Source organism: Gopherus evgoodei, chromosome 6, assembly GCF_007399415.2.
Source record: "Gopherus evgoodei ecotype Sinaloan lineage chromosome 6, rGopEvg1_v1.p, whole genome shotgun sequence".
In the NCBI taxonomy this organism is placed as follows: Eukaryota; Metazoa; Chordata; order Testudines; family Testudinidae; genus Gopherus; species Gopherus evgoodei.
In genome coordinates, this window is record NC_044327.1 from 73423788 (window position 1) to 73495876 (window position 72089).

General features: G+C 42.2%; 1 protein-coding gene across 1 annotated transcript; it reads right to left on the bottom strand.

Moving 5' to 3' along the window:
• Window positions 1–10951: 10951 nt before the first annotated feature.
• Window positions 10952–38459, bottom strand: RGMB (repulsive guidance molecule BMP co-receptor b). The gene is given in 6 exon segments (XM_030567491.1): window positions 10952–14189; window positions 27784–28292; window positions 33196–33413; window positions 36930–37021; window positions 37918–38224; window positions 38381–38459. Coding segments are annotated over 4 exon segments (1401 nt in total). The 5' UTR covers window positions 36935–37021; window positions 37918–38224; window positions 38381–38459; the 3' UTR covers window positions 10952–13520.
• Window positions 38460–72089: the final 33630 nt, after the last annotated feature.

Sequence of the window (72089 nt, forward strand, 5' to 3'; positions counted from 1 at the left end):
TAGCTGAGACTGCTCCCCGCATTACTCCACAGCATTAATGAATAAGGCTTCAATCCTGCAAACACTAACATACATGCTAAACTTTACTATTGTGAGGAGGGCCATTTCAATCAACAGTGCCACTCACGTAGCAAATTTAAGCATACGGTTTACAGGGATGGGGCCCAGTACTGTACTTAGCAGGAACTTTTGTAAGTGGAAAGACACCTTCCGAAGAATACTCGTGCCAAGTATAACCATTATTATATTATCTTTTCTCTTTCTTTATGCTGAGCATTGTAGTCAGCAGATTAAACTAGAGTATTTCTACTCTGTGTGTGTGTGTGTGTGTATGGGGGGGGCGTTCATCTTTTGAAAATAACCAATCTGTTTTCTACTTTAGTCACTGAAGATACCTTTGTTCCTGATGAACTCCCACATGCTATTACAGGGGATGGTGGCAAACAAGCTCTAATAAATGTATCCTTCCTGTGGCATAAATCTAACTTGATTAGGTTATTACCATGGCAGGCCTGATAATTTAATTTCTTTTAGGGTTGTGCAAAACTCACAATCATAAATACAGATGTTTAAATTGGGGTCATGAGTATCCAAAGGTTGCGACCTCATCAATGGAACCACCTGAGCCCAGCATTTCCCCCTTCCTTCAACCCCTACAGGCAATCGATTCAAAATGCTTCTCAGCAAACCACCCTACTGTAATTTTATCAGCATCACTGTCATCCAGAGAGATACTGACAAATGGCCTCAGTGGCACTAATTCATCCTCTTCCTCTAGAGATGGCAACTTGGCATGAATCCTGGTGGCAGGTGGGCTTAAAGCCCAGGTTGCAGGGTTCCTCTGTGCCAACCAAATTAGCCTCAGCTGGGGCAGAAAAGAAGTTATGCTATCATATCTCCCTAGAGAGGCTTTCTGCCTGGCTAATTTAAACTGCTTTTATTAGGACAAGCCTAAAGAAAGCTGAGTTTCTAAACGTTTGGCTCAATAATAGTGTATATTAATGAAAAGACCACTGTATGAATGGAACAGGCCATATGTTGAGAAAGTCCAAGGCAAAAATTTGTCCAACTGCCAATCTTTTGCTTTATAATCCCATCACTAGCAGGCTTGGTGCTTCCATCTTCCTCCCTTTGTTTGGCAAGATGATTATTTACATAACATGAATAATGTGGTAGGCATTTTAGCTGTGTAGAAAGACATTGTCTGTGTTCTGATTTGCTTACTATCTATCTATGTAGACAATATGCAGATACAAGGAAGTGACAAAAAGCTGTCTCAATGAACAGTGAAGTGTGGCACATTTCTTGTGGATTTCTTGTTGTTGGCTTAAATTACGTTTTAAATTGTGGGAAGGGGCGGGTAGAAGGGGATTGTGACTGCTTTCCTGAGTTGAGGAGTAGATAGTCACATCAGCTTCCAGAAGTTCCCTGAAATGATTTCTCAGGGTAAGAAAGATTAGCATTTTGAATCTCTCTAAATGAAAATCCCATTCTTGGTGTTTTGACAAGAAGTACTTGTAAATGAGATGGGAGGAGGACAGGGAAAATATCCTATTTAGAGTTAATAACTCAGGGATTGATTTTTGCATGAACCTTCTCCTGGGGATACTTCAGCCAGTACCCCTGCTTAGGTATCACCATGCCATGGCTGCTGAAACTGTTTCTCTTTCACTCACACAACCTGTTTCCATGTGCTCTGGCTCTCTTTTGTGTGAGTGCTAAGCTGACAGTCCTCTTCAGTGGCCTGCATCTGGCCCTCCTGAGGGGTTTGACAGGTATCAGCTCAGAGCACACACACAGGACCCAAGTACTGGGCCCTGTTGGTGAGATGCTTTTTCTCCCATCTACTTTGAGAATACCTCTTCAGAGCCCCGGAGCTTCAGCCTGAGGTTGGGTTCAAAGCTGCTCATTAGCTGTGGAGTAGTATCAGGACTTGGACAGCTTGTGAATGCCAATCACCAGAAATTTAGTTACCTGACTGCCTTAGGGGCAACCGAATGGCAGTTTTGAAAATATCAGTGGTGCCTAAATGATGGATTTAGGCACCTAAAGGGGGAGAGTGGCACCTAAATACCTTTGAGGGTTTGGACCCCGCATTCTTTTGAAAACTTTACCCTGAATCTAAAAATCAAGCAGCCACTCTATCCACTTTACATACTGATCCTTAACATTGAATTACTGAGAACTTGGCTGGAGGCTAAATGACTCAAAAGGAAACCTAAAGTATTATCCAGGTAGGTTGCAGTGGCATATGTCAGTTTTGCTAAATAGACAAGACAGACGTTGGGTTGGAGTGGAAAAAGGCAAGCAGTGGTGACGAGACTCACCCAAGGTCACAGCGGGTCAGGAGCATTGCTGAGAATACAGTCCAAGTCTCCTGAGTCCTTCTCTAGCTCTCTGTCCTCTGGACCATAACATGAACATTGTTATACCATGTTATGAATTCTCCTCTTGCTTGCTATAATTTTACCCACTGGTTCCCTTGCAAAACAAGTTGCTTGAGTAAGAAAACAAAGAGCTGTCACACAGCATGGGAATTTTTAAGTTACTGAATAAATCTGTTCAGCACTGCCAGCCCAACAGAGTTCTTCCAGCATTAAGAGGGTCAATAGCAGCACAGCGGAACAAAGGTCCATTCAGTTCCTGTTTTATAATTGTAAAATTAGATATTTTACCATATAACCTAAGCCCAGATGTAGAAAGTGTCTTCACTTTTTAAAGCGCTCTATTCCCTAAGCGAAATAGGAACACCAATAGTGTCAAGCTTCTCTAAGTGGATCGAAATTAAATGATAAAGCCACGGTGAAAACCAAATGTTGAGCCACAATCCATGATGGCTGTTTCATGCTCTTTTAACAGTTTCACCTTGTATCTCTGAATACTCAAGTTTTGTAGTAGGAATCTGTGATGTGATTGGACTCACCACTCTGGTGCCTCCTGCTGGCTGTCATGGGAATTAGGTCTGCTCACCAGGGCACCCTCCTCTGATGGTGCCTCGCTGCCATCACTTTCATTCCAGGACCCACACCACTCCCAGGACTGTGGCATCCTCTTTAGTGACACTGCTGTCCAGCTGTGCCATACTCTGTGTTCTCCCCTTTTGGGGGACCTGCAATCTCCATCCAGCCACTAACTTAGTGGCAATTACAGTCCTTTGTCCTGCGGCCACTTCCCATGTTGCTCCAACCACCTTTCTGCCCTTACCTCAGGGTCTCAGCCTGCGGGCCATAGCAGCCAGCCAGGAGCTCCCTCTAGCTCCCCTAGTCCCTACTTGCAGCACTGCTCTGTCCCAGGTGCTGGCACTTCTTCCTCCTTCTAGGAACTTAGTCTTCTCCAGTCAGCTAGTGACCTCTGCTCTCTGCAGACCTTCTTATATGAATCTGCCAGGCCATGATTGGCTACTCCTCTCAGACCGTTTCTAACTGGCTGCCTCCCTCCAGCTGCTTTTAACCCCTTTTCTGCCAGTGAGGGGAAGCTGCCCCATCACAGAATCTTTTGATGATTTAAAATAACTCTGTAAAGAGGGGTATCCATGATGGACACAATAAAGCTGATTGAGATTAAAATATTCAGTACTGTGTGCTTCCTGAAAGAATTCGACTAGCCCAACGTGTGTGGGTGTGTAATTACCAGTCGCCTAAGGCCTGGTGAACAACTTTAGTGTCCTGATATAGATATTTACTGATCTCTTTAAATACACACACATGCAGGTGGACTGAATTTCAAGAAGAGGTAACCCTTGCAGTGTTTTATATGCATAGGAGCTTCTAGAAGACCACCACTTCCTATGCATGGTACATGCAACCCACAATTTGATTGTCCAGTGTCTTGGTCTTTTTATATATGATCTAAGTACTTAGTACAGTATCTGAAATTGGACCAACTTCTTTTGGTGAGGAAGAGAAACTTTTAGGCTTACAGAATGCTCTTTAGGTTGAGGAAACATACTCAGGGCAGGTCTATACTACAAACCTATATTGGTATAACTTTGTCACTCAGGGCCATGAAAACTCCACACCCTTCTAGTCACAGCAGGGAAAAGAACAGAGTAGAATAGAAGCATATAGAGGGATATTGTTAGTAAGTTATAGATTGTTGTAATAAGCCATAAATCCAGTCTCTTTATTCAGTCCATGATTTTTAGTATCTAGCAAAATTATGAATTTAAGCTCCCCGGCTCATCTTTTGAAGGTGTTGTGTAAATTTTCCTTTTTACAATGAGGACTGAGAGGTCAGATATGGTGGGATTGATTTGTGAAGAGTGTTTACTCAGGCCAAAGTGGGGGGCCTGGAGTGGTTGCCCCAATTTGCTGTATCCAAGGGATGGCTCTGGCTGTCACCAGTAGAAGGTTGTCGAGCTATTGGGCCCAGGTGCTGGGTGTGGTGGGGAGGAGCCCAGACTGATTCTTTCCCCCCATCCCAACCAGCTTCCTGGTAATTTAGGAGAGCTGCTGCCAGTGTGGTAGCTTCCAGTGCTTGGGAACAGCCATATTCTGTACCATAGGTGCTGATTTATGGGTGCTCTGGGGCTCAAGCCACTGTGTGGTGGCTGGGAGAGGGTGCAGAGCAGTGGGCAGGCGAGGACTCGGAGCCGGGGGGTGTGTGGGAAGAGGCAGAGCAAGGGTGGGGCCTCAAGGGAAAGGGAAGAGCCTCAGGGTTGAGAGGGGGTGGAGCACCTCTGGAGAAAAATAAAACTCCGCACCTATGCTCTCTACCAGCACCTCTCTGAATCTGCCCGTTTGTTCTATAGCCTCTCTTTTTTTTTTTTTTTTTTTAAATTAAAGGTCTAGGTGATATGGTTATGAAGAAAACTTCAAAAATGTGACCAAAATGATCTAATCTAGTGGTGTCAATGTGAATCTGCAATGAGCCTGGAACAATAGCACTGCAAGGTATGAACTGTCCAGTTCATCTCAGTGAGACAATGAGGACTAATGATGATGATTTAGATGGCAGCATTGTTAACTAGAGCTTTTCTCATGTAAGAAGGGCAAGAGGGAGTCGGCTGGTCACAGATCAGCACAATGTACTGTAGTGACAGCTCATCTGGTGCCACCACAGGGTGGTGGTTGGGAGATACTGCCACATTCCTCCCCCCCCTCCCCCCCACAATGAAGCCAAGCCCAGGGATCTCAGCTGATCCCATGGGTATTTGCAAAATGCACGGAGCTCATCAAGCTGTACAGTCTAAGGTGAGTGGGCTCATTTGTGGTTTTGGCACATATGGGCAGACCTTATTTTGGGGACAGAACTTGAAAGAGTATCAACCCCCTCCCCAGACTCCTGGTGTTCCCAAAGGGGGAAGGGGCTGGGCTGCTCGCTCCATGAGCTGGTCCTGGGGAATGTAGCCTGGTTCTCTCCCTTCTTCCATTGCTGCAGGTGCCTGGCATTCCCAGTACAGTATGTGCTGAAGTCTGGGCCTGGCTCTTGGAGAATACTCATGCTGAGTTGTGATTTTGGCATGCCGCCATGCTTTCCTGAGGACTACAAGCAAAGGGCAGTTTTCAAAAGTTTGTTCCCCAAAACCAGAACGGTACTTAATGAGACAAAGACGAGGCACTTTGCTAGTCCAAAGGCTTTTTCCCTATTGAATTTTCAAAGGCCTGTTGGAAAAAGTGGAGATAAGCACTTTTTTAAAAGGGTCACATATAATGGAAGATGTGAGACAGTCTAAAGTATGAGGAAAACTGGTAGGGACCCCTCAAAATATATACAAAAGCATGGGGCCTCCTCCTCCACAAAGGGAGCTAGGTCCCTAAAACTGGGTTTTAGGTATCCAAGCCCCAGGTTTTTGATACCACTGTGATCCACACAACCCCTGTGACTGTTGCTTAATCCTATAGGTGCCTAAATTCACTTGGCACCTAAAGTTTTATTGTAAAAGTCTCCTAGATGCTTATGTCTGTCTCTGAGCATGTGTACTGCTTCCTCCCTTTGTATGAGTAGCTCATGCTTAAAATGTAGGACAATCCACAAACAGGGAAGCTAGGAGTTCCTCTGCCTATCTTGCCTGCAGCACTAGATTTGGTAGGTGGGGGTGAGAGCACTCCTCCTGGCTCAGGCCCCATTAAAAAAACCAAGCTCAGGAAGTGATGCCACCTCTTTTATATCTTTCAGCCTAGAAACATAGGAGACCCATCTTCAATTCCCTCCTCTGTCTGAGGGGGGCAAAAGGAGTTGAAGGGGGGCACTTGGCTGCCTAACCACAGGACTATGGGATAGTGTGCTCTGGGGCTCCCTCACTCTTTCCTGTTTCTCATTGGATAAATACTGATTTTTAAATGATTATTTAAGTATGAGACTCTACAGGCTGGGAGGTAGGGCCCAGTTCTCTTGCAGATGAGGGACTTGAACCTGGGTCTCCCACATCCTGGGTGAGTGTTCTTACCCATGGATTAAAAGCTATAAGGGAGGTAGTACCACCTCTTCTGGCATTTTTTGCAGAAATGGCTTAGATGCCTAAACCACTTGACTCCAGCAGACAGTTTCTGGATGTGGCTTGCAGGGATTCCATTCCTAAGCCTCCTGTCTCTCTCCGTGCATTGTACAGGGAGCCTAGGTACCTTTGTGGAGCCCAGTGTTATTCCACTGATTTTTCTCAGTGTCTAATAGTTAGGCGTTTCAATGCCTATGTCTTTTTGTGCTTCCAGGCCACAAATTAACATGGTGCCTTACAAACCTAGGGCTAATCTCCACTAGAGGAGCAACATAAGTGCACTGATGCAGCTACGTTGCTGTAGCATGGCTGGTGAAGACACTCAGACATGCAGACAGGTGAGAGCTCTCCTTCAGCATAATTACTTCACCTCCATGGGAGAGTGTCTTCTGAGGACATAGCACAGTTCGCACCCAGGCACAGGTTGGTGCAACTTGGGGCAGGGGGCGGGAGAGGGGTTGGCTTTTTCACATCCTGAGCAATGTAACTTATATCAACGTAAGTGCTAATGGAGACCTGCCCCTAGGCACTAAGCCTATGCTGAGAACTGGCTAAGCTAGTCCCTGAACTCAGGCAGCTCTCAGTGCAAACCTAGAAACTCTGGGTATTGGCTTCTCCTAACAGTTTATAATCTAAATCTGATGCAAGAAGTTGTATGAATTACATTAGAAAGAAGGGAGCAGGGATGGGTACATCATCTTGGTTTGGAGGGCTGGGTATTTGCTTCAAGGGCAGCATGATGAGTGACACAACAGTGAGGCACATTAGACAAAGCTAATTGTAAAGTGCTGCAATATTTAGGTTTAATACTATGTTGCAACTTATGCCTATCTCCTCCATCCCTGTCAGTCTCACTTCCCATACAACCAACATTACTGTCCTATCTCACTTATTTTCAACCCAGTGGTTTGAGCATGGGCCTGCTAAATCCAGCATTGAGAGTTGAATCATTGAGTGGGCCATTTAGGGAACTGGGGTAAGAAAAAAAAAATCTGTCTGGGGATTGGTCCTGCTTTGAGCATGGGGGTTGGACTAGATGACCTCCTGAGGTCCCTTCCAACCCTGATATTCTATGATTCTTGCCCCACTATCCAGTTTGTCTTGCTCCCACAGGCCTCGGCTTGGGCCAAGGGCTTTATCCTGAATGTACGTGAAAGCACACAGTATCCTCCCATTTCTTCTGGTTTCTTCAAATCTATCTGGGAAAGGAGGCCCTAATGCACAAACATTCCCAAGCCCCTGCCTCTTCTCTTCCACTGAGAAACCTCCAGGGTATTAAGGTACAGACCACCCTGCCCCCATACAATGTAAAGTGAAACCCCATTATCACCTACAATCCAGGGCTTATGCCTTGTGTACCAGTTCATTCTGCAAAGCTAGTGCTGTTCAGAGGCAGTTCTTGATCCATACTGAAAAATCCCATACAAAAATCTAGAAATATATCAATGTGAGAGCAGGTATCGTTCCTTTTGAGTGAGTTCTTTACATAGTGTGTACACACAAATTGTCATAACAGTAGCATCAGTGATTATAAACAATCCCTGCAACTAACACTTAAAATTGAATATACTGAAGGGGGTTTTTTTATACCTGGTTAATAGCTCTGCATATTCAAAAGCTGTAATCCTCCTTACCTGGTCCCTAGTGATTTTCTAATTAACAGCATTTAGTCTCCAAGTAATTTACAAATTAGTTGAATTGGATCAGATGTGATTAGTTTCTGCCAGTATTACAATAAATGTCTGCATAATTTTAGCTGATTGTGTGTCTGATACTAACACAAATTATCCTTATTTTTGAGGTGGAGGGAACCTAGCAGCACATTAAGAAAACGAATCAAAACACTGAATAGCTAAAATTAAGTCATCAACATGCATCTCTGAGCATTACATAGATTAGTTACAGTGTTTGTTGTAGACATCTTAGTCCCAAGATGAAAGAGACAAGGTCACTGAGGTAATATCTTCAACTTTGAAAGAAGATTTCAGGCTACTCAGAGCTCTTCAAGAGCTTGTCTCTCTCATCAACAGAAGTTGGTCCAATGTAACAGTGGTTCTCAACCTTTCCGGACTACTGTACCCCTTTCAGGAATCAGATTTGTTTTGCATACCCCAACTTTCATCTCACTTAACCTACATGTCTGATTTTGTCAGCATAATACAAAAAAGTGTCATGGCACACTGTTATAGAGAATGAGACAGTAAGCAATTCTTCAGTATGAAATTTTAGTTTTACAACAGGCTCCATAAAAAGCCCTAGTGGAGTCAGTACAAACTAGGCAAATATCTAGATGAGTTGATGTACACCCCAGGTTGAGGACTACTGCAATAGAAGATATTGCCTCACTCAACTTGTCTTATTACATAGATGACATTTTTTAATAGCCGGAAGTCTGGTGAGAGGGAAGGAAGTGCTATTTCTGAGTTGAGACATGAATACCTACCAAAACCATCCCAATGCAGGCAGGCAGTTACAAAATATATTTATGAAGACAAATGAGTATCTCTGGATCACAAGATTGCAAACTGGTGAGTATCCAGGAGCTATGGCAAAAGATTTCTATAAGCCTGTCTGCTGATGGAACACCCACTGTTGCAAATCTCAGTGATTAGTCTGGTAGTTTGAAAGTGGCTTGTTTTTTTAATTCATGAGGAAGGTTACACCACTTCCAGAAGCCATGGAAAAATATGCAATATACAAAACATATGCCAGTTTAAATAACTTGGGCTCTATTTACCAACAAGATTGTTGCTCTCTTGTACAATGAGAAACTTTTTAGCTTGAGCACCTTAGTTCACCCACAGGGGCCACAGCCAGTGTGTTTTCAGGGACATGGTCATGTTCTTGGAACTTACTTTCTCTCTTGCTCCACAAGAACTAATCTGTTGAGAGTCTACACAATGCAAGGTTTAATTTATCTTACCAAGCTTTTTGGGAAGTGGGACAGGGAAGATATTCATATTACAGAAGCACTCAAAGGCCTCCACTCAGGCCTGGTCCACACTACAGCGTTAAATCGATTTAACGCTGTACCCGTCCACACTACAAGGCACTTTAAATCGATTTTAAGGGCTCTTAAAATCGATTTCTGTACTCCTCCCCAACGAGAGGAGTAACCCTAAAATCGATATTACTATATCGAGTTAGGGTTAGTGTGGACGGAAATTGAAGTTATTGGTCTCATTCTTTTACTGAGCTACCCAGAGTGCACCGCTCCGGAAATCGATGGTAGCCTAGGACCATGGACGCACACCACCGAATTAATGTGCCCTAGTGTGGATGCATAAAATCGATTTTATAAAACCGGTTTTAATTTCGATTTTATTTTGTAGTGTAGACGTGGCCTCAGAAACTATTGCATCAGGTGCTGAATGTACAGTTAAGGCACTGCAAATACTAAATCTTGGGTTCTCTGCCTATGGAAAGTCACTCCGTGCCTCCGTTTTTCTATTTATAAAAATGGAGATGTTTCTCTCACAATGTTACGAAGATAAATCAGCATAGGTTTGGGAAAGCTCGTGGTGAAAAGTGCTGCAAAAAAGCCCATGCTTAACTTTTAATCCTATGAATAAACAATAGCATCCAAGACACCAAACATTTTGAAAAATCCAAGTAAGTGCAAAGGAAAAACAGTGTCTTTCAGTTTAATTAAGCTTTGGTACAAGTTAAACTGCTGACATCTTATGTATGACCTTCTACAAATCTAGTAGTGGTAAGTCATGCACATTTGCAACTATACTCTAGTGCTGCCCCCGTCATCCTGCTGTACACAGTAGTGGCACATGTACATTTAAAGTCTCCAGCTATAGCTCTTCTAAATGGGGCATCTGCCACTTATTAGATGTTACTACTCACTAGGGCTGAAAAGTACCAGAAGACAGATATTCACTTTTTTTAATGCTTCAAATATAAACAAGCTTGGTGCAACATAGTATTAGCTTTGTAGCTAATATATTATGTTTCCATGACTGTTTAGTAAATCATTTTCACAGAATACCTTGAACTTATGTAAAATCCAGAGTTGGACATTTTGTAAATGTAAACATCCATATACAGTTAGTGGTGGATTTTCTACATCTTTCAAAGGTTCTCCTGATTTGGTAGACACTGCATAGCTGCACTGATGGACTTGATAAATCTTACTCAAACAGAAGCAGCCAGAGGAGACCACTGGATTTACAATTTGCCAAATGTCTCCCCACACAGTGCAGGGAAAGAGTACATAAGTGAGATGCTAAGTGGATGTTTCCGGACATCAGCTACCACACACTATTCACTCATTTAAATGGGCCTGTTTTGCTATTACTGATTATAAATTTCACTACACTTGCTAATTTATTTGCCTCTTATAAATTAACTGTGTAAGAGAGCATAGAGGTTGTGTACAGCACAGTCTTGTACTAGCAGAAAATAAATACAGGGCTTTGGTTTAAGGGATACCAGCTACTATAACTACATGTACCCAAGTTTCTCTGTTAAACCACCAGGGGTCACTAATACCACATTACAAACATTCCACAGCATGGTATGTAACTTTATTCTTCTATCATAATAATTTAAAGTATTTACACACTGCACAGTCACTCTTTTACACAAACATATACTTACTGGTATATCCATGAACCACATCGAGAAGGTTTTGCAAAGACTGACACATTGTGGGGTTTCCAAGCATAAAAATAAAATTTGAAGCCTTCTAAAAAAGACAGCTATCTGGAGTGTCTGTGAAAACCAGTGTTCCCTCTAAGTGTAAACTCTCCCCCGAGACCATTCACTAAGCTTCAAAATATCCAGATGTTTGGCATTAAATAAAGATCTTTTGGCTAGTGTGGATTTCAAAAACCAACATGTGCAAATAACATTTTCCTCAAGAAATCCCACAGCAGGAACAAGAAAACGCATTGAAGGAAGCACAACGTTTCTGAAATTTTACTTGTCTATGGGGCTCACAATTTACTACTAGTGTATATATACACACACACACACACGTATTTGTGGGACTAAGGGTACAGGGAACTAGCTGGTAGACCTGCATCATTTACTACGTACTTGTACTGGGGTAGCAACTCTAGCCACCAACATTCTTTTAAACTCAGTGCACTAATGGGGAAATTCAGCCACCCAAAATACAAGGGTTTCCCCCAGACACGTTAGAGCAGCACAACAGGAAAACTCCCTTCCTCTACCCAATTCTACAGTAGGCCAGAAACCACCTTACCTAGAGCAGTTGGAAAACCATTTCCAGCTAACTCAGTTTAACCAGTGTGGCCAGGCAGAAAGGATGGGGCAAACTATGAACAGATTAGAGTGTTCTTGTCTAGTACAGCATTCTGCCTTCCATACTGGCTAGCCAAACCAAGCTAGTTTAATTGGTTTTCAAAACAGCATTCCCAGCCCAATGTAAGTGACACGTAAATCTTCCACACATTCCAGTGTTAAGTTAAGTCTCTCTGCCAACAGAGAGTCCCAGCAATTACTAAAAGGAGACCATCCTTAATCTGTCTAGCTCTTCATTCCATGCAAAAAGAGGAGAGATTTAAACTTTCAAGTACCACCTCTCACACTACCCAACAAACGTTTACTTACTAAACTTTAGAGTAATGAAAGCAAGGACTAGTCCAGTCTGTTATTCATGTATACACAACACTCCCACCCCACAAAAACCCACAATCACCCCTCATCAACCTGCCACAGTGCCTAGGTCTATAGACTGGGCCTCACATTACAGAACTAAAAATAGCCACAAACATTCAGGCTGAGGTCTGGAGCTCAGGTTCTGATGCCTGGAGGTGAGTGGGTTTCAGAACACTACGGTTTTAAGTGCCACACAGTGAACCCCCAAACCAGAGTCTGTAGACCTGGGCTCTGAGCCTCATTGTCATAGGATTTAAAATGCAGTGCAGACAAATCCTTGGAATGCTAGAGATTCACTAATCTACGCAACACTATTTCCAAGAGAAAAACAGAATACAAACACACACTTAGACCAATTAGCAATCATGACAGTGGGGGCAGGGAGGGCACACATGTGGGTATTTTTACTGTTGCAAATCTTTACTGTGTAAGATGTTACCTCTTTCTTGCAATAATTTAAGGCACTAGATTCATTCAGTGACCTAATGGTTGAACTTTATCCCTACCATGCATGAGGGGATATCCCTCTCCCTATATTCTAACACATTTGGTAGAAGCACTGCTTATGGAAGGGAATTTCTTAGGTCACTTAGCACCCCTCCAGCTGATTAGATTCACACTGCAGCTATCAGTCAGCCCCAAGAGAAGGTGGACAGCTGTGACAAGGACTGTTAAGGAAAAGTGTGTTTAGGTAGGGTGCCCCCATAAGGAAAATCTCCTAGCATGCTCCTTGATATCCTACAGTGATACAACCTAGGCAATTAAAAAAATCTCAGGTGCTCTTCTTGAGCCTAGGCAACCAAATGATCCCTCAATTTCAACTCATTCACAGAATAAAACTAATGGTCTTGAGGGAAGGGCGATATTCAACATCTTGCTATACACTTAAAACATGTCAAGTGAGCTAGAGAAACATCCAAGACTGTTCTACATACAGCATGTTGCTGAATAAATCATAAGCAGACTCACTTCTGAATGATCCACTTAGACAGAACAGCAAGTTAGTGCTGTATGCACAGTAGAATGACTGGTGGTCTTGGGAGGAAATTAAGGATCGGAAGAAGAGGAACATAGAAAAAGTACTTACATATAAAAGTTTGTTAAACTATGTAATACTTAGAGGGAGCACTGGGTGTGGTGTATGTACATGTATATTATACATATTACCCAGATACACACATAAATATTTCATATATAAAAAATAAAGTGCTTTCTATGAGGTCCCAATGCAGGGACATTATAAAACATTTCACCAACTGCAAAACAAATTGATACAAATCAAAGAATACTACATCCAACATACATGTAAAACAAACACGATATGTACAATCTGGCGGGTGTCCCAAGACAAACATCCCTTCATATACATGGTATATACATATATACTCTTAGCTTTACTCAATATATTATGACAATATATATTTTAAAACTTTGTTATAGACAAAAAACCCTACAAAAACGCAAGAAGGATTAAGCACACAAGTCCAAGACTAACGGCCAATTTGCTATTTTTGCCCATGTCACCATTTCCACTGTTGGGGAAGATGTGCCAGCGCTCTTTCCTGGGGTGCAGTGCCTCTACGTCTTGCAAGGCACTATGCGCTGCTGCCGTGAAGTTAGCATCACCAGTGGTGAGCAGATCAAACACACAAGAGTAAAAATAGATGTCCTTCACCAGCATCTTTTCATGGCATTTGGTAGTGGCACTCTCCAGTGTGTACACAGACCAGGGCTGAGTAGAGGCAGCATGTGGAAGAAGCTGCCCCAGGACGGGCAAAGGTAAGTGACCACTGTCATCAATGCGTTCACTCGAGGGGCAGCCATTCACACACAGCTGGAGGTCCTGGCTTTCTTCATAAGCCATGGCCAGCTCTTCTGGCATGCGAATGGCCAGCGTTAGGTAACGCCCAACTTGGCGCACAAACACAGTGGCCCCGATGTACCTGGCGTGCATCTCCACGGATCTGCCACTGACTCTCTCCACTATGCGCAAGCTCTTGGTGTCACTGTCACCTCCACTTGTTGTGCCATCTACAAAAGCCGCCGGTAGGTCATCAGTCACTGCCTGGTACACCTTCTGCTCTGTGCAGTCTTGGTATGATTTGAAGATAATAGTTATCTGGAAGAAAACAAGGAAATTAGAGGGGAAATTCATCTCAAAACCATTATCACCACATAGACTGAGAATGATCAAGGGCTGAATAGCTGCCCACCCACCAAGCTGGCCATCATTCAATTCCTACGGAAAAGTACATCTAACCGTGCGCCCATACCCAAAACTCTAAAACATAGTCTAGCAAAAGGCAACTTAAACGGAGTTCTTAATTAGCAGAAAACTCACAATAGTGGAGGACAGCAACTGGAAAAAAGAGGCCAAAAAGGGAACAGGTTGTATATATCACTGAGAGCCACAACTCCCTCTCCTAATGCTCCCTTAACACTTTGGAATTCAATCTCATGGAGCTGTATGTGCCAAATAATTCCCACGACACTATCTTCTGTGCACAACCAGTTTCTCCCCATGGAGAGAGCAGTGTGCTCTAATGCAATTAGCAATCAGAGTGCAAGGGGTGCTACTGACAACATGAACATGGAGAGAATATTCACTGTACCCCCTCTAATATATAGCTAATCCTTGCACAACCTGAAAATGCTGTAGAAAGAGCACAGTATTATTACATCCATCAATTCAATATGCAAGCAGTGACTAGCTGTTCTCTTCTGTAATTATTTGACAATCTGCATTTTGTTATTCAGTGTTTGGACTTAACCTTTATAAACAGAGATTTGACACCTCCAGTCCACTAGCAGCTACAGAACATACGTATTACAGGCAGAAGGGAAATAAAACAGGTGGCTTATAAGAAAATACACCACTCTGAACAAGATAATAAAAGTCCAAAGCAAAATTTGCTCTAAGACGGATCAGCAACCTTTGGCACATGGGCCGCCAGGGTAAGTCCCTTGGTAGGTCAGGCCAGTTTGTTTACCTGCCGCATCTGCGGGTTCAGCTGATCATGGCTCCCACTCGCCATGGTTCACCGCCCCAAGCCAATGGGGGATGCAGGAAGTAGTGGCCAGTATGTCCCTCGGCCCACGCCACTTCCAGAAGCTCCCATTGGCCTGGGATGGCGAAAAGCAATTGGCCGAACCTGCAAACGTGGCAAGTAAACAACCTGGTCCAGCAGGGGGCTTACCCTGACAGTCCGCGGGCCAAAGGTTGCTGATTCCTGCTTTAAGAGGTGGCTTGCAAAGCATACCCGGAAGTTTGTACCTTTTTATGATGCTAATGGCATCTTGAATCTTAAATGTTTGTTATTCAAAGTCCAGACACAATAGAAATCAGATTCTCCAGTCTTCACAGGAGAAGCAAGCAGGTTATGTTGTTACGTTATTTGTTGGGGTCCCTAGAGCTCTGTAGAAGTATCTTATTTTTATTTAAATAAATGGCATGTCTGCAGCTTCCTTCCAACAATGAAGAGGAGAGGAAATACTGACTTGAACAATCTAGGGTTTTTTTTAAAATACAGAAATAAGCAGTATTTTAATGTCTGTATGTTCACACAGCTATATACATCATAAAGCAAGAGAAAAATGACAAACTGCAAAGCAATTTTAAGTACATTGCCAAGAAATTCAAAGTACTCCAAAATGTGTTCATGAACATTCCCCGCCCTATGGATGTCTTGAGTTTCTAGTAGCCCTTGAATGTTTTAGTTTCAGTTAGCCACCACACTAGTGCACAGCAGCTTTTGAGTCTTACCTCTCAGCTTTGAAATACAAGAGTTAAGGCTCATAAACAGCTGGATTACAGGCAATCGGAACAACACCTCTCCCTTCTAGGAGGAGGAAGATTAAACATTAACTTTGCACCCATCTTGCTATTAGTAAATGAAAGTGATGATTTCCCTTACTATTACCTCCTCTCCTCAGTCCAAACCCTCTTCAAACACACAATATTTAGTGTTAATGTTTCATCTGCCCCAGTTAGTTAGCATTACATTCTCACACATACAGACAGAGCACTCACTATTTTAGTTCCACATGTTCCCACTGGTATGGTCTGACTGGAATTTTCCAACGATTTTTCTTTGCTTTAAATCAAGTTATACAGCAAGCTTGGGACCAGCTGTAGTCTGCAATCTGTGAAATTCATATGCCTGAGCCACAGCTGAGACTGAAGGATTTTGTTCAAAATCCAGACAGACAATATACCAATTACTTACTCCTCCTTAGACAGTCACCGCTTTTGTCTAGTGTATGAGCCCACCATTCCACTTTACTTCCAATCTTTTATGCTTAGTTTAGTCCAGCAGTCCAGAAGGAAGATATCCTGGACATTGTCTTGAGTAATGTGCTGTGCATCCGATCCCTGTGCCTCAATAAATGAAGCTTCCACAAAGCTGCTTTAATACAGGACTGCAAAACAGATTAATTAATGGCCCTGGACACAAACGGCACAGCAATGGTAACGTTCTTTAGGCCTATTCGTGACACTCTGCAAGAAAAGAATGATTGATATCCCTGCTGAAGAAAAATTCTGTGCAAGACTGCTCAGCACCTGAGTGACTCCGAGGTTAACAGCTCAGATTGCTTTAATGACACCACACAGAACTTGCTTTTCCATATAACCACCCACACTAATTCCCTAACAATCAATAGGCTCCATGACTGACTTAATGCTTCTCTAAGCACTAAGTCATTTGTCTCTAGTTTCTCAAACCTAAATTTCAATCAGTTGGTCCTGCTTGTGCAGAGGGACACTTTCTCTGCCTGAAGACCATGAGGAAGTCTGGATACGACAGAAGGAAACAAACACTTTTGCTCTGCTTCTGGCAAGCTACAACAGAAATAAGAAACAGTCACCAACTGCTCTCACTAGGACTCTCCTTTCTTCATCAAGGGTAAAACTCATACATAGTGAGAGAAAGGCCTCCACCCACTCCAGCCCTGCAATGGTGTTGCACAAGGAGCACAAGCTGAATAGCTATGAAAGGGCAGAGTATAGACTCTGAGGTCTCCACGATGTCCCCAAACTGGCTAGCAATGAGAAGGCCACTGGAATGTGCTGGGCTCCACACTTAGAGCTACAGTGAGCTAGAAGCAGTGTTTAATTTGTGCCAGGGCTTGCCACAGCTGAGTTCCGGCATTTCTAGGCTTGGCAGTTCATAGCCCCAGCGCCTCTGGGCTTCCTGCATCAGTTATGAATAAAAAAAAAAAAAAATTGCTTGAGCCCCAGCACTTCTCATTACAGATTAAGCATTGGCTAGAATACCCACTTGTGGGGGCAAGGAGAGGCTGCAACCTCCAGTCCAGTCCACAAAAGCAAATAGTGAAAAGGGAGGTATGTAGGGTTGTGGTGGATTTAATACTCCCTACCCAACTTGCTCCCTCTTGATTCTCTCTGTACTCCACACCTGCAGAGTACTCTATTCCTGGCCACTCGGTGGGGGAGAGAGAAGAGGTGAATTTCACCCTAAATCCCTTCCTTCTCCACCTCTGCTGCATCAAACTGTATTTAAAAAAACAGTTGGATATTTAATCATTTCAAAATCTTTGCATCTAAGTTTGCCATTTGTTCCTATGTGCACATATAACACTTGATTCAACCCAAGTAAACTCCCACACACAGCTGTTGATCTATTACAGCATTCAAAGACCAGGAAGAAAAAAAAAGCCAAAAAGGAATTCCAACTGCCGGAAGTGCCTTAATGTATTTGCATCTGTATGAAGGAACCACTTTCATAAAGCAAAGTCAGTCTGCCAACCAAGTGCTCTGGGCATGTGCGGCGCTCTCAAAAGTTACTGCAATTATTAGGATGAACCACCCCAAAAACAACAACACTTCCCATTCCCGCTCTAAGCCAGCCTCAGTTACATAAAGGTTACCTACAAAAATTGTAAATTTCTACTCAATGTTTTGGGCTGAAACTTTCCACTGCTTGATCTCATAAGACAGACAAATGCGTTTCTGGAATGAGCAAAATCCTCTCCACTTTCAGTTTGCTGAACACAATTTTTTTTTTTTTAAACAAATTCTTTCATAAAACCCTCACGAAGAGCTGAGTTTTTGAAGGTGGAGCTTTCCCAAGCTGCTAGTAAATACAGGAAGATTCTATGGGTTCTCAAATACAGAGCAGCTACTGCTTCTCCGTGGGCTTATTTATAAAAGTATACACCTTTTTAATCCATGTTAGATAAAACATTTTAGCCAAGACTTTTTAAAAATGCTTTCAATCCTAGTCCAGATGAGCCCCATAATGCAACTATGGTACTAGAATCAGAGTTTAGTTGGAGTGGTTTGGTGCTGCTATTTCATTGCAGAGTTCCACAGCTGTGTACACTTGAATTTTCCACAACTGAAACAAGGAGCTAACATTTTAATCTTCCTCCTTCAAGAGAGAGACATTTTAATAAGATTACCAGTACTGCAGCTCCTTATTAGGCTTTACTTTAACTCTCTTGCATTCAGTCTTCAAATGTTCTTAAGTACTAGTAACTGTGCAAAACCACAGGGAGGCAAAGAGACTGTTTCACTTGTATAACAAATACCAGGGAAATTCAATGCAGTAAATAATTTTGTAGTTACATTTTCAATGCAAAAGATAACTGAAGAGCTCCACTTCCTTAAGGGCCCAGACTCAGCCACATTACACATACTAAATTCTCTTCTCAGATTCATAAATTAAAGTCACATTACTTTGAAAAGGGAGTTATGCACATGGGGGAGCAGAATTTGGCCAATTGCGGGGGGGGGGGAATGTTAATGGCAGATTGTAAAACAAACAGTACACGCAACATGAGTGAGCTAGCACTGCTGCTGGAACCTGGGCTTTTTTAATATCTTAACATTAGTGCAGTTACCTCCTCAGCTTGCATCACCAAATGCAAAAGTTACTTTATACATGAAGTTTTGCAGCTTGTATTGTATCACCTCCTCCATTGTGTATAAGAGACATACAAGCTATTAGCTCAAACAAATGTTAAGATTGTTTTTTTTTTACTAATATGTAATATTCACATGTTTATAGTAATTCCTGTTTTTCCTCTTAAAAAGAGAACACAACAAGACTGCAAGTACCAACATTTAAACACCTACCTCCTTCCCTTATTATGTCTGTTTGCCACCTCCATGGAATTCCTAGTCATTTCCTCTCTGCCCCAATATCTGGTTTTCTAGTCTATATAGATTCTTATACCCCTCTCATTACCAAAGTATCAGAACACCTTCCAGGAGTGCATTAAGCAACGTGACTAATACATTGTTACATATTTGCTATCTCATCATGAGGCCTTGGCTACACTGGCACTTTACAGCGCTGCAACTTTCATGCTCAGGGGTGTGAAAAAATACACCCCTGAGCACTGCAAGATACAGCGCTGTAAAGCCTCAGTGTAATCAGTGCCACTGCGCCCCAGCGCTGCAAGCTACACCCATAGAGGATGTGGTTTACGTGCAGCGCTGGGAGAGCTCTCTCCCAGCGCTGGCGCTCCGACCACACTCACACTTTCAAGTGTAGCCATACCCTGAGAACATCAGATTTCTCCTTCACCTCTCCTCTTTAGGAGTTATAGAAACTGCACATTTCGTATACACAAAACCACACACACTCTTCTCCTGGTGTCCTTTGAAACTTTTTAGTCTCTGAAAGAGTCAACCTCAACGCAACATCTGTATTGCTTACTTATTTCTACGAACTAATCCATATACTGCAATAACTCAATTTGGCACATTTGCACTATACCATACCATTTATTATTGATGGGTTGTATTGCTGTGCATTTAAAACATCAATGCCTTTGTTAAACATTTCTCCCTTCCCCCCACCCCACCCCCCAAATTACTCTGGCTCTGCTCCTTCACTTTCAATATTTCATTCCCTGTGATCGTCCCCACCCACAAGAACAAAGAAGAGATACTAAGTACAACCCAGCTCCCATATCAGAATGTAACATTAAGGGCCCAATCTTCTATGGCTACTGCAGGCAAAACCAGTACAGAAGTCAAAGATTTTGCCTGCACAAGCTGTATGGGATCAGGCCAAACCCCCTTCATTTTGAATTTAGATATTGCTATAGAATAGTCCAAACTATTTACAGAATTAAAAATCATGGTGGGAGCCATGAGACCAAGTTCTATTGCCAGTTTTGCCACTGACCCGCTGTGATTTGGACAAGTCACTTAATCTTTCTGTGCCTGTTCCTGTCCCACCGCCCTTTGCCTATTTAAACCATAAGCTCTTTGAGGCAGGGATTGTATCTCACTACACCTTTGCATGCAGCTTCCTACTACTGGCTCGAAACTCAACTGAGGCCTCCAGATGCTACTGTAATACAAGAATTAATAAATGCCTGCCATCACAAATAAAGCCACAGGATCTCTTGCCTTGAAGAGCTTACAAGTGGATTTCAGATATGTAACGAGACAGTTATACATGTGGAAGAACAAAGGCTGCAGCAATAAAACGTATGCAAGTATTCTAAGGAGCAGACATTTTAAATATAAATTTAAAAACATGAAAGTAGCAACACCCTTGTGCCATAAGAAATACTGTATACTTTACTAGAGAATGTTCCCTTTGGCAAGTGATGGCATGCAAATAAATGTGATCCAGAAACAGTTCTATCTACCTGAGGTATCTCTATATCTTAGCAAAGGCTCCGCAGTACTGCCGAGTATGCAGTTTGAATCAGCAAAAACACTATCTGTGCTTCTTGCATCTTAGAATTAGGATTTATCATTAGTGTTTAAATCTGCAGTTTGAAGTGCATGATCTATTGGCAAAATTGGAAGGAAATGCAGTCTCTCGACTTAATATGGTGCTTTTCCAGTCCATGAAAAGAGACTGGGGTAGGAGTAATGTGTGAGAAATGTAGTCCTACTAATGCACTGGGGCAGTGGTTCCCAAACTTTAACAACGTGTGAACCCCTTTCACTAAAATGTCAAGTCTTGCAAATCCCCTCCTAAAAATGAATGTTTCCAGGGATTTTCTTCTTTACCTGAGTATAAGTTATAAAAGCAGTGATCTTGGAAATATTACATTTGTTTTTATGACATGCTTATTACACATTATTATTATTAATCATTACAGTATTTTCATTACATTAAGAGAACGGCACCACTCTTCCAAGATCTCACTTTCGTAACTTGTATCACTTTGAATAAGCCTGTTATAAGACAAAGTTCCTATGTTTCATCAAGAACTATCAGATGTGAAACAGCACGAAGGTATTTAAGAAGCCAACTCAAAGAGTTCCTCCTACACAAGCATTCAGGTCTTGAGCTGTCCAGGCAAACAACACACATTACAACAAATCTTAAACTTGTTCTTCATAATAATTTTAAAAACAATACTAACTGCTCATTTAATTTCAAAAACAGCAAAAAAGAAAGATCCACCTCCCTTTCCATTACTTATAAGGAATATTGAAGTTTAAATCTCCTCAGTGTGATAGATATTCTTGCTTTGATCTGCTTAGCTCTTGGAAGTCCAGGCGCTCCGGGCTGCTGGCCCCATGCTGCCCGGGGTCCCTAGGGACAACTCTGTCCACCATCAGGGAATTTTTCCCTGAGAACCCCCTGTAACATTTCATGAACCCCAGTTTGGGAACCACTGCACTGGGGTAATTCACCAAACACTGGTTTAAGAAGTTACAGAACTAGCATTTCAGCAACAGACCTCATGAAACTAGATAACTTGGAAGCTGTGAAAACCTTTGAATCTGTTAACCCATGTCTAGGGAGTTCTGACTACCAGAAGACAGGAGGCCAAGAAAGCTGCCCTGCTCCGTACACGCCCTCTGAAGCTCTGGTAACGGCAAATGTCGAGACAGGACACTGAGCTAGATGAACCACTGATCTAACCCAGTACAGCAATTTTATATTCTAAAGCAGTATTAAGCAAACCAAGTAACATGGCTCCAAGTTAGACTGACCTACCTTTTCTACCCCCCACCCATATCATTTTGGAAAAAAAATAAATACTGTTCTTTGTGCACTTTCCACACATCCTCAACAATAAATGCTTCAGTTTTATCCCCTCAGAAATGATGCAAGGAGCACAATATTCATGAATAATAAAGCACAGCTCAGCGAGGGAAAAAGATAAGAAAAGCCATTTAGTAAGGGAAACCCTGAAGGCTGATAATGTTGACAGAAGTACTCAGTAAGTTTGGTGATGAGATCTCTTGACCTCACTGCTAAGTATGAGATGTTTCTTCCATGTGAAATTCCATTTTTCTATGTTATATATAATAATTGGCAAGAAAACATGCAACACTGAGAATTTTGCAACTGCTCTTAGCACAATGAAAGATTCTCTTTTGCTTCTGCTCCTGCTCACAAAGCCAGCCTCAGTACATCTGCCTTCTTCTCCCATAACTAACTTCCAGCTTTTGCCACACACCCTTCTCAAACTGATCCTTAATATGTACTTCTATGGGACCTTCAAGAAGTTAGACATTCATTTTTAATGGCTTTCTTGCTCACACTCCATGCTGTGAGCTAGCAGTCACTTAGTTATCATAGCTGAAGGACAGGGGTCCTTCAAACAGGGCTCCAGGACAATGTCAATTCCTTAGGAGTGGAAGGGTAGTGTGGGAGCTGGGAACTCACCAATACATTTTCTCCCTAGATATCCCTCCCTCCCCGTGCGCAAAGACAAATAACCAAAAAGGAAAAAAAAAATGAATGAGCAGAGATTATTCAACACTAAAGGTAGCTCTTCTAGGTTCAGCTTGAAGCACATTTGAGAGGGTACTAGGAAGAAATAACCTCACTGCCAAAGCCAGTGCTTTACCTGTCTGAAGGTAAACAGATCACCTCAGTCTCAAGCAGAGCTGCCAGTCTGACCCTTCACAAGCAAGGATTCAGCTAGATTTTTAAGAGCCAGCATACTCTTTTTAGCATAGACATACACAGGAACGTCTTCTCATTTAGGATGGAGTTCTTGATCTTAAGTAAATTAACAAAAACCTTTCCAAAAGTCAAAGGCCCAGGTCTGCATGAAAGTTGCTCTGGTAACTGCATGTGAGAGTTAGCTAAGTGCACACACAAATGGATGTTTGGTGCCTAACAAGCCATTTGCCCAGGTTACTACCCAGTTTGCATGCCTGACTGCTCTAATTACTTGCACAGGCAGGATGCCTCAAGACCGTTCATTTTTAACCCTTAGTTTGCACACTATTTTCCCTCTTAAAAGGGATTTGCTTTGTTGGCAATTATACAAGATCAAGTTGGAATTATCAGCTCCAACAAGTTGGGGGGGGGAGTTGGTTTTTTTTTTTTTTTTAAACACATTTTACTCCTAGATATTTCACTCTACAGAGGCAAGTTTTGCCCTTTCTGAAAATTAAAACTGAGTTCATCCTGACTTCAGACACTGGCATCACTGCAAGAAGCATACATAGGTCAATATTATTTTACATGGCCAACAATCTCATGGCCCTTAAAATGACAATAGAATGATGATAATAAGATGTTCTCATTCTAGTTAATTATTCAAAGGGGAGTAGCAGAGCAAGTTCAGTACAATGAAAGCTCTTCCTGCAAAACAGAAGCCAGACTACAAAATATATGAAAGGATTTTAGCAAGAAGACAGACCATTTAACTTCTCAATGTTTCACTATACTTCTAATGCAACTGATCGAGATCCTTTGTATTTGCAATCACCTAAGGTTTTTAACTGTGCCTACTGTAGTAAAAGCTCTGTGTTCCTCCACTGCCCATTCTCCCCTTCTCTACCACTAGCCTTCCCCTCCCCACCACCCAAACTATAGAGAACAGTCTTTGTCAGTTCCTAATCACTGCTACATCAGAAGAAAGTTTCCCATGTAGGAGCACAGATGGGACTGTGCTTCTACAACATTCTCTTCTGCTAATCAGCGGGGCCTGGAGACAAAGTATTGGTGAGAAAAGAGAGTAAATGCATTACTGGCATCTAGACCACTTGCTGAAAGGATGTGGTAAGTAAACATTTCCTCCCCTAAAATTAAAAAAAAAAAAAAAAAAAAAAAAAGAGTAGAGTCTTCCTTCAAGGTACTTATAAGGCTCCCGCAATCTTTAATATATTTATGCGTCCTGCCCTTTGTCAGAGAGGGAAGTATTATTTATACACATTTTACCTATGGGGAACAGAGATATAGAGAGGCTAAGTGATATGCCCAAGGTCACACAGGAAGTCCATAGTGAAGTAGGGTCTTGAGCCCAAGTCTGAGTCCTAGGCTAGTGCCCTAGCCCACTGGACTAGCCTTCCTCCTCCATCTGAAAGGCACTGGGTTCCCACACTGATGGTCACAGTATAAATAAAAACTAGGTATGAAAAAAAGCAGAGTTACAAGTCCCAACTATCCCCATCTTGGCTACAGACTATGCAATGCCTCTAATTTAGTTAATTCTGAAGAAAGAGGTTTCCTTGCTGTCTGCATCATGAAAAGCAAGAATATGTAAACACCTATAAAACTGAAACTGCCAACAGCACCAAGTGTCTAAGCACGCTCCTTCCACCCTTGGGAAACAGCCTTCATGAAGGGAATGACAGGAACAGTGAGCCCCATGCTCTCTTTTATTCATGCCACAGAGGAGAAGTGGGGGGCAAGAAAAGCAGGGAGAGTCCCCCCAAATTAAAAAAATGGCAAAAGGATGCCACTCCAGCAGGCTCTGTTGCAGTTTGGGTTTGGGGGTGGGGAAAGAGGAAGCAAAGCATTATACATGCCATGGGCACCTAACCTGCAGGGAGATTTCCCAGAATAAATCTGTAAGATAGCTATGGCTCACCAAGCCACACATCCCCCTACCTGCTTGTCAAGGTGGAGGAAAAGCAAGGTTAAGTGGACACAACCAGTAACTGTATGGCTCTTGCTGGAGCCATGCTACCAAGGGGGAGTACAGGTAGAAACTATCAAATAGACCAATCATTGCCCTCGATCCATCCTAATCCTATGTAATGCCCCAAACCTCTCCCCGCTTGAGAAAGGCATGCAGAGGAAACTGCAAGGTGAGCATCCATTTCCTCTTTTCATTGGTTTCCCTGTGGAATGGGTCAAGCGGTTCATTATCAGCTGGCATTTGATCCAAAATTCAGAATGTTGTTGAAAACAAGCTTTTGCAAAACTGAAAGCAGAGAGAGAAAAAGAATTTCTCTTTATTAAAAACCCACAACATTCCTCTGGACTGTTTGCAATCCAAAATACTGCATGACTACTAGCATATGCAGTCCTGAAAGTAAGGCTGATGAGAAACTGACTAGATTGTTTTCATTTCATGCTCTAAGCAGAGAGAAATGCAGCAAACAAACAGTCTAAGTAGTGAAAGGTTAGACTTAAAGTGAATTTTTGAAATCTAAGTAAGTTTTAAAATTAAACTTCGTAATATCCACTATGATGAGAGTAAATTCTGCCACAAAATGTTAGAACTCCTTCACTGGAAACTAGATAGAACAAGCCAATAGAAAATATATTATAGGGATCAATCCTGCACTGACAGATAACTTAAGAGGCCTTTTCTCTCACTTACAGGAGTCTGTGCTTTGTAAAAAAAAATCTAGGGCTCAGAAAGATGCATTAGTTCACAAATATCTTGCAATGCTTCCACTGCAGTAGGTACACAGCCTTCCACTCCCACAAAGAGGTGTTCGGATCAAAATTGGATTGCCTGGCAAAGAACGAAAAACCTCACGTATTGCACAGCATCTATCACTCACAGCCCCCTTATTAACTGCCTCTGCATATTTAACATCCCTGTGGGTGCTGAGGTGAATTCATAGGTCAGGTTTTAACATTAACACACATTATAAAAAGAAAGCGTCAAACAGCACTCCCCCAGAGGGCTTAGGGGGCAGGGGAGAAATACTTCTTATATGGCTTTACATTGGAAGGTAATTCAAGAACCATATGCTTAGGAATGAACAAGTTCCTCTACCCCAGCATGTTACTGAGATTTACTCTCTTACATTACTTCCACATTTGTTATCTTAACACAAAACTTCACCTGGGCTATCTGCACAGCTGTATACACACCTATGTGTTCTTGCCTTCTTCTATCCCTACCAAGAGAACCTCCCTGTTTCAAGGATGTTTTCTACAGCTGCCTCGCAAACTTAGTATGAAAAAGTATTTTGTATTCTATGAAATATTTTCCTTTCTTGTATCCTATGTTTAAGTGCCTGAAGGAATCAGCTTCAGTAAGCATTTTCTTGAAGAAAAAGTTGCAAGTCTATGCTGAGAAAGCAGATTATGGAAAGTATGCATCTTTCAAGGTTTCTTTGGGTATGCAGCTTGTGCTTAGACATGAGGGTCATACTAAAAATTCGAACCAGGGATGCTTTGTCAGTCCAGCACTGGTTCCTCTTACATAACTCCACTACTGTTCAACCCAGAGATTTCATCTCACCTGTATTAGTGTCAACACTGGATGCCATCACAGAACTGAACAGCAAGGCTGCTCTTCATTTATTATAAATTAGCCTTGGGGTTAAATTGCAGATCCTGATCTAGTTCTATACCCAGTGACTGCAAAGAGAACACCCCAAGACTAGATTGTGGGTGGTGGTATCTGGGCAGGGTAAGCAGAGCTTAAACATTAAGGTACTTACCCCCCGTTTGTGCCTTAAATGGTTATTGTACCACCACTGTATGTCATTTCCATTAGGAACCAGTGTACTAATAAAGGCACACAGTCAGCTTGCTTTTTTTTTTTGGTATTATTTTCTAAAGAGATCAGAAAAAAGCTACCACCCCCTTTAAACAGTTTATTCTGTAGTTAAAAAAAAAACAAAACAAAAAACCAAGGATATTTTTGCTCCTATGCTGCCTTGAATGATCTAAGATGCCCATGCCAATCCCTCCCTGGGCACACACCAGCTTGCTGCCTGTTCACTTGGTTCCCTTTCAGTTTGTTTGTTCTGGTTACTGATAAGCACCCTCTTTGGGTTGGGGGTCAGGGCATGCACTATCGACAAAAACAGTGAAACTGGCAATACAACACACCATCGAATGCAGAGATATTTTCCCCATGCCACTCCATCACTTTTAGCAACAGCTGTCTTAAGGGCCCCTTGTAAACAAAGTTCAGATAAGTGAGATTTTCAAAGTGCTGCTCCTTGAATTTTCATGGAATTCATTGGGCCATTTCAGTTACCATTTGGGCTCTCTTAAGACTGCTGCATTTACACATCTTCCTCCTTTCAAATGTACTCTATAGCCCTTTTCCTCCACCTGCTCAGCTCAGAGCTCTCTATTTCTATGTACCATTTCCATTTGCACCAGTCAAGAGTGTGCGGGGGGGGGGGGGGCAGTACTGTTTCCACAACACTTTCAAATCTTGCAGTTTTTGTAGATTAAAGCAAAGCAGCTAGAAACAGTCACCCCCTGCCTACACCTCAAAGGAATTGCAATTTACATTCAGTTTCACCCCATAGCTAATTTAAGCATTAATCTCTAATCTTGAACACTTTTGATGAGGTGAGAATGGTTCCTCCACTTAAAAAAAGTTTTTTAAATGGCCCTTTTGCTTAGAGGGGCTTTCTGGAGCAAAGCCTAGTCATCCATGCATCAAAAAGCTACTGCACAAAACACCTGACCCCTAAGTCTGAAAGTAGGAGTAATAAATGTTTGAGTCTGTGTTGTATTTTGATCTTTGCTTGAAGCTTCAAATTCCACTTAACACTGAGGGGAATGGTGGGCAAGAGAGAAAAGAGAGAACAATCCATACACTTATTTTGTAGCAGTAGCACTGGATCCTGGCACCAGAAGGCACATTCGTGACTTGCACTGATAAGTATTATTGTCTATGAGAGGCCAGGCACCTTCCACTTTGCATGTCTGAAAGTGATCCTTAAAAGTCCTAAGGTGAGGATCACCAAACAAACCACAAAAGAGGTAAGCAGGAGGGGTTTGCTCCCCTCCCCGAAGTTCTCTGGCTCCTATGCGGCCACTGTAATTACAGGGGTCGTGGGTAACTTCAGGGTTAGTAGAAGATGTTGGCCCATCCTTGGAGCAGTTTCTCTGGCTCATGAGGTCGCTGATCCCTAGCACAGCAGAATGATAAACTAGGTTTCCACGACAGACTTTGGAATTGCGATAGGTGCAGGCAGAATATGCCCGCAGGGCTTTGCAGAACTCCAAATCAAAGCCATCAAGAGCAGAGTTTAGATGCGAAGTTAATGACACAAAGTCTGTGGTGCACTTTTGGATTCGACATGGTGTTTGCAGCTGGCAGTCACCTAAGCACAAGAATAGAAGAGAGAGAGAGAGAGACACACACACATTTTAGAGCACAGTTCATTCTTCCCCCCTGAACACTACAGACAGTAGCCTGAAGGTTACTCAGCAGATAATCTCTCTCATTGGAAAATTTCCAGCCATATTGCTTAAAAGAAACAAGTTTTAAAAACTAAGTAGCAATATAGATTGCCTCTCCCAAAAGGCTCAAGTGACCCACAGGAGACTTAGTTTCCACGAAAACAATGGCAGGTGGTTGATTTAAAAAATTATATCCTGCCAAATACAAACCCAGTGTTTCTTCTCCATATTATACCAAGATGATATTGCAAACCCATGCTTAAATTGATCAGTTAGTCAATAAACTACATATTCATTAATCTTTTAAATGTTTTTCATGACAAGTTAGTTAAAGGTTTTAGTTTTTTGGTAAATCATATTCCTGAGAAGAGAAGAGATTTTGCCATAAATTTAAATATTAAGCTTTCTGCTGCAGGAAATGAACCACGTGGTGCAGAGATCACGGTTACACTCTCTTCAAGAAGGGGAAAAAATGCAGGCCATAAAACTCAATGTACTTTCATTCTTGGGCCCTGCCATAGCTAGTGCTTCATCAGTCATTTTCTTTATACAAATGAAAAAACCCTTTACGCTATACTTTAAAACTACAGGTAAGGGTTTGTCAACTGTGGAAAACAAGCATTGCAATAGCACTTTATTACCTGGAATACGGAGGGCGTGTGTGGGGAAAGAAACAGAAGCAGATCATGAAATGCAGGTGGCAGACTTACACTTTAGTTCTTACAAAGAACAAACTAGTTTCACACAATGCCATGGTCACCTGGCTTCTGGAGAGGAAGTATAACTACAATCCTGGCAAGTAACTGCTTCCCTTAACCCTCCCTTTCCCTGCCCATTCAGCCCTTAATGTCATGCTTTTGAATCCTCTAACCTTACTCTTCACACAACACTTAGAACAACTCACGGGGGAGGAGAAAACAAGACAAAGAACTGCATGTAGTACCGAATGAGGTATGAATGCAGACAGCTTTCATAGCAATTAGAAGCAGAAGACCTGGTTCTGTATATAATACACACCATATTGTACTGAAGAAAACATCCAACCACATTTATTTGAAGCAATAAACTGGAACATTCTTATAATACCTATTTTTAAAATTGCACTGAGTGAGGGACTTAAGCTATTCAATGCCAGGTGAAGAGGACTTGCGCAAGAAAAGCAAATAGATATTCCACTTGAACACCTTGTGTCCACTAACTGGAAACCAACTTTAAAGGAGGACATCTTTTTGAGCAACACTTACCTGGTACATATAGATATCTTAAAAATGTACTTTAGGTGCTTTACTTAGTAATATACATACTATTTTATTTTCTATTCTGGGGTCATCTATAGACATACTAAGCACTGGACCATAATCTCTGCCCTAAAGAATTCAACAATCTAGGAAGAATCAACACACTATAATTTAGAAAAAAAACAAGTGAAAAATATCTGTTTATTCACCTAACATCCTGGAGGAGGGAAGGGTGTAAAGAAGGGGAAAAGTTAGATTAATACTTATTGATATTCTATAGGTTACTCAGTTTTTGGTAATCTTTTACTGAATACTGCGTTATGCATCTTGTTAAAAAACCAAGAGCTATAGGCTTATATCCACTATTTAGATACTCCTACCTGCCATCAAATTTTAGCAGGAAGGTATACGTGCTTTCAAGATGAAAATGCTTTTAATGAACACTGAAGCTTTTCATAAGCTAACATTCCTGGCTTGCGAAACTTAAGAAGAAACATCTGAAATATTATTCCACCTTCCTACACCAAAAACTAAAATTCCTTCCAACTCTGGAGTGTGGATCTGGATACATTGCCTATTAAAAAATGACATGTTAGTTTAAATACCCTACACTCCAGTATATTAAATTTACTTCTACCTACAGTATTAAGAGTTTAACAAACAGTTAAAATAAAATAAAGGTATGTTCTTCTAATTCAAACTAGAAAAATCCCTGAGTTGTCGCACTACTTTAAACTTCTACTCCAGAGAAAAAAAAAAAGAGTTTCAAAAATCATATTTACACTGGAAAGGAGGCATAGCACTGAAGACCACCATTATGGCTAAAGGAACTTAGGATAGTTTAGGACTTCACACAATAGCTAGCTGTTCCAAGCCCAAACAGCTTTCATTAAAAATAGTTCTGGCTATTTTGTCTTTTTATGAGCTATAAATTCAGCTATGTATAAATTTGTTTGAATTATAAAATTATATAAAATATGAGGATGAGTTGTGGAAATATTATGAAAATATATGTGCATGCTCAGCGGAGCAGGGGATGGAAAAGGCAAAAATACAATACATTTTAAACAGACTTTTCCCCCACCCATCGAACCTTCTTTACACTTATTCTCACTTTTTGCTTGTTTTCCCTGGCTTCAGCATGAGCGGGGGGTTAGTGGTCTTCAAAATTCTGATAAAAGTGTTCTTAAATACATACAAGACACAAGGTGGTGAGGGAAGAAAGCAAGCCCGTCAGTAATTTAACTCTATTTGTTCCCTGATATTCAAAAGGGAGAGGGAAGAGAAAATGGGACATCTCCTAACTTTTGATGACCCTCCTTTATAATGACTAACTCTTGTACACCCAGAAATTTATAATGACAGTGCACACTTCGCCCGTTATTGGTGAACCTCATCATAAGGCCAACACAATGCAGATTTTAAAAAGTATCAATATACACATTTTATACATTCTTATTGCTATAAGAACATGCATCGCAGAAGTGTTATTAATGTAAGGTAAACTATAATGGTGATGAGGCAAGTGACATGGGAGTAGTAATAAAAGCCATATATCTGCCCATCTGCAAAACTACACTTGGCTAACCACTGTGAAATATGCAGAAACCATTTCATTTCAAAAGCACCGCTCAGAGAGGATCATCACTGCCAGGAGGTACAGTAAAAGCAAGTGATTTTATTAAATCTGAAGGGTGTTGTCCTGCAAACACTTGTGCATGTGAATAATTCAACTAAAATTATAGATATTTTGGAAGAATTACTAGCTAAAGAGAACATTCTTTCACAAAAATGAACTATCACTCTAGCAAATTTCTGGATGAAAACGATATGGACTTTAATGAGGACGCTTTTTGGAATGTTACATTTTCCAACTTTTCTTAAGATAAGCAAGTATGTTCTTGTAACAAAATAGAACTAACTTCTCAGCTAAATTTCACCAGTTAACCACTGGTGGACTAGTAAATAGATTCAATTTTATCACCTGTCTTCTATATAGCATCCAGTTATTTGACTGGGACTTTTGCTAATATTAGTAGAATATGGCTGGCTTTTCACTCTGCATTATCTAAGGGAAAGTTCAAATGAACAGGGCGTATAACTTTGCCCATCACTCTAACACAGAAATATTTAGGTATCTAAAAATATGTAATATAATTTTATCACAAATAATGAGACATACAAGGTATTTCTAGGAGACATTCCTGAAGAGATCTGATAAAGAGTTTGCCACGTTCTCGAAAATGATTTAAAAAAAATAATACTGGAACAATTTAAAAGCCACCATACATGGCTTTCTAATTTTTTTTTCTGAATATCATCATTAAAGCAGCTTCTCCACATACACAGTGGGAAAAAAGATCAAGTTCTCTTCTACATATGAATTCTAAAAACCTCTTTAGATTAAGAAGATTTCAAATACAGATCTCTGCTTCTTAAGGATTGTCACTCTAGGGCCCTCTTTATAGGGCTGATCTTTAATTTCTTTGTTTTGCTAACCCTAATACAGTAATAAAAATTCTATGATTTCAATTCATTAATATGAGTGTGCATTTTAGGGAACAAAGACAGATTCAGTGACATTTACTTTTTCTGAATCTCTTACACAATGTGCATTTTTTCCATGACACCTTGCAACGGGGTGCAGTTATAGTCTCTTTCCTATAGTCCAATGTACAGCTTTTAAACCATGTTTCTTCCCATTAACAACTGAAAATCTTGGTTTTTATATCTTAATCAATTTCACATTTAGGAGATAATCCTGTTAAAAACTCATTTTAAACTTTACTTTTCCCTCCCTTACTCCACGCATGAGAACATTTCTCAGCAGAGGAATGCAACTCCCCTAAGAAATATTTCAGAAGAAACATAAACCCTGAAGGAAGCTGTACATCACAAAGGTGATGGATGGCGCACAGCTGATGGGCATTAACCCTACAGACCCAAACAGACTAACCAGGCTGATCAAGTTTTACTAGAGAAGGGCAACACACCATGAAACTACTAATCAGTATTAAGGGGCGATTTTAGAAATTTAAAAAATGAATTAGACCATCCCCCAACTCCAGCTGCAGGGAACAGAAGAAAAGCACAAGGTTCCCCCTCTCTCTCCTCAGAGAGGCGTCGGTGGAAAGAGAAACCTGATCTCAGCCCTGACTTTCAGTAAACATCACCGCAGTGAGCAATAAAGCCCCATGGGTCTAAAGCTCAAACAACACCCCCTTCCCCAAACGGAGACAGCTCCCCTCCCTCTAACGATCGCTAGGCAGGTTGGGGAGCTGGGGTTTCCCGAAGGTTTATGTCCTGGGGGGAAGCAGTCAGGCTCTCCCACAAGCCGATCAAGCAGAGGCTTCGCTCCCCTTTTAAGGCGACTCCCGCCCCCCAAACAAGCGACTGCCCATCCTAGCCCAGTAACGGCTGGTCCCGAGAAAAAGCGGCAGGCGGGGGGCACAGGCTACGAGCCCCTCGATCCGAAGTCCGTCCCGGCCAGGAGCTCTGGCGAGGCACGGGGCGTGCCCGGCTGCCAGCCCGGCCAGGCGAAGAGCGAGCGAGCGCTGCTGCCCGGGGAAAGCCGCGGCGGCGGTACCTGTGCGCAGCAGCAGCCAGAGGTTGAAGAGGAGAAACAGGGCGGCCGGCGGCGGCGGCTGGTGCAGTCGGCGGTGGCGTTGCTCAGCCCCGGCGGCGGCGCAGGAAGGTGCTGCTCTCCCCATGCCCGTCCATGCAGGTCTGCGGGACTCCGGCGGCGGCGGGACTGGGCTGCTGCATGAGCAGGCGAGCCGGCCTCCTGGCTTCCTCCTCTTCCTCCTTCAGCCCCACGGCGGGGAGAGGCCGTCAGCAGGCCAGGCGGGAGCGGGCGCAGCCGGGCAGCGCAGCATTGCAGGGAGAGACACAAACACAAAGAGTGAGGCTCGCCCCCCGCCCTCGGGACGCGCGGAGCTCTTGGGCTCGGCCTGCGCCTCTCCCGCACGGCTCCCCGGCCAGCCAATCAATCTCAGCTCCGCACTCGCCCACCCCGCCCGCCAGGCTCCCATTGGCTGGCCGAGCCCGTCCAACAAGTCCGACGCGAGCTTCGTAGGAGCCCGGCCTCCGCCAAGCCCCCTCCTCCCTGATGGAAGCTGGGCGGACTGTGGAGGAGACCGAGGTGATTTGCTGGCGGGTCCCTGCCCTGCTTTATCAGCCTCCTGGGCTTATTGTTTTCCTGCCGTGGATTCAAGAAGCACACAGCAGCCCCTGTGGGAGCGAAAAGTGCGAAAAGAGCTTTTTTCCTGCTGGTTTCCAGCTCGGGTGCTGGGATCTCTCGCCTTGCCTGGGTCGTTTTCTTGTGCTGAGGCACCTCCCTTCCCTTCTCAACTGTCTTTTTTCCCGATGAGAGACCTGGTCCCTTAGACACTGTAGTGCTCTGCCTCCCCGCCCCCCTTCTTGCTGAGAGACCTGCCTCGCAAAATGCTGCTTTCCGACGGATACAGATTCATTCCAGTCTCTAAATGAGGAATGTCGCCGGCTCTTTGTATCATCTAAGAAGTGCCTTCCAAAGTCATGTGATTCAGCTGTATGCATCTTTGCAGCAGCTAATCACAGCCCTGGGACCTCTGCGCCAAGCATTCCAATTTGGAACCTTGGGATTGCCTGCGTTCCTAATCTGAATGCAGGCGCAGCGGTGCCGGGGTTGTGATTGGCTGCGGAGGGAATCAATGGAGCCTCGGAGGACTCCGCCCGAGGGAATGACTTCACCTTCTTGTCCGTGGCTGTAGCTAGTTTCCGGTGACTTTCTATCCTTAAATTAATCTCGAAACACTTTATCGGCCTGGGGGGACAGACGCCTTGCATCCGGACGCTGTGATTAAACAGGCAGGTCGGATTCGTGAATTTCGAGTTTACTCTAGACTGGGCGAATTTTAACATCTTGGTTATTTAAAGGAGAATTTAAGATTTAGCGATATCGCTAAGAACTAAGGCATCTCACCGTTGTAACGCTGCTCGTTTGCGTGCAGTTGCTGTAGCCTCTAGGCGAACTGCTGACTAGCTTGTATGCGCTCAAGTAGGCCCCTGATTATGTAGAGGAAACTCAGACAAGGAGACGGAAGAAGGGGAAATACACACAGACTACAGGGGGGAATTGTGACCGATTATGTTATCGGTAGGTGTGAAGTGGAAATCTAATCTTCATGAATTGCTTTACGATTTGAATCCACTTTCTCTTCTCTTTCTCCCAGAACTGCTCTGTGTTGAGGAGTTAGCATACCGAGCAAAATGGGAGTTTTGTAATTACTGTTCGTGCTTTTAATGATAATTATGTTTAAAAAAACTAGCAGGCCTGTCCAGTAGTCCTCATTTAATGAAGGATGTTTGTATAGGTGCTCGAACTAGGGGTGCTGCTGCATCCCCTAGCTTGAAGTGGTTTCTACAATATACAGGGTTTGTAGTTTTTTTTTCCAGTGGCTTTCAGCCCCCCCCTCCTATAAAAATTGTTCCAGCACTCCTGGGTGTTTGGTCTGAACTCTGCAGTGATCGGCTCCGCAGCAATTCCCTCACCTCCTTTTCTTTGTTAAGTTGTACTGAAATTTGGCCATGGCCCCCTCCCCATGGCCCCCTCCCCACAAGCATTAGGAAACACGAGAAAAGAAAATAAAGTTGAGAAACAGTCATTTGTTGGACTAATCTGTCTGTTTTCATATATAAAAATAAAAGCTATGTCTGTACAAACTGCCGTGTAAGTATAGTAATTTTCCATATCTATTTGCTATGAATTACGAAGACTGCCATAGTTAACTTTTATCAAGGGAGCCTAATTATATATTAAACTAAATATGTTTACAGTGTCCTTTCCTCGGCTATATCCTGAGTGCCCATGACAAAGATCTGATTACCCCTAAGGCCCAATTCAAATCTTGCATTTTATATCAACAATATCATCATAGTGGCACCAGTATTGTACATAGAAATGATTTGTTCTATACACAAGTCGGACATTAACCATTGCCTTTGGAGCAATTGTGATATCAGATGTTATATACAATTATGCTTTGCGATTTTCTTTAGTTAAAAAAACCATGCGACTTAAGTGGACAAAAATCACGAATTTCAAAGATCTTTCACTCCATCCTTAACTTCTCCCATTTGGTGACCCATTAAAGAAAATTGAAGGCTAGTTCTGTAGAGTTCTGCGCCAAGAAAACTCGAAGTGACTTGGTTTTCTTGCTTGCATTGACTTTTGTGAGTTACTGTTTTAATGTAGGTATTTTCTTAAGTTATTTATCGGGCTACAATCAGATTCTGAAATCCCCACTGAAACACTCTCATTGAAGTCAGTGGGAGGCTTTGCCTATGAGGACTTCTGGTTTTGTTCCAATTATGTCGCTGAGCTCGTATGTTCTGTTCTATGAGCGGCTCCTTGACAATAGAGGGCACTCTTGAGTTACTCCAAATATTTGGGTCATGAAATATAACTGTTCCCTGAAAGGAGAAACTACATTTTTTGATCTGAGGTGCTTTATTGTTCAATTGTAAATTTTGTCAAGCCTGAGATTCAGATGCATAGTATTTGTGTGTTTAGTATCATAAAAATCTATAGCCTTCCAGCAGACGGTGTTACTTTTTACAGTTACACTGCGAGATAATATCCTGACACTTCAGACTGGGAAGTGAATTAGCTGTGATATTGGCATGGAAAAGTCATCGTTAGTGTGCGCTGTGCTTCAGAATGAACGTAAATTACTAATTAATTGAAATCCACACAAATTTTATTTTTATAAACAATCTCAGATTTGTCTGCATGGATTTGAGGTTTACATTTAATATTACAATCCATGAAAGTACAGCTCACCAAAACGAGGGTCCCAGCTGTGAGTTGAAAATGTAAAAAGAAAATAAGTCAAGATTTTTAAAAGGCTCGGATGTTTCTTTCTCGCTTTCTTTTACCCCGAGGAAAAAAAGGAAACAAATAGCAAAACAAGCAGTGACCCAGCAAAAAAAAAGAGAAATTAAATAACCATGTAACTGGTTAAAAGTCAACCCTATGCAAGAAGCATTACAGCATTTTAAACAAGCTGTGGTTTATTTTCCAAAAGGGCATGTGTGATGCCTTAACTGTTCCCCTGTTGCTACAATCTCCCTTTCCAGAAATACAACAGGAATATCCTCATGGTCTGCTTATTACATTAGTGTGTGTGGAGGAAGAATAACTGGGAATCAAACCTGGGGTTTCAATTTGCAGAACACTTCATTATATTCCCCACTATTTTTTATTTGCCTGTGTAAATAAAGTAGAAGCATCAGCAATAAGTACTTAATAAATCGACTTCTAAATATTTTTGTACTTACATCATATTTAACCCTTACGGTGTTGCGCGGATCGGTGGAGTCAACGCTGCATCCTGTTCTCCTAGAGGATGGGATACTTTGCAAATTAAGACCTGTATATTAGATAATTAAAAACGTTATGTCCGTCTTCGGAAGGCCTAGGAAGCGTTCTTTGCTTTGATCTAAACACTATATTGACGTGGTCCTGGACTTTGCAAATACTGACTAAAGCCTGAACGTAGCAGGTGCAGAAAGCATTTGGAAACCGCCTGCCAGAACCGGGGAGGTAATGCTCTTCCTGCCCATTTATCGCAGGAAACCAGCACAAGCTTCCCTCCGAAACAAAATTAACCTCTCATTAGCCAGAAACTCCCAAGAAAGCTTTAAAACTTTTGCAATCTCTTGCTAAAATGTTTAGAGCTCCCCCGCCCCCCTTCCAGACAATGCGATTACTGCCATCGGTTACACTTTGGTTTTCCTAACGCACCTGAGTTTGCGTTTAGCTGCCATGAGACTGTCTATGCAAAAAAGGAAGCACACCAGCCACTTCTTCCTTCTTTAGGGTTCCTATAGGGCTTCCTGAAATGAAGCCCAGCACCGTCTGGAGTACAGAAATACACTCTCCCACACACACTAGCTTTTGGATCCTTTGGAGCAAGTTCCCTGGACCTTGTGCCCTTTCTTCCTCTAAATGCTAATAACTGACCCTTCGTTGTTCTTCTTGTCAGCTAAAAAGTGAAACCTACGTAGACCCCTGCTGCAGACCTATATAGTATTCTTGAAACACTCCAGGGTTACATCAGTTGGAAACAATGTAGAGCAAGAGGTGTTTATTTTATCAGATGCAATTTGTAATTTGCAAACATGTAAGTGATTTCAGATGTCCGGCTGGATTGTTTAGCATGTTTTCCTTCCCCACATATGGCTCCTTCGAAAACTAAAGACAGGTGGATTGAAGACACACAAAACCCCGAGCTCTGACTCCAACAACACAAAACAAACAACTCACCACAAACATCCCCGTGTCTTCATCCCTGACACTTGCCAGCTGGAACAATAATAGCAAGAGCCCAGCGCGTCATTCAGCTCTTTCGCAGAGCGAAAGGGCAGGGACAACGGAGCAGCCCCTTTCCCCTTGGAAGGTAGGACTCATAATGACACTTCTGCAAGCGATCGGCTTCATCTGGGGCGCCAATGAACTTCCCCACCACCTCGAAGTGACTGTTCATCTGTCTCTCCCTTCCTGGCACCGGCACAAAGGGAGGGGATATGCCTTTAATGACAGCGTGATCTTTCCGCCACCTATAGAAAACAAACTGGGGGGAGGGGGAAGCAAGAGAGCACAATAATTCCCTTCTCCCGCCTGAGAAACTGCTCCCCCCTCCAAGGGACACTGGAGCAGTAGCACCGTTTCTCCACCTCCTCAAGTCCGCAGACCCCTGCCAGTGGCTCCTACAGCCTCTGGAATGTACCTGCACATCTGGATGATCAGCTGGGCATGGCCGCGCCAGCCCTTCCCATTCGAGGCTTTGCACAAAGGAGCCTTTTACTGGCCCACGTAGCACTGCCTCAGTGCACGCTGCCTGCCTTTTACAACCCCCTCAGACTTGTTCACGACGTAGTATCAGACTTCCTCAGCAAAAGCAGGCAGCGTGTTACAACATCAAAGCCCCCTCCCACCCAACAACCCCCTTATTTATTTAGGTATTAGCAGCCCTTTTATAACCTGAACACGCAAAGCAGTTTCAAGGGGTCCTTCCCCCTCCCCCGCGCCCCAAGCCTCTGCCAGGTTTCTCCAGATGTTTTGCTGCCAGCGGACAATTTGTTTTCCTTCCCTCTCTTGATGGCGTTTTATTATGTACATTGCTGTCCAGTTCTTGGGCTAACACTGAATTTAAATAACAACAAAGAATCGGCACAGAACTTTTGGCTGAAAATCTGACCTAGCAAATAAGTGGCTACATTTAACAGGAAGAAAATTTGGCTTTATGCTCATTGTTTTGAATTCTCAAAATTATTGGGGTTGGGGCGGATTATAAACGCTACTGTGTAGTCTCAGGATCCAGCCCTGCAAGTCTCCTTCGGAGTCGGGACCCCTCTCCTTTTCAACCAGAATATTGCTTTTTAAGTGCCACAGAAGGGTTGGGAAGAGCTGGATGTGGCTCTCTTGTTTTTTGGACTGTGCGTTGCTTGCAAACACTGAGCAGATGCACAGCAAGATGCACCGATAGTGCTAACCGCTTTCCCCCCGCCCTTTCCTGTGTGAATTCCCGGCCACTCATTTGCTCAGTCTAAGCGATTGAGGGACTGATTAAAATCCCATTGAAATCCATGGAAACTCCTAATGGATTTCGGTGGGTTTTGGATCAGGTCCTAAAACAGCTTGATAAGAGAGCAACCAACCCTTGCCCAGCCCTTTTCTCCCTTTAGTTAATTTCGCTTTCTCTCTCTGCGTTTGCGAGGTGGCCCTGGATAGAGGATCTCTTTGGAACTTCTCGGCTAGGGCAAGTGAAACAATAGGAACATGCTCTTCTCGTTAAAGAACATTTCAAACAGCTCTGTTCCTAGCCCACAGGAACATGGGATTTTAATTTACCCACTTGCTTTGGCGTTTGAAAATCCACTGCAGCAATCAGGAGAGCAGTAGCTTTGATTTAAAATCCTAAAGGCAAATCTCGTGTGTTTCTCTTTCCCCCCTTCCGCAAGCACAAAGAAGATTCGGCGCATGAAATAATGATGAGTGAGAGTTCAAAGCAATCCCAGAAAGCTGTTTTGAGAGGATGTTTTCTAATGCAATCCCAGCCCTTAACTGTTCTCTCTCTTTCCTGGGCTTTTGCCAGTGCAACAAAGATAATCGAGCAAGGCATGCTTCTTTTCTTCTCTCCTGAAACATTAGTCAATATGTCTTAGAAACCATCTTAGAAGTCAGGACTAAAATAAATACAATTAAACAAATAATTTTTAATTTGGTCTAGAATAGATCCCTTTAGCTCATTGCCAACCCAACTTGGCTAAGGCAGCAGCCCCTCCTATGATTTTTGTCTGATTTCCAGCACTTTGACACGGACCTAGGCAAATTATTCACAGGGGAGTTTCCCTAGGCTCTGGGGAACCAGAAAGGGCATACGCCCCACAACTACATTTGCGCTGTTTATTAACAGGCACCTGAAATATTCTGTACATTCACAGTGATCTTTATTAGTCACAAATTGAAGTTTGCTCTTAACACTGTGATCCAACACTAAGGTAGTTAATATTTTACATTTATAGCACAACTTCCGTCTAAGAATCTGAATGTGCTGCTTTCCAAAACACTCATTAAGCCTCACAACACCCCTAGGAGTCAGACAAGTGTATTTTCCCGTACACATTTTCATGTGGTAAAAGCAGTACAGCACCCACAGTATCGCAAAACACAAGATTGAAGAGAGATCATTAGATGCTAGAAAGCATAAGGTCCACATTCAGTAGGCATTCCCACTCCTAGCTGACATAGTAAACATTACCTGTTTTACAGGTAGGAGCACTGAAGGAAGAATGACATGCCCTTGTAAAAAATAGTTTGCTTTCTTGTTTGTTCTTTTAAAATTCTCAAAAGTTTTCATGAAAATTTTGAAAATTTTCTGAATTTTTGTCAAAGAAACAAAAATCAATACAATACTAAAGGTTTTTTTTCAGTTTCTCAGATCTTGTTCTTTCCTCTTTTCTTATGCCCTCCTCCACCTTTTCCCTTCAACAAGGGGGAAAAGGGGAAAGGAGGACATGCGGAGGGGAAAGGGGAAACAATACTGAAAAATAGGACATGGGATTTTGGGGTTCACTGTTAAAAAGTTAAAAAGTTTAAAATGTTGAAAAATTTTCTAAAAAAGGCCACCTTTCACTTTAAAAACAGTTTCAGATGGAAAATTCCAACCAGCTCTTGTCTTGTCTCCCCACCCTCTGCCTGACAGAAAAGACTATATTCCCCAGCATACAACAGGAAACCCAGACATGCTCAAGCCTAGGTGTTGGCTACTCACACGGAAAGAATGCATTTTGCAAGAGCCCCAGGCCTGAACTATAATTAGGGAATTTGCACAGACCCCTCATGTTGATGTGCTGCACTGGTACAAAGCAAAGTTTAATTAGTACAACTTCCTTTGCCATGTTACCAGCATAAACTGCACAACTGTAACCCCCAATTTGTGCCAGTGCCTCCCATCTACTTTAGGGGATATGGGATGGGGAAGTCTGGCCCTTAGGGGCAGTAGTTCCCAGTGATCAGCCCAGCCAGCTATGTGGCATGGCCTCCTAAGGGTTTGAAAGGGCCCATATATCTGTATATAGATCGATATAACTGTAAGGACCTAAGAGCAGCAGCAGCTGGGAAAGGCTGGCTTGTTGAAGCCTGATGGCTGATAAAGGAAAAGGCTGACTGGGAGAATCTGGCACGGCACAGGCCCCACAGCAGGCTAACCCACAACTCAGCTCCACTTAGAAAGGCTCCTACTAAGGCCTTGGCTACACTGGCACTTTACAGCTCTGCAACTTTCGAGCTCAGGGGTGTGAAAAAACACCCCCTGAGCGCTGCAAGATACAGCACTGTAAAGCCTCAGTGTAATCAGTGCCGCAGCACTGGGAGTGCAGTTCCCAGCGCTGCAAGCTACACCCGTAGAGGATGTGGTTTACGTGCAGCGCTGGGAGAGCTCTCTCTCAGCGCTGGCGCTCCGACCACACTCACACTTCAAAGCGCTGCCGCGGCAGCGCTTTGAAATTTCAAGTGTAGCCATACCCTCAGAAAGGACCAGAGGAGCTGATTAACAAAACCCACTGTGAAAAGGATGACTCCTGGTTCAGAAGAGAGTGTAGGACAAACTAATACAGCCCCATTCCAAAGGCAAGAGCTGGAGATTCCTGGTTAAGGAACGACTGGACAAGGGTAACCCAGAGAAGGAACTGGAAAGGGTCCCAGAAGGAAAGACTCTTCCAGGTGCAGAAAAGGAAAGTATCCTGAGACTGCTAGTTAGACGGAGCCTGAATGATGAATCTCCCTGGGTGTATCTGAGTAAGGTCCTACTTATGCTTATGATTGTTGTTAATAAATGAGACTTTTGGAAATGGGTGGCCTTTGATGAAAATGTCTGTCTAGACTTGTTTGTAACCTGAGTGAAGGGAAACTGAAGCAGGGCCGGAGTGATGTCCATGCCACCACCAGACTACATCAGTTACACAAATGGAAATTTCTTTACTGTAGACAGGGCCTCACATACTGCAGTGAAAGGTAGAGTATAAATACCTAGCTTGATAGAAAAGGCTGGATAGAAACAGTTTCCATATTTGAGTATGGAAATTATTGCTCTAAATAGAGCTGGACTGTGTCTTGTCTAAAACCAGATAATCAATATTTCAAGCAAGATAACCCATTCATAAAATGTATTCGCTTTTTTCCTGCCAGACTTCCAAGGATTTTATACAGAAAAAATTGCTTAATGACCTTTTTTGGGGGCGGAGGGTACATAACCTACTGTGTATTGTGACACATTAAACTCCGTTTTGATATGCAGAAGAGCATTTGTGACTTCAAGAAGAAGGGCCTTCACTAACCGACAAGCTATCCATATCATATAGTATTTGCTATTACTCCATTTAGTAAATATGAATCATTACTACAGTAAGGGTGACACCTTTAATGACATATATACTCCCAATAAAATGCAATACATTTCTAAAATCTTTTACAAATATTGATTTTAGGAAAATACTATTTTTGTTTTAAATTCAAAAGGAGGTGATAGAGGATGACAAAATAAAGTGGGATATTGTTGAAGGAGGAGGACAGGCATCCTTCATCCACACACAGTTAGAGTTAAACATAACCATAGTTACTGCTTTAACATCACTGTAATTTACCAGACTACTGGTGTTCAATAACTTCAGTGGGAGCTGCTGCGAGCTCAGATGTTCAGAAAAAGGTGGCTCTGAAGTCCATAGGCAGGCATTCCAGAAGACAGGAAAAGGGCAAATATAGTGCCCATCTATAAAAAGGGAAATAAAAACAACCCAGGAAACTACAGACCAGTTAGTTTGACTTGTGTGCCAGGGAAGGTAATGGAGCAAGTCATTAAGGAAATCATCCTCAAACACTTGGAAGGTGGTAAGGTGATAAGGAATAGCCAGCATGGATTTGTAAAGAACAAATCATGTCAAACCAACCTGATAGGATAACGAGTCTTGTGGATAAGGGAGAAGCGGTGGATGTGGTATACCTAGATTTTAGTAAGGCATTTGATACGGTCTCGTATGATATTCTTATCGATAACCTAGGCAAATACAGTTTAGATGGGGCTACTATAAGGTGGGTGCATAACTGGCTGGACATCCATACTCAGAGAGTAGTTATTAATGGTTCCCAATCCTGCTGGAAAGGTACAACAAGTGGGGTTCCTCAGAGGTCTGTTTTGGGACTGGCTCTGTTCAATATCTTCATCAACGACTTAGATATTGACATAGAAAGTACGCTTATTAAGTTTGCAGATGATACCAAACTGGGAGGGATTGCAACTGCTTTGGAGGACAGGGTCATAATTCAAAATGATCTGGACAAATTGGAGAAATGGTCTGAGATAAACAGGATGAAGTTAACAAAGAGAAATGCAAAGTGCTCCATTTAAGAAAAAAATCAGTTTCACACATACAAAATGGGTCGAGACTGTCTAGGAAGGAGTACGGCAGAAAGAGATCTAGGAGTTATAGGGGTCACAATCTAAATATGAGTCAACAGTGTGATATTGTTGCAAAAAAAGCAAACATGATTCTGGGATGCATTAACAGAACAATGTTGTGAGCAAGACATGAGAAGTCATTCTTCCGCTCTACTCTGTGCTGGTCAGGCCTCAACTGGAGTATTGTGTCCAGTTCTGGGCATCGCATTTCAAGAAAGATGTGGAGATACTGGAGAGGGTCCAGAGAAGAGCAACAAGAATGATTAAAGGTCTTGAGAACATGACCTATGAAGGAAGGCTGAAAGAATTGGGTTTGTTTAGTTTGGAAAAGAGAAGACTGAGAGAGGACATGATAGCAGTTTTCAGGTATCTAAAAGGGTGTCATCAGGAGTGGGGAGAAAACTTGTTCATCTTAGCCTCTAAGGCTAGAACAAGAAGCAATGGGCTTAAACTGCAGCAAGGGAGGTTTAGGTTGGACATTAGGAAAAAGTTCCTAACTGTCAGAGTGGTTAAACACTGGAATAAATTGCCTAGGGAGGTTGTGGAATCTCCATCTCTGGAGCTATTTAAGAGTAGATTAGATAAATGTCTATCAGAGATGGTCTAGACAGTATTTGGTCCTGCCATGAGGGCAGGGGACTGGACTCGATGACCTCTTGAGGTCCCTTCCAGTCTTAGAATCTATGAATCATGCCATTTGTTTCGAGGCCTACCAATAGATTTAGAATCCATCCATTTCTGCAAATCTCTTCATTGGCGTTACTCCTGATGTATGCCGCTGTAAGTAAGAGGAGAATCAGGCCCTACACTTTGTTATGTCCTCTGACCCTGTCATAAATAGATAGTTAAGGGTTAATAGAACAAGAGTACTTCATGTCTCTTTTGCCTGTAAAGGGTTAACAAGATCAGTGAGCCTGGCTGTCACCTGACCAAAGGACCAATCAGGGGACAGGATACTTTCAAATCTTGGGAGGGAAGTTTTTGTGTGTGCTGTTAGAATTTGGTGGTTGTTCTCTCTGGGTTCTGAGAGTGACCAGATGTGCAACCAGGTTTCTCTCCAGTCTCTCTGATACAGTCTCTTATATGTCCAGGCTAGTAAGTACTAGGTAGATAAAGTGAGTTAGGCATATGTTTGTTTTCTTTATTTGCAAATGTGTATTTGGCTGGAAGGAGTTCAAATTTGTATTTTGCTGAAAGGATTTTAATTTGTACTTGTATACTTAGACTGGGAGGGTATTCCCAGTGTCTATAGCTGAAAGACCCTATGACATATTCCATCTTAAATTTACAAATAATTTTTACTGTTTTTCCTTCTTTAATTAAAAGCTTTTTCTTGTTTAAGAACCTGATTGTTTTTTTATTCTGGTGAGACCCCAGGGGACTGGATCCGGATCCACCAGGGATTTGGTGGGGAGAAAGGAGGGAAGGGCGAGAGAAAGGTTAATTTTCTCTCTGTGTTAGGATTACTCTCTCTCTCAGGGAGAGTCTGGGAGGGGGAGAGAACTGGGGGGAAGGTGAATTTTCCTCTCTGTTTTAAGATTCAAGGAGTTTGAATCACAGTGATCTTCCAGGGTAACCCAGGGAGGGGAAGCCTGGGAGAGGCAACGGTGAGGGAAAGGGTTTACTTTCCTTGTGTTAAGATCCAGAGGGTCTGGGTCTTGGGGGTCCCCGGGCAAGGTTTTGGGCGGACCAGAGTGTACCAGGCACTGGAATTCCTGGTTGGTGGCAGCGCTACAAATACTAAACTGGTAATTGAGCTTAGAGGAATTCATGCTGGTACCCCATCTTTTGGATGCTAAGGTTCAGAGTGGGGAATTATACCATGACAGATCCTGATTCTGATCTCACAATGGTGTAAATCAGGAATTACTATAGTCATAAAAGCAGTTACACTGGTGTAAAACCAATATAAAATGAAATCAGAATCAGACCCTCAACATTAATCTTTCCAGATAGGGTGAAGGTTCAGACTCCCCTCTGAGTCTGATTCTGATCTCTTTCCATTGATTTTGCATTGGTGTAACTCCATTTACTTCAGCTGAGTTACTTTCTGATTTACACTGGTGTAAGGTAAGAAACAGACCTTCTGTTTGTCTTAGAATTGCCTCTGCCTTTAAAAATTATATCCATCCAGTCAAAACAAATATACTATACCCCACCCCCACATCTTATAATGTCAAAGCTGTAGATTTTACATGCTTTTTAATAAAAACATTAGGATACTAGTCTAGTAAACTTCAAAACTAGAGACTCTAATTAGGCTTTGGGAGGAAGAGACTTTTTTGGCTTGAGGAGTATGAGGCATAAATGGATAATTACTCATTGCCTCACAGAATGAAACATTCTCAGCTGGTGGAAATCAGTGTAATTCCACTGAGGTCAATGGAACTATGCCAAATGTACAGCAGCTGAGAACCTGGCCTGCTATTTGCTACAAGGTATTTCCTGTGTCATATGACAGTATATTTCTCATGAGATGACAGACATTTTCACCACTTAGCAGCAATATATTATGACATATTTGCAATCCATTGCATTACATGTAGTTATACAACTCGTACAGAGTTTGTTAATTTGAATACACATTCTAGTCCAGGAAAAAGTCCCCAAGTAAGTGATGCTTACAAGGGGTTGCGTGCCTCCTGCAGGATACAGCTACTGTGGAGTCATTCAAGTTGTGGGTACCCAGCACATTAGAGGACAAGTTTGTTTATACATTTTACCAGCCAGCCAAGCATATAGATTACTACACTATTTGCCAAAGATCTACAAATCAGAATGTGGAAGAAGCCACTGCTTGAGCCACGTTTTGTTTTTGCTTGTGGGTAACTTGTTTTTCATGATGCCTTGGCTGTCAAAAAAGGAAGCAGCCAGTTGAAGATCAGCCTTTTCCACATGCTGTTGTTATGCTAGAAGCTGGGTGGCTCTCTTTGATCTATATGGGCCATCACAGAACTCATTCAGCTGATGGGCATGTTAGCACCTTCCATTCAGGTCAAATGAGAGAACAAATGACCCTTTATGGCTGAAACAATGGAAGCCACCACACACAGACTAGACTGATTACAAGTGCTGGGGCTGGCGATTGTCTCTCTTATAACTATCTTTCTGTGTGTTGGTAAAAAAGTTGCAAGCAGAAACCAGGAGACAGCAAGAGACGCATTTGTGGTGTGGCCTTGAGACAAAACCCCAAGAGAGCATTTTGGGCAGAGTTTTGGCTTGAAAGGCAAGTGTAGAATTATGAGCAACCTGCCTCCTTTTGTTTTATCCTACTGTGTTCAGAGAAACAGGACTTTATGTATATTCTTTGGAAATCAACAGAATTGCATCAGAAAAATATCTATCATTGATTTCTCCTCCTAATAAAAACAACCCACAAAACCCTGGATATTGGCTAATTGCTCAGGCCGAAAGGGATAGCACTCTTGAATCACAGCCTGGGTACATGGCAGTGCAGAAAACTAAGACTGTCCAGAGAGGTACAGGAGTTGCACAACCGGAGGATGAACAATTCTGGCTTCTTCTATTTTGCCAGATGAAGTACTTCCAATAAGGATAGAATTAACTGTCTCTTTTTGGGAGACAAGTCTTGTGTCTCAAGCTGCTTGGTGACAGCTGACCTGGAAGGATGAATCACATACTGTGCAACTTCCATTTAGCACTTTCTATGTTTACTTTCTTTTTCTTCTCCGAATTATATTGCAGATGTTCTTTGTACTTCAGACACCTGGGCAGATTGATTGTCTGCTTGAAAGGAGAGTCTCTCTAGTTTGTGAATGTCAGATAAGCAATGAATATTAATACTTTCTGTGCAACAATGTTAGCATGTCGTTAATTTTGGCTCAAATAGTTCACAGAATCCTTTTGGTAAGGAACAGACATCTAGTCCATCTCTTTGTGGCCGGATTAATTTAATTGTTCTTAAACCCTTTTTAATTAATGGGTGTCAGGACTAACCTTGAATATGTGCACTGACAGCAATTCCACAGCCTCCTTTGGCAGCTGGTTCCATTGCATAACTGTTCCTATTTTAATTGTTTCTCTCTCAATATTTACCATAATCCCATAACTTCTGTCCTCATTGGCTGAAGGAATAACTGATCCCTAGTTTCTTATTAGCATCTTTTGATGGATTGGTTGCTGATCAACGTATATTGCCTCATTCCTCATCTTTTCTTTGGATTGGTGATGCCCAGTGCCCAGAATAACCTTTCCTCAAAACTTATATTTTCCAAAACTTAGATCAGTTTTGTTGCTCTATGAATTCTCTCCAATTTGTCTGTGTTTTGAAAAATGAGGTACTCAAAACTAATTGTTCTGCTTCAAGTGAGCTCTGTGTAACAACAAGTAAAGCAAAATAATTACTCTTGTTTACCCCTAATTCTCCTATTAAATGTCATATTGGGTTCTATTGCTTTCTTTTATGACCAAATCATATTGTTGATTCATGTTTATTTTTTCATCCATACAAAACTCAGATCCTTCTTTGGTACTTCCTAGCCAGTACAGCCACTATTTGAACTACTTACACCAAGGCACCTTAAAGAAACTGGGGGAAATCCTGGCTCCACCTGAGCCAATTGCAAAACTCCCATTGATTGCAATGGGGCCAGGATTTCACCCTTTGTTTTAGGGAAGTAAAAGTTATCTGGTACATTATTAAATGCTAAATGCAAAAGAAATCTCTTCAATATGTAGAAGGGATAAAGAATGGACTGTACATAAGCAGAAAATTAAAGTCATTAATACAAAATAGACAAGGTGATTACATATCACACCTGATTCTGAACTCACTTGCACACAGATCATCAATGGTGTTAAACCTGTGGATAAGAGATCTGGCACCATGAATCACATTATCTTCTCTATTACACCAGTTTTATCCTAATATAAAATAATTGGCTTCATTGGAGTTACATTGATGCGACGGCATGTAGCATCAGTTTGGATGTGTTCACTTTTCAGTTCAGTGAGGTTATTGAAGTGAATGCTTTATTTATATTGTTGTGGCACCAATGGGCCCCTTTGAGCTTTAGGTTAAGTAAAAGAGTAGCAAGAAGAAAAAGAGGGGAAGCTTGGAAGAAGGGGTGGAAAAAAGAGTTGAAGGGTAGAGCATGGCTGTCCTGGAAGAAATGATGTAGATGATCCTCGGCAGGTGAGATTTATAGACTAAGGTCTGAAATTTTGTAGAAGTTCCTGGGGGTGGGGAGAAATATCATCCAGGTTCTTGCTTCCATGCACAATAATCTCTATAATAAGGTTGAGGAAATTTCCTGCTTACCTTGACTTTATCGATTTAAATCTTCTCTGTTTTCTCAAGACTATATTGTATTGAATTGTAACAGCCCTAAATTTGATTAGAGCATTCTCCCCTTTAAGTTGTTTAAGTATCTGTGTCCAGAATAATTACCTCTCCAGTCTGACAATGATCCATTTGTATTGCAGTAGTGCTCAGAGCCCCCAAGATCAGGGCTCCATTGTGATAGATACTGTACAAACATATAGCAAGAAACCATCCCTGCCCCACAGCTTACAATCTATATAGACATGACAAAGGTTGAAGTGACCTACTTAAGGTTGCAAAGCAGGGCCCTGGTAGAGCCAGAAACAGAAGGCAGATCTCCTAACTTCCATCTAATGCCCTCTCCCCCAGATCACATTGCCATTAATAATTATTCTCAGTGTTTGCTTTTCAGTAGCTAATTGTATTCTCCTTTCATAGGAAATTATTTTTGTTGTTGTAGTTTTCCTGTGAGACTGTGCAGTGGAACCATATTAAGTGTCTTGCTATCATTAAGACACTAAATCTGCTACACTGATTTGCATTCACTAAGGCCCTAATCCTGCAAGGTACTTGAACAGGGATCGATCCATGTGTCTTATGTGAAGCCTCTCTGGCTTTAATGGGGCTGTGTGTGAGCATAAGGGTCTACCTGTGTGGATCAGTTTGCAGGGCTGAGGGGCAACTTTAGTGCCAAAACCTGACTACTGGGGGAAAGAGCTATATGGTGTGGAAGGGATGAAATCCACATTGAAATTACAGTGCAATGTATGAGCCTCTCCAAAGCTACTACTGCATGAACTTGTCTGTTACAGCTATCCCCCTATTCCATTGTGTTTCTCACAGCTGTCCCCATACTCCATTTTTGTTCTCCTCTTGTGGCCGCCCTTCCCTGGCTGTTAAGTTGTTTACCAGGGCCATTGCCCTTCTCAAAGGGAGGGCCCCTTAAGTTGTTTAACAAAAGCCATTGCCCTTCTCAAAGGCTGTGTGCTAAATGGGACCACTGCCCTGTTCAAAGGGTTAGTCCTGTTATCACCTCATTGAACCTGGGCTCGGTGTAGGGCAGGCAATGTCCAGAGCTGCAAGACTGTAGGCGAGACTCACCGGGGCTCGACCCTCCCGGATGAGGAGGGGAGCCACACCGGCCTCAACTTGTCCTCTGCGCGTCTCGGTTCTCGGGACTGTTGCCCACCATGCGGGTAGTCGGTCCCTGTGGATAGGACCGGGCAGTGGCAAAGTCAAAGGGGGCCCAGCCCTTGGTTCGGGCAGGGCACCAGACACAGTTCTAACAGCTCTGGCCTTTGGAGCAGGGCAGAGTAGTGGCAAAGTCAAAGGGGTCCAGCCCTTGGTTCGGGCGGGGTACCAAACACAGTTCTAACGGCTCTGGCCTTTGGAGCAGGGCAGAGCAGTGGCAAGGTCAAAGGGGGGAGTCTGCCATCCAGTTAAGGGTGGCAGGGGGAACGCAGGCCCACCCTCTCCTCTGTGTTCCAGCCCGGGGCCCTAATAGCGGCTGACGCCGCTAGTAGCGGTCAGTGGGGAAGGGGGTCCTGACCGAAACACACTGACATCGGCAAGGTTTGCTCTGCAGCCTGACTGGCATCAGGCTTCCCCGGGATACTTCCTGTATCCCCCTCCGAGCTTACCTGGCTTGTGGGATCACCTTCAGGGACGTCCCACCACATCAGCTCCTCATGGCCAGGCCTGGGCGGCAGGTCCGGCAGCTCTTCTGGGAAGTCCGGCCAGGCCTGTTCCGGGGGGTCCTCGGGGCCACAACAGAGCAGGGGCGGCTCCGGCCACTCCTCGTCGTAGCAGGTGCGGGGAAGCTCCAGCAGCTCCTCATCGTAGCAGGCACGGGGAGGTTCTGGCCAGTCCAGACACCGGGCTGCGGCCTCAGTGGCTTCCCAGTCAGGAGCTCCCACAGACAGGTCTGCTCTTGACGGTTGCTGGGCTCCAACTGAGGGCTGAGGGCCAGCTTTTATTCTTCCGGGTCGCCACTTGACCCTCTGGGGGGCGGCATTTCCGCTTAGACGCCCCGCCCCTCTGGATGATTGACGGGGCTCGACCCTCCCGGATGAGGAGGGGAGCCACACTGCCTCGTTACAAAGACCTATTGTGTTTTTAAGATCCTGGGCATGAGTCATAGGCCTCATGTGCTTTTGAGTCACCTATTGCACAGGACTCTGCCCAGACATGTTTCTGTGCTCACCTGCAGTTTTTCCCTGTGCCTACTCCCCTGTGACAGAGGGAGCCTATCAGGATTACTGGCGGGAAACTGCCTGAGTTTGCCTTTAAAAACAGACATTTTTGAAACAAACATCAGAAAGGTTCCTGCATTGCTGCCTGGTCTGATCAGCCAGGGGTTTTGGGGGGTCCTTTCTCCGCTCTCGTTTTATTTTTGAGCATACCCCCGGTTTTTTACCCCCCCCCCCCCCCACGAAGAACAAATTGCTACCTGAGAGATCTCCTGATTACTGAGACTGTACCGAGCCCTCCTTGCTTCTTCTGATGTTGCTGCTGCTTCTGCCTTTGCTACTGCCTTGGGGACTGGTAAGAATCCCTCTGTGAAACTTTCCCTACTTTTATTTTATTATTTTAGCTGCTAGCTCTGTTTCCCCAGCACACAGACTCAAGCTAAACCTTGGTCTGTGTCTTAAAACCTCTCTTAAACTCCGCGGCGCTTTGCCGCTAAAGATAAGTTTGTGCCGCTGCTAAGCTCTGCTCCTGTGGGCTTTGCCTTGGGGCTCCCTGCTTTCAGCTGTATCCATTGCTGCAGCCACCATCCCTTGGCCTCCTTGGGGGCTGCCTTGGGAGCTGTATCCTGGGCACATATCACTCTGCCCTCTGTGACTTCCCCATAGCATAAGGTGCACCATAGGTTTTGTTTTTTTAGTTTAATAAGTCATAGTTTGTTAAGATTGTAGAGCTTGTAAGTTCACCTGCCTTGTTATAGTTTACTGTTTTGTTGCTACGTATAGTTGCTTGTTATAGTTTTGCTTAGAATTGTGATATTTGTTGTTTTGCCTAGTCGTTGGTTAAGATAGATAAGGGTTTTGCTGCTTAAATTCGTCTTCCCGCTGTCCTGATCTCTCCCTGAACTTTCCCGTGTCTGTTTTCCCCCCGCTCCAATCTCCCCCTCTGTGTGCTTCTCCGTGTCTCCCTGTTATAACCCTTTGCTGCTATTTCCCCCGCATCTGCACTCCCTCCGAACTTCCCAACTCCTTGCTGCTTCCCCCCACCCCTGCGTCTGCATCACCCTCCGAACTTCCCAAACCCCTTGCTGCTTCTCCCCCTGTGAAACTTCCCAAACTCTTTGCTGCTTTTTTTTCTCCTTTGTTTTTGGTGTCCGCTTGTTGCTTAAACCTCTCTCTAGCCCTTCTTTACACTTCTCCGCTGCCCCTCCCCTACCGAAGATCACCATCACACTGCTCCGTTGTCCTCACCCTGCAGGGCTTCAGAGTCTTTCGCTGCTTCCAGCTGCACTCTCCTCTCATCAGTTGCCACTAATCATTCACTTCCCTCCCCCCTCCTGTTCCTTGACCCAGCCTTTAGGTACACTCTTGCAGATTATCTGCTATCCTAGCCTCACAAATTAAGTCATTAATTTTCTTTTATACCGTTACATTGCATAATTTCACTTATCACCCATATTGTATTATTGCACTGTGATTCACATTTTACTTGTAATTATAACACCCCATTGGTTGCTTCCACTTTTCCGATATACTTTGTATTTGCATTGAGACCATTGTGTTACATTGTGTATAAGGCCTCTAACCACTTAATACATTCTATCTAAGATTGTTGACCATTTTATATAGAAGCTACCATTTTATTTTGCATTTCTTTTGATACTCTTATTGACTGTACTGTGCCCCATTGTGCTGAACCCCACTTACTGTACCCCACTGTTAGAACTCCCTACACTGTTCAATAATAAGAACCCCCCATCATTGTCTATTGTAAACACCCTATACACCCCTTCCCATCGAATTTCATTGTTAAATTCCCACCACTTCCTTTTTCCTTTAATAAAGAAATTAATTGGCACCCCACCTGTGTGGTAATTGCTCCCCAAGATCCCATATACTTGGAGGCAGGGACAGAACTGTCCATCAAACACAAATACATGCATTTGTATGTGTAAATAAATAAATCAGCCTCTGCACAAAGGACTAAACTCACTGAATTATTGCTTGAAAGTAAATTAGTCAAGCAGTTGTAATTATTAGTCAGTACCACTACTAAGCTGTATGGTAAAATGTTATATTTCTACTCTGTCCTTCCACTGTCTACAGTGGCAGATTTAGAATTAGTGGGGCCCTGTGCTCAGCTTCATTTTGGGGGCTCCCTCTCGGGACCCAGCTAAGAAAAAGAACATTTTCTCTTATCTCCCTCATCCCTGTTTTCATTCTCTTTTTCTTCATCCTCCTCCTATATTATAAGTAACATGAACTAAATGAAAATAAAGTGACATACCTTGATTGGGGATAGCTCAGTGGTTTGAGCACTGGCCGGCTAAACCCAGGGGTATGAGCTCAATCCTTGAGGGGACCGCTTAGGGATCTGGGGCAAAAATCTGTCTCCTTTGAGCAGGGGGTTGGACTAGATGACCTCCTGAGGTCCCTTCAAACCCTGATATTCTATGATTGTTTTTGTAGTCTAACTTTTTTTCCTCAGACCACTTGAAAATTGCTAGGGGTCTCAGCGGACCACTTAATGATCTTTCCAAATATTGTTTGTACTGTTAGCTAACTATTGTAAAGTGCTTTGGATAAGAGTGCTTTATTTAAAAAACATTGGGGTGTGGGAGCTGCCCAAGAGTTAGGATGTGGAAGGGAGCTCAGGGCTGGGGCAGAGGGTTGGGGTGTGGAGTGCTTACCTGGGGAAACTTCTGTTTGGTGTGAGAGGTGGGGATGGGGGGGGTGCAGGAGTTCCCGTTTGGTGTCAGAGTGGGGGTGGGTGGTTCAGGAGTCATGAGAGGGGTGGGTAGGTGGGGTTGAGTGTGAGTGGGAGGGTGCAGGAGTGAGGGAAGGGGCTAGTGTGTGTGTGTGTGTGTGTGTGTATAGGGGACAGTGCGCGGGGGCTGGAGCAGCCCCAGTTACAGCTGCTGGGTTACCTTACCTGGTTGGCTGGTGAACACGGCCCTGCCCTGCCGCTGCCACTGCTGCTCCTGTTTGCTGCCAAAGGGAGCTATGGCGGCAGCAGCATGTGAGAGTTGAGCCCCCCAGTGTGCTGCTCACTTCCCTTGGCCTTTATCCAAGGGCTGCCAGCAGCAGTGCATGCCAGGGACTGCACGTGCACTGCCTGGCATCTAGAGGAGCAGGGTAGGCATGGGCAGATGCCCCACCAGGGGAGCACGCCCCTCACCAGCCCCTCACCAGCCTGCCTCACCTGGCTGCCAGTGCCATCCAGCAGCAGGAGCCTGGCTCACCGGCTGGGAGAGCACACTGCACGCTACACCTCCAGCATGGCTTTTAAATGGCTCCCTCTCTGCTCACCCCCACAGCTTCTGACCCTGCAGTGGTTGCGGAGCCCCATGCCAGGGCACTGTGTGTTTCATTGTAAATCTGTCTTTGACTGACCAATAACACTGGTCTACAATTTTTGAGAAGTCGTCTGCTTCAGAGATAAAATGTGATATTTATTATGTATTTTGATGTGCTTAATTCAAATATGACAATTAAAACAACTGATTGCCTACTGTTTCTAAGATATTTAAGTTTTTACATTTTATGTCTATGTATATTGTGTAGATAGCAGAGTTTTAATAATAAATTGTAAACCTAGGTCTTTTCATGTGTTTATGGTTGCTTGACATGATAATATTTCACCTGTCCTGTTTATGTAACACTTTTAAAATCAGCAAAAGGGTTATATAAATAAAATTTATTATGAAACAAAAGGCAAAAAACTATTCTGTACATAGTTTAGTCCTATTCAGTGTCTACTCGGTGCTTCTTGCTTGTCTCTTGTATTCATGAAATGGAGCATCTCTTGTCATTGTCCAGCAATAGTCTGCAAGCATTGATGGGCTCCATTTGCCCTGATAGCCTGCCAGGAGATTCCACTGCTGTAGTCTGGAGCCCAAACAGCTCTGCCTTACTCTTGGGTAGTTCCAAATCCCTGACAAGGTCATTCAGTTCACTTTGTGTTAGGAGGTGTGGTTCAGAGGAGGAGGATGGGAGAAAATGTGGGTCCTGTGACATTGATGGTTCAGGACCAGAAGTTTCATCCTCTTCCTCTTCCTTGTCTGACTCAAGTGAGAATGATTCTGCTGCATCAGGAACCGGCAGTCCTTCTCCGTGGGGTACTGGGCGTATAGCTAATGGAATGTTTGGATAATGCACAGTCCACTTTTTCTTCTTTGACACACCTTTCCCGACTGGAGGCACCATGCAGAAGTAACAATTGCTGGTATGATCTGTTGGCTCTCTCCAAATCATTGGCACTGCAAAAGGCATAGATTTCCTTTTCCTGTTCAACCATTGGCGAAGATTTCTTGCACAAGTGTTGCAGCATATGTGTGGGGCCCACCTCTTGTCCTGATCTCCAATTTTACAGCCAAAATAAAGGTGATAGGCTTTCTTAACCATAGTGGTTATACTGTGCTTTTGTGATGCAAAAGTCATTTCACCACAAACATAGCAGAAGTTATCTGCACTGTTGACACAAGTTCGAGGCATCTCTGCTCACTTTGGCTAAACAGAAATGAGTCCCTTTGCAAAATCAAACACTGACAAATAAGAGCACGACACTGTATGATTTCTAGAGCAGATATAGGGCAATTTGTTCAGCAGAGTGATGTAAACTTCTTATGATTGCATCATCCATGACTTCTAGGAATAACATGATGCAATTCATATCATGTATGACACAATACCACCTTCAGATTGCATCATTCATTGTTTTGCCTAAAAAGCAAGTACTGTCCAAACCCAGTCACAGATTTATTCATAGATCCAGTCAAAGATGTATTTTAGTCATTTCTGGTTTAAATTGAGATCCCTTCCCTTTATAACTCACTTATCCACCGCCATTCCCAAGTCAAGGGTCGTATATACTGACCCAATATCATATCTTGAAAACTAGAGCCAATCAACAATTTTAAGCATCATTTTCGTTCTCAATGACCCAGAATTAGTAAAATTGGACTACATTTATTTCAGAAGCATTTTGGCTGTAGAGCAGTGTAACTGATCTGTAACTTTGCATACATTTTAAAACATTTTATTATTGTATTGTGTTGACAAACAGCAACACTACATGTCCTATTTGATAATCTGAATAGTAAATGAGTATCTGACAAATGTGCAAACTAATATGAAATTGTTTATAAATGTTAATATTGTCAATCTTACTTTTCCATTATACAAAAGGGCAGTGTAAGGATTGTGAGGGTGTTTTTTTCCCCCTCCATTGTTTTGTGCTGCAGTGAATAGTAATTACAGCAATGTTAATTATTTCACAGGTAAAAGTTTTAAATACAACATTAAATTAATATTGTTTGTGAGCAATTTACCTTATAAACAAATTTCATGCTGAGTAAATGAAAGCTAAAACTTGTACTGGAGGTACATTGTGTTATTTCATGAGTGGGTGTGTTGTGTCATGATACTTATATAGGTCTGTTGGTAGAGCCAGCTTCACTAATTCCCATATGTGAGTGACTTCTGCTCATAATGATCAGCACATCATTAGGCAGAGGACCAGGCTGTGGATGATGAGAAGGATTCTTTGGGACATATTCGAAATATAGCTGAGTGTCTTACATCTTCAAGTTCGTCTTTGTATTCACACAGCCTTTTGCTGCAGAACTGGGGCCTGTGCATAGTTACCATCCAAATTTTAAAAATATTTTGCTAGAGTTAATTATATAAATAAAGTGGGACTTGGATGGCTTTAGTCCCCATTCCGTTCTCCCAAGCTTGCTCCTCACTCCCTCCACTGGAGGATTTTGTGTGGCATTCTAGTAAATTTTAGCACATACATTACTTTATCAACGTTAAGTCCCAGATACTCTAAGGTATTCAGATGCTTAACTCTCATTCATTTAAATGGGAGTTAGGTACCTAATACCTTTTTGAGGATCTGGGCCTAACTTCTTAATTGCAGCTGGAGAATCTAAAGCAGAAAGGTTCACTGATTTGATCAAGGACACAGAAGGAGTCAGTATCAGCACTGGATTTAGAATGCAGGAACTCTTGGCATTCAGTTACATACCTGTGCTCCTAGTATTTCCTTCTCTTGCTACTGAGCTGTCCCTCCTGTGAGCAGAGGTTGTGCTGACTGACCAGTAGAGTGGCTGAGCTGCAGGCAACCGATTACAAAGGAATATGTGTCAGCCCAAGGGCCATCACCAGCAGTCTGAGCAGCACAGTCATTTCCCTCCCTGCCCATCCACAAACTGATCTATGGTACTTCCAGAAATCAAGGAACCTGTGTGGGCAGGATTTTCACAAGTCTCAAAGGCCAGTCATTTGTGGCTGTATGGAACACCAAATAATCTGTGATTTTTAAGAAAAATCAGTACCAAACTTGTAAAGTGAGCCATCAGTGTTTTTTGGGCTATTTGCAGGAGGAAAAGGATGACAATGATAATTAAAAATAACAAAACTGCAATTCTTCTTTACATTTTTAAATCCAGCTATCTATACAAATCTTAGTTTAGACAAATAATCTATCTAAATTCTTATACCACACCCATCATTATTATCTGAATGCTCTGTTCCACGACTAGCTAAACGCAGATGCCAGGAAATTAAGAGAATGGTGTTTAAGATTGCCTTCTATATAACTTTTTTGAAAACACTTATATATATTTATTTTTAAAATGGGAAAGTAAAAACATTTTCAGGGGAAAATGAAACACAAATTGTTTTTGATCAGGCAAATTAAAAGCCTAAAGCAATCTTACACTTAGAATGCAAGGGGAAAGACTGCTTCTGTGCTGCAGTCACGTTCCTTTTATTATTGGCCTTTGTTCCAAGAACAGCAGGCAACTGATAAAATGCTTGGAGCTTCCAATCATCCTCCTGTTATTAGCTTGGTGAGTGTTCCATTTTTATCTCTATATTGTTGTAATTTAGTGTCACAGAATTTCCGGTCTATTTTTTAGCTGAATTATGTCATAATTGTTATGAGATACATATAAGGCTTTTGATTATACCATAACATTATGAATTATTGTTTCATATAGCGACACATTGTGCTCAGTGCTAGTGTGCATACTTGAGCTTTAGCAGAGACTTTACCTTTGATTGCTTTGCACTGCTGTGCTGCCAAGAAACATTCATTTAAAATATATATATATATATTGTTCCTAGCCTATTATTCTAAAACAAACAGCTGTTAATAAATCTACTTTATTAACTTCCTTTTCAGGCTATGATGGAAGAAAGTTGTGTCATATTACAGCAAGTGATGTAGAGCAAGTGAATGGCATATGAAGCACTGACATGCTAATCAGCATTGTTGTAAAAACATTTTTCAGGAGCAGGGATGAGTGAACTTTTCCATCTAAGAGTTCCAGGCTGCAGGAGATGGATGAACCTCAAGATTTTCTAGCTGTTTTGGGGGTGTTTTGAACCTTAAGTTATCATTTTTGATTGTTGTTCACCTGTCATATAAAGCCATATTTTCATTATTTCTGAAGGATGATTCTATATTTTTAAAAATGTTTTTATAGCTAAAGTCAATTCTTTGTCTTTGAGAAAGAGAGCAATTTTCTAAGGCACACATAGCAGGTAAGGTAACTGCCATCACCTTTCAATGGGAGTTAGGCACCTCTAGAAACTCCAGTCAAAACTCTGACTTTCTCTGCCCTATGAGGACTGGCTGTTTGCTGCAACCCCCCCTTCTCCCTCAAGCTCTTCACACCAGCTTCTTAATCTTGCCACACCTGCCCCTCTTACCTGCTCCTCTCCTGCCCCACCTCCCTTCCTATGTAGCTGATCATCTAAGTAAATCCGACATATATATATTTTTTAAAAATGGCACTACCATGGCATTTCCCACTATTCACTCTACTGGTGTGTTATATAGCCTTTCCACCAACTTGTTTCTGCTTTGTCTATTTATACAATGCTGTCTCAGTTTTTCTTTGTACTCCCCAATCCGTCAACATCCATTCTCATCTTATTCTTAGACTATAAGCTCTTTGGGGCAGAAATTGTCTTTTTTGTTGTGGATTTATACAACCCCTAACACAATGGGATCCTGGTCCACAACTAGGGCTCCTAGGTGCTATGGTAATACAAATAACTGCTACTGATGCTGTTGAAAATCTCCCCTGGAGAGATTAACCTTCCACTCTGAAAGCTAGGCTGCTGAGAACTGAGTATCCTCTCCAAATTCAGATGCTTTCTTCACAGTCACTCAGAATCACATCATCCCCTATGTGACTATGCCATGAAGTTCCCTTTCTGGTGTTTTGCACATATTTTAAGGGGACCATTAGACCAAACAGTCTGACCTCCTGCATAATACAGACCATTAAATTTCACCCAGTTACTCTGTAGTGAGTCTGACCCCGCAGTAACTTGTGTTTGACTAAAGTGTATCTTCTTTCAGGAAGGCACCCAGTCTTGATTTGTTTCCTTCGTGTTTTCCTTTGAATGAAGGTTTGCTTCTCTTGGGGGAAAAGTAGGAGTTTCATCTCCCACAGTCAATGGATCACATGAGATCTGCATAAATCCCATGGGATCTACAGAGAATTTTGACTTCTATGGTTATTTTAAATAAAGTATTCTAGTTAGATTGCGTGTTGAGCCTATGGATGACAAGCACAGTATAACCAAATAAATGGGGATGATCAGCACCATTTTGAATTTTGAGATAGAATCAGTGGAGACTGGCTGGTCTAAACTCTCAGCCCTGTAAGGTGCTGAACATTCTGGCTCTGATCCCATAAAGCACTTAAGCACATGTGTATAGTTAAGCATGTGAGCAGTACCATTGTGGTCAGTGGGATTACTAATGTTTAAAGTTACTGAAGTATCTTGCTGGACTGAGGCCTAAATAGTGACCAGAAAAGGATTAAAATCTTTGTTTTCCCCATACCCTCTTTGTAAAATACAGTGAAGGCCTGAGAAGTTGTGTAGTTTGTTTCCTTTTTTCCTTCTTGTTTAAAGCCTTGGTAATATCAGGAAAGTGAATTCTGATCTGTGATTTTGCTGGATATCTCAGGTATGTGTTTTGATTAATTGCATCTTAACTGCAGGTGTGTTTATAGTGAAGGTATCTTTTCTCCAAAATGTTCATTAGTCACTGAAGTTACTACACAAAAACCAGTGAGTTTTAAACAGTCAACTTTCAATCTCTTGATTCTTGTGATGTCAGCATTTCAGTCTCCCAGGCTAGCCAAACCCTGAGTTTCTAATGTAAAAAAAACCACACACACAAAAACCCCATCATAATTTATATCCTATAAAGAAGCACAAAAGGTGGCACAAAACCATTTTTTCCTTTTACAGGCCGCCTTTAAGCCTCAAATTGGCCTCACTTTTCAAGCAAGTTAAGATGTTTTTCCTAAAACTGTTACCCTTAGGCAGACTGACTATGAATACGTCACGTATGTTGCCAAACTTGTGAGGTTTTTGCAGAGATGGTCTTTAACATCTGAGCCCTACTTTTGATAAACACTTCTCAAGAAAAACCTCCATTAGTAATTTATGAGCAAATAATATATGTTCTCTGATGATGTTCAGTGCACGCACAGATGTATTAGATGAACCCTGTCAGGCTGTCTGAAGTGGTTCACCACCGTGAGTGCCAATCTCAGGGCAGACTGGCAGAGACCCCAAACTGACTGTATGTTCTGTAATTAGATTTCACCAACCCAGTAATAAGTGTGAACTCCTAAAGCACTGTAACAGTCTCACCATGGAGTCCCAGCCAGTCCTCTTGGGCATTCCAGTGTATCTTGCCACCCAGGCAAGCTGGCCTAATGATGTCTTTTTGCTATACACCACAGATCACAAACAGATTCAGGGTGCTTCCAGTCCCAAGGCGCTTATCTTAGGTCAATATGTACCTAAGATCTCTCACCAGAGACAATGCTTGTAGCCAATCCTGTAATAAACTAACTAAAGATTTATTAACTAGGAAAACTAAATGAGCGTTATTACAAGGTTAAAGCAAGAAAACATATATACACAAATGACTTGCAGTCTATGGTTTTCAGCGTGATAGAGTTGTAATAATCTCAGTTCTGAATGGCTTTTAGGGCTAACTCAGGCAGACTCTGGGGATCTCTGCTTTGGTTTCATAGCTCCAGCCTCATGGGAGTCCAAACAGCAAAAGTGAGAAAAGAAAAATTTCTTGTCAGGTGTTTTTATTTCCTTCTTCCAGAATTCAAGCTGATGGTACAAGCCTTTTTACACATAGCCTCCTCTGGATGTAAAGGGGGAAATTAACAAGTATTGTGACAGCCTACAATGTCCTATTTAGTTTTGATGAGACTTCTTGATGGTTAGAAGTCCATTCCTCCCGCCTGGTTCACAATTTCAGAGCAAACATTTTTTACAGCCATAAAGCAAAAACTTAAAAATTACCTTACAGCATATGATAAAGATTCTATAAGGGAGTTTAATGCATGCAGCAATTTACAAGCATTTCATTGTTATAACCATATTAACACACAGGTGAAACAGACTGGTTTTCAGCAATGAATTTTTCAGAGCTCAGCTGGTATCTGCTGGCGTCGCACACCTCTAGCCCCAAACTTTCACACATACACGTGTCTTTGTCCTATAGAACAAAACACCAGCTACTATACTAATTGGGTGTGAAGCTTGAATTTTTACTTGATTTTTTTTTAAGTCAGGAATAAAAGGTACATTAATTATTTCTGCTCTCATATGGCTCATGAAAACTAGCTGTCTTCAGAGAGAGAAATAAAACTGGACTCTTCATCTGCTAGTGTTTCTTTATAACATGAAAACCAAAAAAAGTTTAGCAAAATACAATGGACTCATTTCTTTACTTCAAGGCTTAACTTACTATTTATAAGTACACAATGACAGGAAGAATGCAAAAAGACACAATTTAACTGTAAATAAATATGATTTTTTTCCTAAAAATAGTGCTTTAGTATGCTAAAAGGGTGGGGCTTTGGTCACACTGCAGGCAGTGGAGCTACCCTTGAGACAGGGCTGGTGGAAAGTGATCTTAATGGGGAACAGTTGATGCAGTGTTCAGTATGCCCCCTTTCCTTTTCTGTGTACAGGGGCAAGTTTTCTCTCTACCCTTCCCTCACCTGGATTTTTTTCACCTCCCACCTGGAACCAAGGAGGTCTGATTTTAGAGGATTAGGTTAAAATGGTCGCAAATGTTGTGGGTTCCATTGTGGTTGGAACATTAGAAACAGGGGCGGCTCTAGGTAATTTACCACCCCAAGCACTGCAGGCAGGCTGCCTTTGGCAGCTTGCCTGCAGGAGATCCTCAGTCCCGCGGATTCAGCAGCTCACCTGCGGGAGGTCCGCTGAAGCCGTGGGACCAGCGGACCCACTGCAGGCAAGCCACCGAAGGCAACCTGCCTGCTGCCCTCGCGGCGACCGGCAGAGCGCCCTCCATGGCTTGCCGCCCCAGGCACGCGCTTGGTGTGCTGGTGCCTGGAGCACCCGTTGATTAGAAAGTGTCTGACTGAGATCCCTGAACCCAATGGGCTGCCTGGAAACTGGCCCTGGGCATGGCCTTGCATGATGAGGGTGGGGAACATCTCTGCATCTCGTGCAACTTGCAGCATCCCTTAGTTCCCCTACCTCTGGCATGGAAGAGGGGAGATGGGTAGGAATCTGGCTTCCTTTCAGCAGTTCTCTCTCTCTTTTCCCCTGAACTACTGGATAGTCCTTGGACAGTCCTGAGAATGTAGAGGGGGTATGACTTTCACATCCCTCCTCAGGTTTATAGTCCACTGAGGCTATTATTAGTGATCATTGAGAACTGCACTGGAACAACCCTGCTGGATAGTTTGGGATGGCTACACCAGCTAAAGTTTTAAATCAAGTTGTAGCCTCTGCATTTAATCATGTTATGATGCCTGTGCCTCACTATTTTCATGTTAACATCAGGGGGGGTTGGGTTTTTGTGATTGTCTTTTTTTTGTATGTTTAATAGGTAAAGTTCCAGGTAAGTGACCAGGTATGGTTTTATATGTAGCTAAGAAAACAGACTCCTAAGACTTGACATGTTGTTATTGTAAACATTATGTAAGCAGAAAAGCTGAGTGAAAAAAAAAGAGTAACAAAATTCTGTGGGAATTATTTCATTTTTTATTTTTTTTCAAAATTTCAAAAAGTATTGAAATGGCCCTATTTTGTCTACTAGTCCTATACATTTATTCTTCAAATTTCCTCTTCAAATCCTTGTTTCCCCTCTCTTTTGTTATGGTCTCCATTCAATTTTTGCTTTGCATTTCTTTACTGTTTTTTCCATTTCTGTCTTTCTCTCATTGTGTCCATTTCACCCCATTTTCTGTCATTCTCTTTCTTTTCCTTTCTCCATTCATTGCAGACTCCTTTTGCCTTTTTTCTCAAGTGTCCTTTGATTTCTCTGTCTATGTCCTACTCTCTTCCTTTCAGCAGTTCTCTTTCTCTTTTCCCCTGAACTACTCCTCTGTCTCTGTGGCTTCCCTTTCCCACTTGTGTCATCCCACACAAACCAGATGTACCCGATCATAACACAGTTGCTGAACTGGCTGGAAATTGACAAACCTCTACACTGTGATCTCAGAGCAGCAGCGGCTGCTTGGAATCTTCTCAGTTTCAAATTCCTTCAGCTGTGATGCTGCTGTGACTGGGATGCCAGGTGCATCTGATGAGGTATGTGCAGCTGTCATGCACACACCATACCAGTTGCCCCTTCCTCATGCATTTTACCACTGGTCCAGAGCAGTTTTATTTGTCTTTATGCGCTGGGCACTATGTTTTTTTCCCTAGTCTGCTTTCTAGTGTGTTATAAGTCATTACTCCCCCAGCAGCCAGTCAGGGTTCAGGATCCCTAATGTTGTTGTTTTTCTAAGAGTGAACTATATATATGCTCCCTTCCTTTGGCCACTTGCAGCTCATGTTGGCAAAAGGGTAATATGTGAATATTGCAAGGATTTGACAATCATTATTAGTTTTCTGTTACAGGCATGACTAGAGGCCTCAGTCAAGACTGGAGCCCCATTGTGCTAAGCATTTTACAACCCATACTAAATGAGAGATGCTGCCCAAAAGATCTTCAATCTAAATAGACAAGACAGGCAAAGGATGGGAGATGGGTTGGTACACAGGGAATTTTTAGATGATACTTTAATCATCCTTGCATTTAAACCTTAAGTATCGCATCTGCAAATCTTACATTACCCCGGTGGGAGCCTCACACTTTTGCTTTTATGGAAGCCTCTCAGCAAATATCCACATGGCTCACCCACCAGAGGAAATGGAGTAGTGGCTAGGTTGGGAGAGGAGGTGAGTAAGAGCCACTTTCCTTGGAATGAGCCCCTTCCTCTGTAGCCTCACACCTGCAGTCCTAAAAGGGATTTGCTAATGGTGCTTGCAGCAGAAATAGCTAATATCTTCAAGTGGGATTTTCAAGACCATTCCTTCAGAATGAGTCTAACTGTGTTCCCATTGGAGTCAACCTTTGTGGAGTTACAGCAGTGAGCTAGGTGTGTTGCCATTGTGGAGTGGAAGAAGGAGCAGTCCAGAACCAGTGACTATCTTTTCCCCTTGGCCTGCAGATTCACAGTGCTAGGGTCACATTTGGTCTCATCCACTCCCCTTCAAATTTTTGATCTACACTAGTGAAGGAGGCCTCAACTCCACCCCGCGTACATCTATCATTACCAAACTCACTCCGGAATGGGTGTGCGTGTTGGAAATGCAGGCTCCCCAAGTTCTACAGAGAATCTGAGGCAAGTGTTTTCCTTTTATGCCTGGAAGAGAAAACAGAGTTATCTTGCACAGATCTTGGAATGATGGGAAATTGTGACTGACTGACTAACTAGTGAAGAGGCAAGCTGTTTGCCTTCTGATGTTAATATAAATTAACTCATAAAAGAGCTGGATGGTTTGTAATAAGTTAATACTCACTGCTGGGAGTTATTTTGTAGAGAGCCACATCCTCAGTGGTATAATCATTTACGTGAGCTGAGGGTCTAGCCTAAAATTGCCTTCCCTTTATAGGTATTGCTGCTGAACTCTGCTTGGTTTGGTGTGCCTCACATGTGCATCACTGATGTCACAACCTACAATTTATTAAAAATAGCCCCACAGGTATTCATTTATATTAAAATAAGAAAAAGTGGGCCAGGCAGGGCCTCAGTAGTGTAAATCAACATAGCTGCCTTGACTTCAGGACAGCTGTGTCATTTGCGTAGGTGGCTCAATGAGTTTATCTTTCAGTGTTTTAATTTTAAAATTGAGATAATATAAACAAAGAAAAACCAGCTATGACACTTATTGTAGGTTCTACACCTAAATAAAGTTGGATAGCCAAGATAGCATATGGTATTCATGTATAATTCAGTATTAGTTCCAAACATGAACAGATAGTTACACAGTACTTCCTTTTAAAAAATAAATCAGAATCTGTATTTGCTCATTCCTTTACATTTTTTCCTGTGGCCTTAAGTGTCAGTCTCCTCACTGGTTTATTAATAAACTGCATTGGTGTGTGCTACTATGTAATGTTTATTCTTCAGTATCTACAGTGCAAACAGTAGACAGCAAATGCTGTTTATCATTATTATAGACATAGGGATAAAAAGTTTTAAGTTAAAGAAAATAAAATTCCATCAGAGTCCTAATCACTCCCAGACTTTTTAAATACTGCGGTGCTGTAACTGTAACCACATTTTTGGGAATGAGAAGCTCCTTGCATTTTAAATCACCCCATCTCTCACATAATTTTAGATCAGTCTGGCATGGTCAAGCCCAGAGGATCCTCATCACTTCTTAACTAAAGAACTGATGAAAAAGTTGAAGCAGTAGCTCAGTACATTTAACTCAACCTATGGTACATCCCCAGAACTCCTATGCTTTTCAGAGTCAAGCACTTACAAGCATCTGAAGAACTCCACTAATCACTAAGCAGAGCAAAGAAATATTTCAAGTCACTGGAGTGTCCTATTTTTTTCAGATCTATATGCCAATTTGCAACTAAATCAAACAGCGATCTAGCTCAGCAATTTGGGAGATACTGAAAAATGCAACACTAAGAATATTTTTTAAATGTCTCTTGTTTAAAAAAAAATGTTAAAAATATCAAGTCTGGCTGACCATTTAAAGATTACAGGGGAGCAAACAGAGAGCAAGCACACTAGTTTGTGATGGAATCCGAGGGCAAATTCAGTTTTGGTGTAATGCCACAGATTCCAACCCAGGCTTACTTTTAACCAGTCAGCCTAGCCTTTCTTTTGATATCAGGAGGCCAAAATTCCATCTTCACTTACCCCTGTCCATCTTAGGTTCCTCTTCACTGTTGTATCTGAGCATCTCACAATAGGTTTAGTATATTTTGCCTCATGACACTCCTATCATCCCCATTTGGGGAACTTAAGAATAGAGAGACTAAAGTGACTTTCCCAAGGTCATGTTCAGGAAGTCTGTGGCAGAACAAGGAATTAAACCCAGCTCTCCCAAGTCCAAGGCTAGTTCCCTAACCATTCAACAATCCTTCCTCCTATCTTCTCAGCTTGAATGCACATATGCCTGAAGTCTATGTGATAGTCATCCATCTAATAATGAGGAGAAGGTTTTCAATTCCCTCCCTCTTCCTCTGTAGGGAAACCTCAGACAACCATTTTGGAAAGCAGTGCACAGTCTGAACAGGCAAGATTCTCCTCTGGGGCAGTAGGGTAAAACAATCTCCTTCCCCTAACAGTGGAGCATTTCTGGAGCCCTTCACAGTTGCACGGCAATCCTGAGGCTGCAGTAATTTCTAAGGTTACTGCACCTCTGCTCCTTGGAGGCCAAAGCCAGTGGAGCCATGTAATTGTGCCTCTGACTTTCTGCCAAACCTTGACCTTCAGCCAATGTCCGATACGTGATAGCATGCAGGAAGCTCTCTTAGAACAGTGATCCATGCTGCACAAGGGTGTTTGAGGCCTTCAGAGCCTCTCCAAATCCCATTTCTTTCATTTTATGGTCATCCAAGTGTCAGTAAAAAGTGTATTGATTTACCTTATACCACTGTCTCCTCCATGATGGGCCCAAGGCTGCAGTCCCTACCATGACAAAATTCCCACTGAAATCAATGGGAGATTTTCTATAATAAGGAATGTAGTCATGGGCCCATAGGAACAAGCTTAACTTTATGCACTTGTGAATAGACACTTTTGAAATCAATATGTACCAAAATCAAAACACACGCATAAGTCTCTGAAGGATAGGGGCTTTAATATATAAGGCACCCCCTTCAGGAGGGTATTTAAGCACATGCCCTCCTTTAACCACATGAGTAGGTTCCTGGAAGCCTCTGGGACTACTCACATACTTGGTTAGGCACAGGATTAAGTAACTTGCTGAATCACGGTCTAAATTTGCTACAGCTTAATTGTCTGGCAAAGACAATATAGTGGAAAATTTAGCAGGTCAGGTAATACTTATTATCTTAACCTATAGCCATGCAGTCAAATGCTATACTGTTGTGGACAGTAGCTACCGCTTGTGTTACTATAGGTTAGTTGATCACACCTCATTTTTGTTGACCACTACTTCATATTAACTCCCATAGATCTAGGAATCTACCTTATTTAAGTATTTTAGTCCTCATGGTTCACAGCTGCCAAACAGTGAGCACTGTCCTACAAAAAATGGCTGTCATCCATATTTCCGCTACCACATTCTTAGGGCAGAGCTAATAAGAATAAAAAATTGGGCAGACTGCCTTTTTGTATGCTAGCAGAGCACCTAGGACAGTGGAATCTCAATCTTGATTGGCAACTTCCAGGCACAAATAAATAACAGAACTGGCTGAAAAATAATGTTGAAATAAAAATATTGAATTTCAATGAAAAACAAAAATAAAGAAAATTCCATTTTTCACCTTGCTCTAATAATGTTGATGATGTCAGGAAGTCCCTGGGCTAAAGAGGTAAACCATTGTATCTGGTTTAATTGCTGAAAGCCCTCACCTTACTCAATCAATATGACTAATAACCCGCTTTAAGGTCAATTTTTTTCTTCAGTTACATCTGTGTAAGCTCACAGTGACTCCCATAAAGTCAATGGAGTAACTCTTGGCTGAAATCCTGATCCCACTGAAGTCAATGGGAATTTTGCCATGGACTTTACTGGAGCCAGAATTTCACTCTTTGAATTTACACTCATGTAACTTCAAGCCAGATTTGGTCTCTGGCTAGTAAATTTATAGCATTTAATGGTATTTTATATTCATTCTCTTTTACTGTGATTCATCAAGTTTCACTAATGGTAGCACTTATCAGCTATTCAATAGTTAATCTGCCAGAAATGTACATGTGTAACAGAACAAGTTCTGCTTTCATTATGAAAGAGTTCCAGAATAATATTTGGGATTTTAAATGTTTGACAGGAACTATTGTCACATACTGAAGCTTCTTTTATGTGTACAACATGAATGCACAAATAAACAAAAACAATTTTCATTTTAAAACAGAGATCACTGGAATTGTAAAGTACTGTACAGCTATATGCAACATAGCCTGACTTGAAATAAACCATTTTTTTCTTCATAAAACACTCAGTAAACAATACTTTTAAATGATCTAAGCTGATCAATTAACATTGCTGCTCAGTAAAATAATGTAGTGAAGGTTATTGAGGAAATTGAAATGCTCCTCTTCGAATAGATCATTTTTATATTTGGAGCCCTCTTGTACCTTTGAGTGTGCATGCTGAAAAATATCTTTTTATATTTTCCCCTGAAATCCCCTTTGGCAAACACTTACAACTGGCTCTTTGAGGATTTTCCATTTTGAATAATTTGGTTTAATGGGGATTTGAAAGCACATGGATATTGTGTGATCTAGAAAATTTCAGAACTTTCTGGAACAGACAGTATGCTTAACTCATCGCTGGAGGAATAGAATTAAGAAGCCTATCTGCAAGGTAAGATCACTTCTGTCATGTCAGGGAACTTGTTGAGTTTCCAAAGGCAAATTTTCCCAAGAATCCACCTGTCATTGAGATGCTTCCAGAAGGAATAAGTAGCTCATCTGCCCATCTCAAATTTAGGTAAAAATACTAATTTGAGACTAGCTTGCTTGTTTCTCCTAATAGACATTTGTGTAAGTTCTCATTCTCCTGGGGGGAAAAAAGAAAAAAAAAAGATCTTTGAAGAAAGTGAAAGTCAACAACTTTTGTCCTCATTGTGAAACTGTCAAATTTCACATCCCTCCTTATATGTAAAATTAGTTTGCATGGAAGTTAGCATTTTGCTACAATATATTTACTTTCTCTCATTGTTCCAGATGAACTGACTTCTTCATAGTTGACTTTGTCCTCAGAGATACATTTACACCACTGAAAATTGTTTGGGAGAAGTGTGTATGTGGCATAATTTTCTATCTATACTGAAAATGTCTAAATAATGAATATGGATGGATAATACTTTCATGCCAGAAAAGTGCTACAGTATGTCCTTCCTATACCTTGACACAATAATAAAGTAGGATTAAAATTATTTTATTACCAAAATGTGTAGGCAGAACTCTCTGTGTGTGTGTTTGTGTGTGAGTGTAAGAGATTTTGACAGAGGTGGGGGTAGACTTTGACAACTGCTATTGCAACTCTTAGTGAAAAGGTTAAAAATAACTTTTCATTTGATATAGACATAGTATACTTTGATGGGTCTTCCTCCCGCCCCCGCCCCCCCGCCCCCAAGAAAATGCACTAGCAAACATACTTCACGTTGCCGGGATCAGACAAGATTGTCAGACATGAGTGTTATCTTTGCTGCCTTCCATTAGATCAGCTTAGCAATTTTCTGACCCTGTCTTTATATACGGATATGCCTGGAAGTCTGCCTGGCTTCTATCCACTCATCATTTTGAGCTTTCTCTCTACCCATCCTCCTGCCAATGTTTTGTTTGTAGTGTGTAATTGACCAAAACTTTTGAAAATAAACTCCTATTTAAATGGTTAAAGTACTACAGATAACATGATCATGTTAGTGGAAAAGAACAAATATCAGATAACAAGACAAGTAAATACTCTTGCTTGATTTGGGATTTCTATAAATTTCATTTAAATCACAAATGGAATAAATCTGATGGATTATATTTTTTCAGTGATTGTGTGTGACATAAAGCAGAGAGCATCACTCACTGCAAGTAGTGACTGGGAAGCTACTTCATACTTTTTTAGGGTAAGGCTCACGTTAGTGCAGAGAGTCCTATGTATCATTTAACCCCCATTTATGCTCTGAAATCAGATTTCAGTGCTTGTGTGGGCCACACTGGGGTAAATTATACTCTTAACACTTATTCTATATTTGATTCATCCTACAGAGATATTTGTGAAAATGTTTGGGTCCATGGGAAAAACTTCATGAACCTCCAAAGTGGCAAGAAACATTAATCCAGCTGCCTTTCCTCTACAATCCAGTGGCTTGTCTCCTGTGCCAGAAAAATATAATATTGAAAAAAGGATCATTATTTCTCAACCTGCTGCTGTCTTGTTTCATAGTAGTAGTTACTGGAAGTGTTACATACACTGTCAAAACTGTTTTGTGTGTCACAAAAATAAAAAACAAGCTTTAATATGATTTAGAATAAATGTAAATTGCTATGACACAAAAAAGAAAATATTTGGCTTTTTTCATGAGGCAGCACTCTGTAGTCCTGACAACATATCCTGGTCCTTGCCTTTTGTTGCTCGTAAAAAAGAGTGCATTAACACGCCAAGCATTTCTTTGTTATAAGGCAGCTCTTGCCTTCATTTATGTTTGTACAGTTCCTAATATGTTGTGAGTGCTACTAGAGACTACTATTAATAGATAAAACTGTGGTGCTTCTTATCTTTAACAACTCCATTTTGTTAGAAAGCTCCACCTATGGGTGGCACACAATAAGAAAGGATCAGACTTAAGTTTATATTTTCACCAGTTTACTCCATAAATATCATTTATCCATTTTGCTGGAGCGGGCATAGCAGCTCTCCTTTTTCTTAGGAGCTGTTTCTGCTACCCTTTTACTGGTTTTTCCCAATGAAGTAAGTGAGAGGACTCAAGGAGCAAGGTACAAAGGATCCTCCTTATTAATACTGAATAGTGATTCACTCTACAAGTATTGGCATCAGTTTGAAAGGGCCAGTTTATGTCACCCTTATGCATGATGGTGGTTACAAAACGTGTGTGTAGAGAATGGGGTGGTGGTGGTGAGGATGTTTCAGGCAACTGCATCCATTGCATTAGTGAGATTATATTCACCATGTTCCCTTAAATGTCCTAATATGAGAGTCTGTAAGGGGAGTTGATACATGAGGTAAATATTTTATGAAGTATGAAAAAGTTTTCCCACTGCTGCTTAAGGTCATATTTTGAAATACATATCTCAGACATTACTCGACCTCCTCCAACAACAGAGGTGCTGGAACAATTTTTATAGGGGAGGTGCTGAGAGCCATTGAACCAAAGTGTAAACCCTGTATATGATGGAAACCCCACTTCAAGGCAGGGGGTGTGGCAGCACCCCTAGTTGCGGCACTTCTGCCCTCAATGTCTTGTTTGGGGTAAATGATTGACCACAACTTTTGAAATAGTTTATTTTCAAGTTTGAAGTACTAACAATAATGAGAAACTTATGGAAAAGAATATACATTGGAGGTAGCAGACTGTTGCCTTCTCCAGTGCTATAACGATTCCTTACAATGCAGGAATCTGGTTGCCTGTACTGAGTTTCTCACAGATGATGGGATTACACATGGTACTGGATTACGTTTGCGCCATCAGCCTAATACTTCCAGCCTCTTCTGCTCAGCAAAACCCAGAGCTGTCATACAGTGATTTATCAGTATATTGGCAAACACTTGATTTACTGCAGTTAGGAGACTGACCTGCTGTTCTCCACTGTTTGTGTCAACTTTCTTGAATGGGGAAAAAAAAGAAACTTTGTGTTTCTTAGTACAACTAGCACATGATTAAGTACAAACATCTCCATTTAATATCATCAGTGGTTTAATGTAAAGTTAGAATTACACATTAGTGCAGAATGACAAAGGCAAAGATTGCCAC